The 72,089-nt window shown below is 43.4% G+C and overlaps 2 protein-coding genes across 2 annotated transcripts; both read right to left on the bottom strand.

Annotated features, from left to right (window-relative positions):
* Positions 1-1,936: 1,936 nt before the first annotated feature.
* Positions 1,937-17,141, bottom strand: LOC109891126 (integrin beta-7). Its single transcript, XM_020483451.2, has 15 exons — positions 16,821-17,141; positions 16,495-16,574; positions 12,051-12,246; positions 11,682-11,852; positions 11,306-11,547; positions 10,573-10,728; positions 10,342-10,437; positions 10,107-10,196; positions 9,436-9,582; positions 8,999-9,201; positions 8,379-8,605; positions 8,041-8,248; positions 7,662-7,855; positions 7,233-7,393; positions 1,937-6,912 (listed from the first exon to the last, which is right to left on the bottom strand). The coding sequence occupies exons 1-15, from the start codon at positions 16,882-16,884 to the stop codon at positions 6,844-6,846; spliced, it is 2,304 nt and encodes a 767-aa protein (XP_020339040.1). The 5' UTR covers positions 16,885-17,141; the 3' UTR covers positions 1,937-6,843.
* Positions 17,142-21,735: 4,594 nt separating this feature from the next.
* LOC109891127 (ATP-dependent 6-phosphofructokinase, muscle type-like) lies at positions 21,736-42,863 on the bottom strand. Its single transcript, XM_031825195.1, has 23 exons — positions 42,784-42,863; positions 42,580-42,684; positions 38,838-38,911; positions 36,610-36,687; positions 35,569-35,758; positions 33,131-33,296; positions 33,002-33,046; positions 32,691-32,799; positions 32,436-32,531; positions 31,882-31,974; positions 31,559-31,684; positions 31,337-31,401; positions 31,181-31,244; positions 30,878-31,024; positions 26,130-26,200; positions 25,845-25,932; positions 25,471-25,623; positions 24,808-24,972; positions 24,618-24,679; positions 24,372-24,483; positions 23,043-23,142; positions 22,703-22,808; positions 21,736-22,348 (listed from the first exon to the last, which is right to left on the bottom strand). The coding sequence occupies exons 2-23, from the start codon at positions 42,668-42,670 to the stop codon at positions 22,195-22,197; spliced, it is 2,355 nt and encodes a 784-aa protein (XP_031681055.1). The 5' UTR covers positions 42,671-42,684; positions 42,784-42,863; the 3' UTR covers positions 21,736-22,194.
* Between the last annotated feature and the right edge of the window lie 29,226 nt (positions 42,864-72,089).

Below are 72,089 nucleotides of genomic sequence, written 5' to 3' on the forward strand. Positions count from 1 at the left end.
CTTAGCTCCAAACCTGACAGGACCATGCGCAGGAGCACCAGTGCCATCAGGTCCTGGAGCTACAGGGTTTGGGCGAGAGGGTCTTGAGGGGGACGAGCTAGCCAGTTTGGCAGCCATCTTGGCAATAATGCTCTTGCAGCGAGCCAGGGCGGCCATTTGGAACAGCTGGCTCAGTCGTCAGTGGGGCTTAGCTGGAGCCTGTGTGGTGGCCCAGCGAGCAGTCAGGCTGGGCTCGGAGCAGCAGGGACAGTGGCAGTCTTCCTCATGGCCCAGGGAGGAGAGAGCCAATGCTGGGGCCGGGCTTTGAGGGGTGGGGAGCTGGAACGGTCCGTCTCGATGGGCTCCTTGGGGAACCAGCGGGTGCTCAGGAAGGCCTGACAGTCTTCCTCACCATTGGGGAGGGGAGACATTGGCTTCGGTGTCGGACGGCCTTTCCTTGGTTTGAACTTCACCTCTACCTTCTGCTACCCATTAGTAGTCCATAGGAGAACCAGAACAGGATTGGTAATGTTACAGAGAATGGCAGAAACTACCTGGAGATGGAGTCTCTGGCTCCTCCTCCAGCAGTCTCAGGGCTTTGTGGGTATTTGTATTTATTATGGATCCCCATTAGCTCAGCTACTCTTCCTGGGGTCCAACAAAATTAAGGCAGTTTATAAAATTTTACAAAACATTCACAGATGTATTGTAAGGACCCGACTCCACCACTACCACATATCTACAGTACTGAATCCATGTGTATGTGTGTATAGTGCGTATGTTATCGTGTGTGTGTATGCATGTGTCTGTGCCTATGTTTGTGTTGCTTCACAGTCCCCGCTGTTCCATAAGTTTTTTTTTTTATTTTTCAAATTTTACTGCTTGCATCAGTTACTTGATGTGGAATAGAGTTCCATGTAGTCATGGCTCTATGTAGTACTGTGCGCCTCCCATAGTCTGTTCTGGACTTGGGGACTGTGAAGAGACCTCTTGTGACATGTCTAGGCAAAATCCTAGAGTTGTGTGCCAGTAGTTCAGACAGACAGCTCGGTGCATTCAACATGTCAATACCACTCATAAATACATGTAGTGATGAAGTCAATCTCTCCTCCACATTTAGCCAGGAGAGATTAACATGCATATTATTAATATTAGCTCTCTGTGTACATCCAAGGGCCAGCCGTGCTGCCCTGTTCTGAGCCAATTGCAATTTTCCTAAGTCCTTTTTTGTGTCACCTGACCACAGTAGTCAAGGTGCGACAAAATTAGGGCCTGTAGGACCTGCCTACAGAATGGCCTGCCTACAGAATGGATCAACAACATTGTAGTTACCCCACAATACTAACCTAATTGACAGAGTGAAAAGAAGGACAGAAAAAATATTCCAACAGTTTGCAAAGTTCCACCAAAGTAATGCTGCAAAGAAAATTGGCAAAGCAATTAACATTTTGTCCTGAATACAAAAAGTTGTGTTTTGGGCAAATGCAATACGTTACTGAGTACCACTCTCCATATTTTCAAGCATAGTGGGTATGTTATGGGTATGCTTGTAATTGTTAAGGACTGGGGAGATTTTCAGGATAAAAAATAAGTGTAATGTAGTTAAGCACAGGCAAAATCCTAGAGCTAAACCAGTCTGCTTTCCACCAGACACTGGGATATGAAGTCACCTTTCAGCAGGACAATAAGCACTTTGCAACATCTGCTGATGTAAATAGGGCTTTATAAATACATTTGATGATCATTTCATTTAATCTGATTGGAAAACACAAGGCCAAATCTACACTGGACTTGCTTACCAAGAAGACCATGAATGTTTCTGAGAGGCCGAGTTACAGTTTTGACTTAAACCTGCTTGAAAATCTGTGGGAAAACTTGAAAATGTTTGTCTAGCAATACTCAACAAGCAATTTGATGGAGCTTGAAGAATTTTGATAAGAATAATGGACAAATACGGTACAATCCAGGCATTTATTATTAAAAACGGTACTATATGATTTCAATGACACAGACAATGGTCACATAGGCCTATATAATGAATACACTGTACAGAGAATACTTTATGTAATAATATTGAGAAACATACTTACAAGAACATTATCCTACATCACAGCTATATTTCTTAATTCAGACCAAAACACAAAAATAATTCATTAAGAAAAAACTGAATGAAATGCAATACCATGTGCACAAACTGGAAAGGAATGACACTTCACAAGATTTCATACCAAGCTTCAGAACATTTTATCTATCTAAGCATTTTGTAATAGTCTCATGACAATGTCATTTGTTCCTCTAAGCCTGATGTCCACCAGAGGCATATTCGTTTTGTTTTTCCGTACTTGACCCAAGTGATTCGCTTTTCAACTAGCTAAAAGCTTGCTAGTTGGAGTCTGTGTGTTTAGACCTACTTCTGTTTATATCACCATACAGTAAAGCAATGCACGAGTTTAAAATACTGAAAGCATACGGTACACCGAACTCACCGCAGCTTAGTGCAGCACCCCCAACATAGCGTTGCGGACTGCTCCATTGACAATGAATTACTTCTGCCGGAATGCAAAGAGCTGTATCTGATGTTTGCTGCATAATAATAAATAAATAAAAATCCCTTATGTATTATTCTCCCCTAACCCTACCACCACACCCCTAATTGGAATAAACTAATGGATAACAATACTTAGACTTCTACTTCCAGCTTAAACATACTATAAACATTTTACGGACATGGTACATTTTATAGCTAGTGTCCGTCCTCCTCTGGGTACATTGAATTCAATACAAAGCCTGAACAGTTTTGAACAAATTCAGTTCTCAAAAAATGAAGGAGAAGCAAGAGAGAGAGAGAGAGAGATAATTATATTTAGTTGTATTTTATTCACTTTCACATACTTAGTTAGCTAAGGCAGCTAGCTAATTTAGCCTATTCAAACACCTGGCTCAAACAGAGACGGATGCTATGTTAGCTAGCTGGTTCAGGATATCCAACACGGGAACTCTTCCAACGCAAGGTACGTTTTCGGTTTTATGAATTTATTGCCACTGGGCCCCCCCCAGTGTAACTACTAAACTGCTTGCTGTACACTGCACTGCATGATTGTAGCGTGTTTACTAAATCATTAGTTCTAGTAGCCATGTTGACTATGACATTAGCTAATATGGTGTAGGATGTGTGTAGCGGTTAGCAGTTATGATATGAAGGTTTGGCTTGGAAAGGTTTTTTTCACCTGGGGATAAACATACTTGGATTTGTCCAATAGAAATTTTTGTTTGCAACTTTTTGGACTAATAATTACACTGAGGCAGGCAAGAGTGTGCAAGGCGGTATTGATTATGTCACTGTCTGTCACCTTGATTACTCACATTTTTCTCTTGACCTGTTGTAAACTTTCATTCGTAGGCTAGGTTGTAGCAATGCCATGATAGGTATAGGGACAATTCGAGGATCACGTAGTAGCCTAAACTTATTGATGTTACATTGAGCTGGGTGAATGTAATATGAATGACAGTCATCAATATGCAAGGTATAATCAACGAGGGGCTATGCATGGGAAATAATGAACATGTGGAAGGTGTAGCACGGAGTGGAACTTACTTTCCACAGAGCTACATATTTTCCAGAGAACGCATTGAGCCACAAGTTGTTTATCCATTTTATACCATGGCTATAACTTAAAACATTTGCCGCTAGAAATCTGGTCAACATCCACTGAAGTAGCTAGCAAGTTTATTAGATAACTACAGTAGTTGCCTTGGTAACCAAACACACATACTTGCTAGTTAGCTAAACAAACCATCAGTCCTAGTTTGCTATTCTGAAAATCGAATTAAACAATGCAGATATACCGTGCGAGTTACAGGGAAATAATGCACGCTCTAGAATGCCCTTCAAGCCAATCAGAAACGACTATGCAACAATGCCACGGTATAAGATGTATTATAAACTGGGTGGTTCGAGCCCTGAATGCTGATTGGCTGAAAGCCGTGGTATATCAGACAGTATACCAGGGGTATGTTGAAACATTTATTTTTACTGCTCTAAATACGTTGGTAACCAGTTTATAATCAAATCATCAAATCAAATCAAATTTATTTATATAGCCCTTCGTACATCAGCTGACATCTCAAAGTGCTGTACAGAAACCCAGCCTAAAACCCCAAACAGCAAGCAATGCAGGTGTAGAAGCACGGCACCTCGGGGGGATGTGGTATATGGCCAATATACCATGGCTAAGGGCTGTATCCAGGCACTCCTAGTTGCGTCGTACGAAATAACAGCCTTTGGCATGGTACAGTGATTTGCGTAAGTATTCACCCCCCCTTGGCATTTTTCCTATTTTATTGCCTTACAACCTGGAATTAAAATAGATTTTTGGGGGGTTTGTATCATTTGATTTACACAACATGCTTACCACTTTGTATAGAAGAAAGACAACAAAACAGAAAACTTGAGTATGCTTAACTATTCACCCCCCAAATTCAATACTTTGTAGAGCCACCTTTTGCAGCAATTACAGCTGCAAGTCTCTTGGGGTATGTCTCTATAAGCTTGGCACATCTAGCCACTGGGACTTTTGCCCATTCTTCAAGGCAAAACTGCTCCAGCTCCTTCAAGTTGGATGGGTTCTGCTGGTGTACAGCAATATTTAAGTCATACCACAGATTCTTAATTGCCCAGCTCTGTGGAGTGTACGGCTTTGACAAGGCCATTCCAAGACATTTAAATGTTTCCCCTTAAACCACTCGAGTGTTGCTTTAGCAGTATGCTTAGAGTCCCTTTCCTGCTGGAAGGTGAACCTCTGTCCCAGTCTCAAATCTTTGGAAGACAAACAGGTTTCCCTCAAGAATTTCCCTGTATTTAGCGTCATCCATCATTCCTCCAATTCTGACCAGTTTCCCAGTCCCTGCAGATGAAAAACATCCCCACAGCATGATGCTGCCACCACCATGCTTCCCTGTGGGGATGTTGTTCTCGGGGTGATGAGAGATGTTAGGTTTGCACCAGACATAGCGTTTTTCTTGTTGACCAAAAAGCTACATTTTAGTCTCATCTGACCAGGGTACCTTCTTCCATATGTTTGGGGAGTCACCCACACGCCTTTTAGCGAACACCAAACATCTTTGCTCATTTCTTTCTTTAAGCAATGTTTTTTTTCTGGCCACTCTTCCGTAAAGCCCAGCTCTGTGGAGTGTACGGCTTAAAGTGGTCCTGTGGACAGATACTCCAATGTCCGCTGTGGAGCTTTGCAGCTCCTTCAGGGTTATCTTTGGTCTCTTTGTTGCTTCTCTGATTAATCCCCTCCTTGCCTGGGCCGTGAATTTTGGTGGGCGGACCTTTCTTGGCAGGTTTGTTGTGATGCCATATTCTTTCCATTTTTTACTAATGGATTTAATGGTGCTCCATAGGATGTTCAAAGTTACGTATATTATTTTATAACCCAACCCTGATCTGTACTTCTCCACAACTTTGTCCCTGACCTGTTTGGAGAGCTCCTTGGTCTTCATGGTGCCGCTTGCTTGGTGGTGCCCCTTGCGCAGTGGTGTTGCAGACTAAGGGGCCTTTCAGAACAGGTGTATATATATATATACACTGAGATCATGTGACAGATCATGTGACACTTAGATTGCACACAGATGGACACTATTTAACAAATTATGTGAATTCTGAAGGTAATCGGTTGCAGCAGATCTTATGTAGGGGCTTCATAGTAAAGGGGGTGAATGCTTTTGCACGCAACACTTTTCAGTTTAAAGTTTTTTGAAACAAGTAATTTTTTTCATTTCACTTCAACAAATTTGGACAATTTTGTGTATGTCCATTACATTAAATAAAAATAAAAATCCATTTAAATTACAAATTTAACCAAAACCTCAAGGAGTGATTAACACTTGCAAGGCATATACCACACCCCCCCATTCCTTATTGCTTAAATAGAAATAAGACCATGCTCATAAAAAAATATTGTCCTCCCTAATCTTAAACGGCACCGACCGCCATTGGTTTCTACAGATGGTAAATTAAAGATTAAAATTTGTATTATATTATTGATTGATTGACTATGGCTTTTCAAGTCAGCCAGCAGTGCTATTTGCAGAGTAAGTTCTAGGTAAATGGTGTGATTTTTCAGCCATTCCTGAACTTGTAATCAAAAACAAGCTACATAAATATGAGCAGTACCAAAACAATTTATCTAATGATTCTGTCTCTTCGCAGCAAAATCTGTAGAGCTGGGATGGTTGTATTCCCCATATACAATTTACATCAACAACATAGGTCAAGCAGTAGGAATCAGTTTTATTCTAAACTGGCCCCTCCTTGGATTATGTGTTAAAAGCTCTACAACAAAGCTTTCTTAGTGTCCAACAAGCTTTCTCTGCCCTTAACCTGGTTCTGAACACCTCCAAAGGTCATGTGGTTCGGTATGAAAAATGTAACTTAAATTGTAACCATCTTTCTATTGCTTGTTTCAAAAATAGGGATATTTTGGAGAGGTTTTCATTTTAAAATAACCGAAAGTGAGAGGTTATAATCTGGACAAAGGGAAAAAGGCCATTTTTGAACAAGGGGTGAGCCATTCTTACTAATCTGCTAGAGAACCAGTTCCAATTTAAGTATAACTTTTATATGACTTAAGCCTTTAGGGAGATTCAATATTCTAATATTTTATAATTTTAGCCCTTCAAATGTATATTTATTATACAAATCGGCTCATTGAATTTTTCCAATTAAAGTGGATAAAGGAACAAGCGGTTCCTCTTCTAGAAGTTAGGATCAGTATATGGTCACGCTTTCGCTTATTACTGTATGTAACAGATTTTCCTGAAGTAAAGTGTTGGTTGGCTTCAGAGTTGAATGAGTTTGGATCAGTCCTCTTGAATGTGTATGGGGTTCATAACTATGGTTGTGGCATCCTGGAACAAAGGATTTTCGATCTGAAACACAAAGGACCAACTAGATAAGTTTAGTACAGAGCGAGCATCATGTTATCAACAACCAACACTTAACATTATAAATCTTGCATTAAAGACTCCTTAAGTTGATTATTTGCTTAAAAAAATGACAAAACAACAATAAGAAGGACAAACACATTCACAAATAATAAAGAAATCCACTATTCATACAATAAACTATGAGACTGAGAACAATGGACAGATATATGGTTATGAGAAACGACCAGTTAACGCAGAGACATCTAGCCTATTTGACATATCATGGTGATTCATTGTCATGTGTATACTGTTCTTTCTCTCACATTTTTCCAGACTACAGTCTCCGTTGCTTTGAGGAAGCTGGCGTACTCTCTCCGGTAGTGGAACTCCAGCATCAGCCAGCTGATGAGGATCACTGCGATCCCAATGAAGATGATGCTGGACACCGAGCTGCCAATGATCACATAAGTCTTGTCAACAGAGCCTGCCAGGGATGTGAAGAGGAAGAGTTTGTAGTAGAACATGAGTCCTGACTTTTTGTCTAACGCAAAGCATCTTTGATCAAACAACTATAGCAGAATAGGTCCATATACGCAGAATAAGGATGTCATAGGAGTGATCTTTTTTAGGTGTGCCTAAGAGCTAGCAATATTATGAATTGCTCCAATGAGCAGTGAGACTAAAAATGGTAAAAACAGTAAGCCAGTTGGATACATAGCCATGTTAAAATCTTGAAAATAATGGATAATCACGGGGCAGATCTGCGTAGAGGACCAGGATGTTGCCGTCAGGGAACAGCTCCACTTTGTAGGAGATGGTGTCTTCTCTGCAGGGGAACTCCTGGGGTCCCTCAACCCAAGTGGGCTTGACTGAGCCACATGGTCGGCTACAGTTACTCTTTAGTCCGTCACTTTCCTTATTGGCCAATTCACACATCACACAGGCCCTGGAAATGTTACACAAAGACAGGTTAACAGACATACTGAAGGTACACAGGCACACACACAAGCACACACACAGACACTGCATTATTGTAATGTAAAGTGTTCCTGTAAGGTCACAATTGAAGTACTAAACTTTGGCAACCTGGAAACTCAATCCAAAATGACTAAGTTATTTTCTTGTACTCACAGGAATTTTGCGCATGCATTAGCAATCTTTGAGCAGCTCATGCCAAAGAAGTCATTGTTGCACTGGCACTGGTTACACTGACATGTTCCCTGGCCATTGCACAGCTTCCCAGCAGTCCTGCACTGGTCGGTGAGGGTGGAACAGTCACACGCAGAGCCTGTGTAGTTGGCATGACACTTACATGTTCCACAGTCACACTGCCCATTACCTGCAGGAGACAGGCGGCAAACGTTGTCAAACACAGCTGAAAAATGGGCTCCAATAAGGTGCAGCTATAAGGAACACATTCTTAACCAATCAAAATGCATGGCCTGAACTAACTGTTTTAGTTTACTCACCACTGCAGAGCATGTTGTTGTGGCGGTCACAGCTGTTGTCATCACATTGGCAGAAATCACCACGGTGGGTGCCCTGGCACACACATATGCCACACTCACAGCCCCCGTGCCCGCTACATAGCAGCGGGGAGCTGTCTTGGCGACATGTTGTGTCCATAGAGTCGGCAGAGATCATGTCCTTAGGCTGCTCACACTCACACATTTGACCCAGGTGATCCTCGTCACAGCTAAAGGGCACAGCATTTTACAAAAACAATGAAAAAAATTGGGTACAACAACAAAAAACAGGACATTCTGGGACCTAATTTGGGCTAGGAGTTTTTTTCTGGTCAGGTCACGTAATCAGGGAAGACTTCTAGCCCTACTCATCAGTACCTCAAAAACACTTTAATCACTGTAACAATGGAAAACTATTCACTTGAATCCCCTCAAGTTTTGATTCTGAGAACTTTTATATTTGATACATTTCTTTAACTATAGAAACTTGTTTACTGCTATGTGGTAACAGTCAAACTGCAGTCTGCAGCTGTTTCCCTTACTGTGTGCAATTTGTAAGCACAGTTCTCTAATCTCACCAACCAGGAGGTGCTGTGAGTTCTCGTCATAATTTGAGGACTTGCCTGCAGATTCCGCAGTTGAGCGTTCCCTTTTCATTGCAGTGTGTGGACTGCTGTTCTCTGTCATGGCAGTCACAGTCACACAGGGTTTCCACGGAGACCTTCAGGGTCTCGCTGATGCCCTGCAGTTTGAGGAAAAACTGCTTCTTCTCTTTCAGACATTCTCCTTCAGACATTGAAATATTCAGACTCACTGTGAAGTCAACCTGGGTGCAATGGAGAGGATAATACACAATAAATTGGTCTGTAACACAAGTCCTATACAGTATACCATTAAATAAACCCAGTGTATGCTGGTTTTGTTGTTTTCTGCCATTGATTTCAAGTGAACAACTATTACATAACTACATATATTACATGACTAAATCCATTAAAGACATGAGCCTTGCTTTCCTTGTTCACATCTTGTTTTTGCCCTCCACCCCTGCTTTGTGCCAGACCTGCTGGTTGAGCTTGACGTTCATGCACTCGCCCCTCCTCTGCCACGGGGTGTTGTCCCCTTCTGCAGGGGTGCAGTGGGATCTGTAGGTCACGTCCAGACCTGAGGGGGCTCCATGGTGCTCCAATAAGATAGTGGAGGACAGGTTCTGTGAATAGATATGCATTACTATAGATAGGAGAGTTGATGATTTTACATTTTTGTCTATGTGTCCAATAAATGGAATTTCATTGCAAAGCCACAGTGATACGTTTGTTTGTAAGTAATACATTTCAAAAGTAGTTTATATTTCTCTAGGCCTAAATGTCTTAAATTCCTAGAGAAATGTAGGTCGATCATGTATGAAACCTTAACTTTACCACTAGGAAGATTGACACATAATTTGCCAGTATATTTTTCTACTTGTGAGAGCATAGCACACACTATATCCGTCACTAGCTAACCATGAGGCCAGGGATTCCAGTGAAAATACGTATGGGAGCTGGTTCTACTATTTTAGTCTGCTGTGTGAGTCATGGCCATAACCACAGACATGATTTTATGTCCTCTTTTGAATATGCATTTTATTGGTCATTGCAGCCTTTTGCCATTGAAGTATTTCACAATTTTGCAGTAGCTTGACATTAATTATTGTCAACTGTGTTCTAGGCTTGAGACCGTTGAGATACTCACACTGTAGGCCTCTAGGATGAGCTGGACCACGTTGCTGGAGTCGTTCTTCAGGACTCCCAGCACTGACTGAGGGATTAGTTTACTCAATGCCTAGAGAAGTGTTTGTGTATATGTGTGTTTGTTTAGATATGGGCACAATAGAGAGAGACGGGGTGAAGGTAGAAATACAGAGGTTAAACATTTTGTGAACTTTTGGAATTTGCTTTAACAAACTATCTCTCCTATCAGTCCTGACCTTGTAGGCAGCAACACTGTCCTCGGTGACAGCAAAGATGAGCTGGATGTTATTGGCTGCCAGGACCCTGGCGAGCTGGCCAACCGATGGGTAGTCCTTAGACACATAGGAAGTGGATTAAATAACCACAGAAAGGCGTCGTAGTTGCCCAGCTCTTCCACCACAAATGTCACTGAAACAAGCTCACTTCTTCTAAGTGTTGATCATCCCACCCCTCTGTTGATAACTCACATATTTAGTGCCATCGTAGAAGCCGCTGCCATTGAGATGACACTTCCCATCATTAGGTTCGAATATCCCAGCCAGCCTGCCGTCCCCGGCAATGTGGAAGGTGTCATCTGACGTGTAAACCAGGATCCGGGTGACATTGTTCCAACCAATCACACCCTGGAGGGAGGGAGGGGAGGGGAGGGAGGGAGGGAGGGAGGGAGGGAGGGAGGGAGGGAGGGAGGGAGGGAGGGAGGGAGGGAGGGAGGGAGGGAGGGAGGGAGGGAGGGAGGGAGGGAGGGAGGGAGGGAGGGAGGGAGGGAGGGAGGGGGAGAAATAGAAATGGACAATGTAGACATACATTGTAGCAGACTGGTCTCCTCGACCAAACGTAACATAGTAAATGTAAATCTGGGGCAGTCACAGTAATATGATATGTAACGTTTGGTATGGTTTCGTAAGATGGAAGGTTACTTAACCCCCATCCTAGCTAACGTTAGCCACCTAGCTAGCCACCCCTAGCTAACATTAGCCACAACAAAATGGAATTTGTAACATATGATACGTTTTGAAAATTCATAGCATATCGTACATTTTGCAAATTCGTAAGATATCGTATGAATTGCAAATTCGTAACATATCATACAAAATGGAATGTCTCGGGATTTACTACTAAATGCTCTGAGACCGCATTGGTTGTAGACATCCTAGCCTCTATACAGAGGTAACTGTGTTTGGTCATGTATGACAGTCCTACCTGGCAGACAGCTGCCTGCATGATGGCGTCAAAGCCAGACTCGGGGGAGTCCAGGTTTCCAGAGATGATCTGGTTGCTGACCCTGGTCTTGAACTCGGCCACGTCTTGGGTTAGTCCCAGAATGTTCTGGAAGCTGAAGGCAGGTTGACAGGTGTACAGGCGGCTGGGACAGGGGTTGTTCTTCTTGTCCTTAACCTGGCTGACATACGGCAGAGCCACCTTGTCCACAAACGAGCCAAAGCCTGATAGGGAGAGAGGCGAGGGATAGAGATGGACAAAATGAGGATAGGTGGCATAGTCAGATGACTACACACAGTTGATTAAATCCTAACTTGAAATCCTTACTTCTGCAAAAGTCTGTCTCCTCAGCACTCACCTATGCGGACCTTATTGGTGACGTTTTTTAGCGTAGAGAGGATTTCCTGGCCCAGATTCTTGATGGTGTCCAGGTCGTCCCTCATGGAGAAGGACAGGTCCATTAGGTAGTACAGGTCTATGGGGTAGCCCTCGGCTCTCTTGAATGACACACTGAAGGTCTGAGGGACTCCTGAAACCAGACGGGTCAGTTAGTACAGTTATGGCAAAGCATGCATCAATAGGAGACTAGCACTGTTATGTCTAGTACTTCACACTCCTTAATAAAGGATCAATAAAGCACCACAAAGAATTTCAGATTTGGACCTGTCCTTGCTTGTTCACTGGGAAATACTGAGCAGCTGCTGTGTACGAGTCATATAATTCTCACCGACTCTGAGTTTGAAGAGGAGGTTTTGTGGCTTAAGCTGGACCACATTGTCTGGGTCGCTGCTGAGCTCATTGTTCTTTAGGAAGACCAGTTCTGATTGGGGGTTGATGATGTCTGTCTGCTCACAGCCTCTGGTCCTCAGAGACTCAGCAGTGTCACACCTCCGCTCAGTGGACTCCCCAGACTTCAGGAAGTCCTGTCAGGAGGATAGGTATTATGGTCTTAGTTCATAATGATATAGACAATAAAACACTGACTCATACCAGTGGGTGCCAGGTTATCATGTGGGCCTGCCTCTTGTCAGTTAAACAGATGGGGTTACATCTCTGTTTTAGGCTTAGAATTCTTACACAAAAACATTGTTATTATTTTTAAACATATATGGGACATGTGATTATGATACATAGGACCTATAGATTAGACCGAGAAAGGGTTAGACTGCAAGGAGAAATGACAGAGAAGAAGTCAAAAGCCAACAAACATTTGAATATCTTGATTAATGTAAAAAAAAAAGCAGTCAACACCAAAATGACACAGAGAAAAAAAAACGGATAATTTAAAGTATTGAAAGTAAAATGTGCAGGAGATGAATGTAGAAATAGAAAGACGGAAGTGAGTCTGACACCAGTAGCATGACGCTGTCATAAGAAATCACAGAGAGCTGCAGCAGCACAATACACAATTAAAATATCGACCCTTTTTGGTTCCAGGTAAAACTATTTTGTGTTCCATGTAGAACCCTACATGCAAACAGTTCTAAACAGAACCCAAAGTTTTTTTTTACCTGGATCCAAAAGGGTTCTACAGTCCCATCCCACTGTCAAAAACTGGTTGAATGAACATTGTTCCATGTCATTTCAACCCCAAAAATCTATGTGATGACGTTGAATCAACATGGAAAACTAGTTGGATTTGCAAAGTCATCAGCGTAAGTGCATTTCATCTTTTTTTTCACCCAACTTTTAACCTAAATCCAATGTCATGGTAAAATGTTTCCTTGATTTCACATTGCATTCACGTTAGCTGACAACTCAACCAAATGTAAATCAAAACAATATGTTGAACTGACGTCTGTGCCCAGTGGGATACGGTATCCGCTACGGATCCGCAGTCAAACGACCACCCCTCATCACTGTCAAACGCTCCCTAAAACACTTCTGTGAGCAGGCCTTTCTAATCAACCTGGCCCGGGTATCCTGGAAGGATATTGACCTCATCCTGTCAGTTGAGGATGCCTGGTCATTCTTTAAAAGTAACTTCCTCACCATTTTAGATAAGCATGCTCCGTTCAAAAAATGCAGAACTAAGAACAGATATAGCCCTTGGTTCACTCCAGACCTGACTGCCCTCGACGAGCACCAAAACATCCTGTGGCGGACTGCAATAGCATCGAATAGTATATTCCCCGCGATATGCAACTGTTCAGGGAAGTCAGGAACCAATACACTCAGTCAGTCAGGAAAGCAAAGGCCAGCTTCTTCAGGGAGAAATTTGCACCCTGTAGCTCTAACTCCAAAAAGTTCTGGGACACTGTGAAGTCCATGGAGAACAAGAGCACCTCCTCCCAGCTGCCCACTGCACTGAGGCTAGGTAACACGGTCACCACCGATAAATCCATGATTATCGAAAACTTCAATAAGCATTTCTCAACGGCTGGCCATGCCTTCCTCCTGGCTACCCCAACCTCGGCCAACAGCTCCGCCCCCCCCCCGCAGCTACTCGCCCAAGCCTCTCCAGGTTCTCCTTTACCCAAATCCAGATAGCAGATGTTCTGAAAGAGCTGCAAAACCTGGACCCGTACAAATCAGCTGGGCTTGACAATCTGGACCCTCTATTTCTGAAACTTTCCGCCATTGTCGCAACCCCTATTACCAGCCTGTTCAACCTCTCTTTCATATCGTCTGAGATCCCCAAGGATTGGAAAGCTGCCGCAGTCATCCCCCTCTTCAAATGGGGAGACACCCTGGACCCAAACTGTTACAGACCTATATCTATCCTGCCCTGCCTATCTAAGGTCTTCGAAAGCCAAGTCAACAAACAGGTCACTGACCATCTCGAATCCCATCGTACCTTCTCCGCTGTGCAATCCGGTTTCCGAGCCGGTCACGGGTGCACCTCAGCCACTCTCAAGGTACTAAACAATATCATAACCGCCATCAATAAAAGACAGGTCTGTGCAGCCGTCTTCATCGACCTTGCCAAGGCTTTCGACTCTGTCAATCATCATATTCTTATCGGCAGACTCAGTAGCCTCGGTTTTTCTGATGACTGCCTTGTCTGGTTCACCAACTACTTTGCAGACAGAGTTCAGTGTGTCAAATCGGAGGGCATGCTGTCCGGTCCTCTGGCAGTCTCTATGGGGGTGCCACAGGGTTCAATTCTCGGGCCGACTCTTTTCTCTGTATATATCAATGATGTTGCTCTTGCTGCGGGCGATTCCCTGATCCACCTCTACGCAGACGACACCATTCTGTATACTTCCGTCCCGTCCTTGGACACTGTGCTATCTAACCTCCAAACGAGCTTCAATGCCATACAACACTCTTTCCGTGGCCTCCAACTGCTCTTAAACGCTAGTAAAACCAAATGCATGCTTTTCAACCGTTCGCTGCCTGCACCCGCACGCCCGACTAGCATCACCATCCTGGATGGTTCCGACCTAGAATATGTGGACATCTATAAGTACCTAGGTGTCTGGCTAGACTGTAAACTCTCCTTCCAGACTCATATCAAACATCTCCAATCTAAAATCAAATCTAGAGTCGGCTTTCTATTCCGCAACAAACTCACGCCGCCAAACTTACCCTAGTAAAACTGACTATCCTACCGATCCTTGACTTTGGCGATGTCATCTACAAAATAGCTTCCAATCCTCTACTCAGCAAACTGAATGCAGTTTATCACAGTGCCATCCGTTTTGTTACTAAAGCACCTTATACCACCCACCACTGCGACCTGTACGCTCTAGTCGGCTGGCCCTCGCTACATATTCGTCGCCAGACCTACTGGCTCCAGGTCATCTACAAGTCCATGCTAGGTAAAGCTCCGCCTTATCTCAGTTCACTGGTCACGATGGCAACACCTACTTGTAGCACGTGCTCCAGCAGGTGTATCTCACTGATCATCCCTAAAGCCAACACCTCATTTGGCCGCCTTTCGTTCCAGTTCTCTGCTGCCTGTGACTGGAACGAATTGCAAAAATGGCTGAAGTTGGAGACTTTTATCTCCCTCACCAACTTCAAACATCTGCTATCTGAGCAGCTAAACGATCGCTGCAGCTGTACATTGTCTATCGGTAAATAGCCCACCCAATTTTACCTACCTCATCCCAATACTGTTTATATTTATTTACTTTTCTGCTCTTTTGCACACCAATATCTCTACCTGTACATGACCATCTGATCATTTATCACTCCAGTGTTAATCTGCAAAATTGTAATTATTCGCCTACCTCCTCATGCCTTTTGCACACAATGTATATATAGACTCTCTTTTTTTCTACTGTGTTATTGACTTGTTAATTGTTTATTCCATGTGTAACTTTGTGTTGTCTGTTCACACTGCTATGCTTTATCTTGGCCAGGTCGCAGTTGCAAATGAGAACTTGTTCTCAACTAGCCTACCTGGTTAAATAAAGGTGAAATAAAAAATAAAATAAAAATAAATACTTGAGTCATTTGATACTAGTATAAATGGCTGAGGATACCTATAACCTTTTTCTTTAAATGTATAACAATGTGAAGGAGGAATTGAAACATTCACTTGACCTGTCTTTCAGTCAATCTCTCACACCTCTTATCATCAGGAGGTAAAGAGTTGTTATTTTGGCACGTCACGGGACCTCTTCCACCGCTAAATATAAAAGGTCCTGTATAATTCAACCCAGAACTGTTAGCAAAATGTCTGCCAAACTGTAGAAAAAATAAGATATATATTTTTTACCTTTATTTTACTATGCAAGTCAGTTAAGAACAAATTCTTATTTTCAATGACGGCCTAGGAACAGTGGGTTAACTGCATGGTTCAGGGGCAGAACGACAGATTTGTACCTTGTCAGCTCGGGGATTTGAACTTGCAACCTTTCAGTTACTAGTCCAACGCTCTAACCACTAGGCTACCCTGCCGCCCCAAATATTATATATATATATTATCTTACATGAGCTTGATGGGACATCATTGTCTAAGATCTCACCAAAAATTCACAAGGATATTACCATTCAGACCGCAATGAAGACCTATAGAATGTCGGCTCCTATTGTAAGTAGCTCCTACAGTGGCCCTAATGTCGTTGTCCCTACAAGTCAACTCACAAAGCATTCAAAGGCCATTGAGTTCAAGAATTAAGAGTAGAGAAAGTATAGCAAAACTCAAGGATAAAACATGATACAGTTTTAAACAAATACAGGCAGCAGCAGCAAGCTAGTTGATACATGATAAGGCTGACCTTGTGTTTGCACCAAGCACATCCAGGGCTCCTCAGGCAGGCTGAACATGAGGGCTGGGACACACATATTTGGGGGATCCCTGACACACCAAACAAAACAGTGAAATATGTAATTACCCCTGACTCTTTCAGACACACAGCAGAGATTGAGGAGATTGTGTTTGCTCTCATAACGGAGCTGCTATTACCCATGTCTGCCTTGTCAATTCAGAAAGTGAATTCTAATTCAACAATTGCGAAAATTCTAATTTGGAATTAAATGACACTTCAATTCAATTTAAATGGGATACCCCCAACCCTGACTAGTAGTTGTAGATGAGACTTACCTTGAATTTGGATCTGTCCCACACAGTACAAAATAAAGGTTCCTAATAAAAAGAAGCCAACCATTGCCTGAGGATAGCGATGGAATGAGAAATAGACAGACAGAGAGGATTAGGGACTTCTCCTGGATAGAAAAAATCAAGTGAGTTGTGAGAAGACGGAAGCAGGAGGCAGACAGAACTCAGCAGACAAGCCATTTCCCCTTGAGTTCTCACAAATTGTCAACCACCTACCACCTACATACTTCATTTTCGGAAGTTTCTGTAGTCGGTGCTGTTGGAAATAAGAAAAATAACACACAACCAATTCTGAGTCACTAGTTTGACACCAGAGGCTTTCTCCAATCTCCTTCATGTGAGAAATGAAACTCAAAGCTAAACCAAACCTTATTTCTACTTCAGAAACGTTCCCCTGAAGTTCCTATTTTGGTATGATCACACATGATAGGATCAAAGAATTATAGTGATTTGAATATCACTCTTACATTTACAAACACATACTGAACAAAAATATAAATGCAACATGTAAAGTGTTAGTCTCATGTTTCATGAGCTGAAATAAAAGTCTGCAGATATTTTCCATATGCACAAAAAGCTTATTTATCTCAAATTTGTTGCACAAATGTGTTTACATTCCTGTTAGTGAGCATTTCTCCTTTTCCAAGATAATCCATCCACCTGACAGGGGTGGCATATCAAGAAGCTGATTAAACAGCATGATCATTACACAGGTGCACCTTGTGCTGGGGGCAATAAAAGGCCACTCTAAAATGTACAGTTTTGTCACACAACACAATGCCACAGATGTCTCAAGTTTTAAGGGAGCATGCAATTGCCATGCTGACTGCAGGAATGTCCGCCAAAGCTATTGCCAGATAAATAATGTTCATTTCTCTACCATAAAACGCCTCCAACGTCATTTTAGAGAATTTGGCAGTACGTTCAACTGGTCTCACAACCGCAGACCACGTGTAACCATGCCAACCCAGGACCTCTACATCCATCTTCTTCACCTGTGGGATCGTCTGAGACCAGCGACCCGGACAGCTGATGAAACTGTGGGTTTGCACAACCAAAGAACTTCTGCACAAACTGTCAGAAACCGTCTCAGGGAAGCTCATCTGCATGCCCATTGTCCTCCCCAGGGTTTTGACCTGACTGCAGTTCGACATCGGAAACAACTTCACGGGGAAAATGCTCACCCTAGATGGCAACTGGCACGCTGGAGAACTGTGCTCTTCGTGGATGAATCCCAGTTTCAACTGTACTGGGCAAATGGCAGGCAGCAGGTATGGCGTGTGGGCGAGCGGTTTTCTGATGTCAACGTTGGGAACAGAGTGCCCCATAGTGGGGGTGGGGTTATGGTAGGGGCAGGCATAAGCTACGGACAACGAACACAATTATATTTATTGATGGAAATTTGAATGCACAGAGATACCGTAATGAGATCCTGAGGCCCATTGTTGTGCCATTCATCCACCGCCATCATGTCATATTTCAGCATGATAATGCATGGCCCCATGTCAAAAAGATCTGTACACAATTCCTGGAAATGTCCCATTTCTTCCATAGCCTGCATACTCACCAGACATGTCACCCATTGAACATGTTTGGGATTCTCTAGATTGACGTGTATGACAGCGTGTTTCAGTTCCCACAAATATCCAGGAACTTCGCACAGCCTTTGAAGAGGAGTGGGACAACATTCCACAGGCCACAATCAACAGCCTGATCAACTCTATGCAAAGGACATGCAACCTGCCTAAATGACTACAGACCCGTAGCACTCACGTCCGTAGCCATGAAGTGCTTTGAAAGGTTGGTAATGGCTCACATCAACACCATTATCCCAGAAACCCTAGACCCACTCCAATTTGCATACCGCCCAAACAGATCCACAGATGATGCAATCTCTATTGCACTCCCCACTGCCCTTTCCGACCTGGACAAAAGGAACACTTACGTGAGAATGCTATTCATTGACTACAGCTCAGCGTTCAACACCATAGTGCCTTCACAGCTCATCACTAAGCTAAGGATCATGGGACTCCTTCTGCAACTGGATCCTGGACTTCCTGACAGGCCACACCCAGGTGCTTGAGGGTAGGCAGCAACACATCTGCCACGCTGATCCTCAACACTGGAGCTCCCCAGGGGTGCGTGCTCAGTCCCCTCCTGTACAACCTGTTCACCCACGACTGCATGGCCAGGCATGACACCAACACCATCATTAAGTTTGCAGATGACACAACAGTGGTATGCCTGATTACCAACAACGACGAGACAGCCTATAGTGAGGAAGTCAGAGACCTGGCCAGGTGGTGCCAGAATAACAACCTATCCCTCAACGTATCCAAGACTAAGGAGATTATTGTGGACTACAAGAAAAGGAGGACCAAGCACGCCCCCATTCTCATCGACGGGGATGTAGTGGAGCAGGTTGAGAGCTCCAAGTTCCTTGGTGTCCACATCAACAACAAACTAGAATGGTCCAAACACACCAAGACAGTCGTGAAGAGGGCACGACAAAGTCTATTCTCCCCCAGGAAACTAAAAAGATTGGGCATGGGTTCTGAGATCCTCAAAAGGTTCTATAGCTGCAACATCGAGAGCATCACTGCATGATACGGCAAATGCTCTGCCTCTGACTGCAAGGCACTACAGAGGGTAGTGCTTACGGCCCAGTACATCACTGCCATCCAGGACCTCTACACCAGGCGGTGTCAGAGGAAGGCCCTAAAAATTGTCAAAGACCCCAGCCACCCCAGGCATAGACTGTTCTCTCTACTACCGCATGGCAAGCGGTACCGAGTGATAAGTCTAGGACAAAAAGGCTTCTCAACTGTTTTTACCCCCAAGCCATAAGACTCCTGAACAGGTAATCAAATGGCTACCCGGACTATTTGCATTGTGTGCCTCCCCCAACCCCTCTTTTTACGCTGCTGCTACTCTCTGTTTATCATATATGCAGAGTCACTTTAACTATACATTAATGTGCATACTACCTCAATTGGGCCGACCAACCAGTGCTCCTGCACATTGGCTAACCGGGCTATCTGCATTGTGTCCCACCCACCACCCGCCAACCCCTCTTTTACGCTACTGCTACTCTCTGTTCATCGTATATGCATTGTCACTTTAACCATATCTACATGTACATACTACCTCAATCAGCCTGACTAACCAGTGTCTGTATGTAGCCTCACTACTTTTATAGCTGTTACTGTTGTTTTATTTCTTTACCTACCTACTGTTCACCTAATACCTTTTTTGCACTATTGGTTAGAGCCTGTAAGTAAGCATTTCACTGTAAGGTCTCAGCGCACGTGACAAATAAACTTTGATTTGATTTGAAGTGTCGCGTTGCATGAGGCAAATGGTGGTCACACCAGACACTGACTGGTTTTCTGATCCACACCCCTACTTATTTGTATTTATTATATTTTTGTTGTTGTTGTATATTCTCCCCAATGTCGATCTTGTATCATCGCTGCAAATCCTCAACGGGCTCGGGAGGTGAAGGTTGAATCATCCATCCTCTGAAACATGACCCGCCAAACCGCATTTCTTCACATCCGCCCGTTTAACCCGGAAGCCAGCCGCACCAATGTGTCGGAGGAAACATTGTTTAACTGACAACCGAGGTCAGCCTACAGGCGCCCAGCCCGCCACAAGGAGTCGCTAGTGCGCAATGAGTCAAGTAAAACCCCACAGCCAAACCATCCCCTAATCCAGACAACCCTGGGCCAATTGTGATACAGCCTGGGATCAAACCCAGGCCTGTAGTGACACCTCTAGCACTGAGATGCAGTGCCTTAGAATGCTGTGCCACTCGGGAGGCCCCCTTGCATTTTTTTTGTAAGGTATCTTTGACCAAACAATTGCATATCTGTATTCCCAGTCATGTGAAATCCATAGATTAGGGTCTAATTAATTTATTTTAATTGACTGATTTCCTTATATAACTCAATTGTTGCATGTTGCATTTATATTTTTGTTCAGTGTTCTTACTCATCCACAACTATGCCCAACGTTTAAAAAAAAGCTGCTCATCCACCTACTTTACATACATTACACTCATACATTTCAAGGCCTGCTTTGAACTTGGCTTTTGGGCATTACAGACCCATATCTATGGGCCTCATCCAAGATATGCTCTCTCTCTTTCTCTTTCTCTCTCTCTCTCTCTCTCTCTCTCTCTCTTTCTCTCTCTCTCTCTCTCTCTCTCTCTCTCTCTCTCTTTCTCTCTCTCTCTCTCTCTCTCTCTCTCTCTCTCTCTCTCTCTCTCATACATACACACACAGCAGATGTTCTGGGAAGGAAGTTGACCTGTCTGGCTCGGAAATGGAGCAGACGTTGACTAGCACAAACCACAGACTACAGATTACTTAGTGCAACCTTTCTGACTGGCTGGGAGACTACCTGTAGTTAGATAGAGGTCATCATATTGTATACACACACGTTTGGTATACTTTATAACATTTGTAACTGAAGGAGAAAGAGTAAAGAGGGAAATGGTAATGGTTAAGCTTCATGACTCATAGAAACCAGGAGACCTTGCACTAGCAGGTGCCACGGTCTTCATCTCTTCTGTCAGTCATCATCATCATCATTGTTACCAATCAGCCTAAGAACATTTAGCCTTTTCAGCATTTTTGAACCCATACCTTACATTTTTTATTTGTTCAATTACTAAATTCATAACTATTTTATTATTTGGGTTGGCTGTACTTAGTCAGCCTATTAGGCATAATTTAATAAAAGACTATTGTGATAAAAAGCCCCACAAAATTGGTCACATTTTCTATGCAATACATTGTTACCATTTTATCACTAAATATTCGATATTCATTAAACATAGTAAATTTGACATAATCTTTTATCATGTCATGTGTGTAGCAAAAAAACAAGTAAAACCTCCAGAAATGAAGCAGAGTTTAATTAATTAGTTCAGTTTCAATGCAAGAAAGAAGTCTTCATTTTGTAAACTGTTCTGCCATACAAATAGGGGAGAAAGCAGTGAGCCAGACACAGGAAACAGCACACCGAGAGTGTTTTTGTGGCTTTGAGATAAAAGTGTTAGACTGACTCCACTGAGAGATCTGCACAGTATTGTTGCAGGGTTTCTGCAGAATGGTGTAGAATGACTTCTGTGATGTAGAACAGTTCAAAGCTCCACACAACAAACTGTATGTACAGTCTCTTCCTCATAACCACTAGGACTACACTGAGATGCTACACACATCTGTTGACTGAATGGTTGACTGTACCATCCCTTTCTCTTCATAGGAGTGGGTGGGCCGAGATGCAATACCAAGGGTCGGTATGTATGTGTTTATGTGAGGTTGTGTTTATATGTGTGTGTTTATTTGATTGTTTACATTTTGTCCCTCTTGACTAGGCCTGTCTTTTTGATGACGTGCTCCATGGCAGCCACCTCAGAGGTGTCCATTTCCACAGTGTCATATTTGGCCAGGATTTTCAGGATGGGCCTTAGCCTCAGCCACCACTCTGTCTTTGGGATACGGTGCCTATGGAGGGAGGAGGGAAGGGTGGAGTGAGGGAGAAGAGGGGGAGGAGATAGAAGACAGGGTGGTGGAAGAGGGGAGTGAGGAGGAGGACAAAGGGATCAGAGGAAGAAAACAAGGGAAATGCTAGAAGGAACCTGGGCTGGCTTTCTGTGAGCAATCTGTTCAAAGAAACATTTGATGGTTCTAAATGGATTGGCATAGACTTCCAGACAACAGCACTTTCAACTTAACTACCATTGGTCGTTAGTAAAACCCAATTGAACTCAATGTGGAACGCATAAAGAATAGTCACAAACAGGAGGGAGAAGGAGGAGAGAAAGGAAGTGTGGAAACTGAGGGATGACTAGTACTTACTCAAAGTCAGTGTCGTCCTTGAGGGAAGCCAGGGGCTGGAAGACCAGAGATCTCTTCTTCATGCCCAGCACACAGGCTGAGTCTGGCATGTTGGCAAAGATACGACCTGGGGACACAAAGAGGGCCAGCATCAGTATAGGAGGGCAGTAGCCTGGCTGATCCCAGACCTGTTTGTATGGGATTTATACAGCTCCTCTCTCATGGCAGGACAATAGTAGTCAGAGGAGCAAGTTATGAAGACATTGTGCTTCTTGATGGAAAAAGTATTGAGGTGATCGAAGAAATTAAGTCAATTCCATATGCTTGAAGACCTTTGGTCCAGCGTGTCAATGATCCTCACCGTGTCTGTAGCACTCCTTCAGCTTGTTAGTCAGCCACAGGACAGACTTGGATCCCATCTTGGTACCAAAATTCCTGTCAAAGGGGCTGGGGGTTCCACCCTGGTGGTGAGACACAGAGAAAGAGAGAGAGACATTGAGAGAGAGAGAGAGCAAGAAAGCAAGAGAGATAGAGATAGAGGGGGAGAGAGAAAGATAGATAGATTGTGAGAGAGAGAGAGAGGTATTCCCATATAAGCATATACATAAATTGATTCCAGGGAAAAAATAATATATATATATATATATATATACACTGAGTGTACAAAACACAAGAACACCTGCTCTTTCCATGACATAGACTGACCAGGTGAATCCAGGTGAAAGTTATGATCCCTTATTGATGTCATTTCAATCAGTGTAGATGAAGGGGAGGAGAAAGGTTAAAGAAGATTTTGTAAGCCTTGACACAGTTGAATGCACCAAAGAGCACCAAAGAGTGAATGGGCAAGACAAGAGATTTAAGTGCCTTTGAACAGGGTATGGTAGTAGGGGCCAGGCACACCAGTTTGAGTGTGTCAAGAACTACAACATTGCCTGGGATTTCACACTCAACAGTTTATGTGTGTATCAAGAATAGTCCACCAAACAAAGGACATCCAGCCAACTTGACATAACTGTGGGAAGCACTGGAATCAACATGGGCCAGCATCCCTGTGGAAGGCTTTCGACACCTTGTGTAGTCTATGCCAGACGAAAGGAAGCTGTTCTGAGGGCAAAAGGCAACTCAATATTAGGAACTCAGTGTACAAAACATTTTAGGGATGAGAAAAACGCTTTCGGTATTAACTAAAACAACTAAAACCAGATATAAAGTATGTGGAAAAGATAATGGACCTATACATATATATTTATCTTTAAGAACTAACAATCACCAAATAAAAATTTGACAGTCAGGTAAAATATAATTAAAAAATTTAAAAAATACATTTAACAGTATATATTTTGATCTCTAAAATGCAACCAAGGGTCAACAGTACACCCTGCCACACCCCCTGCCACGCCCCCTGCCACGCCCTCTGCCTCACTCCCTGCCACACCCCCTGCCTCACCCCCTGCCACGCCCTCTGCCTCACTCCCTGCCACGCCCTCTGCCTCACTCCCTGCCACACCCCCTGCCTCGCCCCCTGCCACACTCCCTGCCTCGCCCCCTGCCAGACTCCCTGTCACACCCACCACCTAAGCCCCTTTATAATCCAAAAAAACCCTGGAATCCTTATATTACTTCAGAAATATTATCTACAGGTTTAGAGTTGAGTCCATGAAACAGCTAGAAGAAGCATCCATCAGACCTGCTGCATGTGTCCTAAGACATTCATCCTGCAGTCGAACGTGCCCTTTCCCTCCTCTGAGTACAGGTTGTAGAGGAACTGTGTGGTGTAGTTCTCATTGGCATTAGAGTTCCTGTGGGCAGGAGGAGGGCGGTATTATTATAAGACAATCCATAATTTGTTAGTTGTAGTAACAAAAGAAACAAGAGAATGATAATGTCTGAGGGATATCAGGCAAGGATGTGTTTTTGAGGAGAGCACACCCACCTGAGAATGAGGCCTCTCTTCACTGAGGTCTTCATCTTTTCTATCAGATGCTCCACGTTCAGCTACAATAAAACAATACAACAGTAAAACCATGATTCAACAGCCCAAGGTCCCCGTTTTTTGGGATATGTCTGAAATATACCACATAATCTATCCATCCATCTGTGTTATTCTGAATATGGCCTCTGACCTCTAGGTCACGGATATGGAAAGGCTCTTCATAGATGTAGGCATCATCAGCCCCAGATGACAAGCCAGCCATGGTTGCTAAGTAACCGCAGTATCCCCCCATGGTCTCAATGATGAACACTCTCCTCTTAGTGCCAGCAGCAGACTGCTTTATCCTGTCGCAAGTCTGACAGAGGAAAGAAGAGAAAGAAAGAGAGGGGCAAGTATGAGGAGGGATGTGTGTCTGGGTATTGTCATATGTGTATTTAAACCTTTGTGTGTATGGGGTACAGTGTGTTTGTGTGAGTTTGTCTGCATGTGAGTATCTGGGGTACAGTGTGTGTGTGTGTGTGTTTGCCTGCATGTGTGTATTTGGGGTACAGTGTGTGTGTGTGTGAGAGTGTGTGTTTGTCTGCTTGTGTGTATCTGGGGTACAGTGTGTGTGTGTCAAATCAAATGTTATTTGTCAGATGCGCTGAATTAGCATTGAAATGCTTGTTGGGAGTCCTTCCCAACGGTGCAGAGTAAATAAAATACATTGTAACACAAGATAAATAAAATACACAGAATTAATCTATATACAGGGAGTATAAGTACCAGATCAATGTGCAGAGGTATGAAGTATTTGAGTTAGACATGCACATAAAGGCAGGGTAAAGTGACGAAGCATCAGGATATGTCTGACCATGGTGATGGTGTTAAGGGCGGTGTCAGCTCCGATGCTGAAGTCCGATCCAGGAACATTGTTAGAGACGGTGGCGGGAATGACCACCATGGGGATACACAGCTCCTCGTACATCTCCCTGGCTGTCACCAGCTCCAGACCACCCAGATACGCCTGACAAGGAGACAACGGCATCAACATCTGGATTAGGCATCAACAGACATAACAATATTCATGATACTAATAGTTTGTCAACTATAGTGCTTATGCTTAATGACTATGTTCAATCAAGAATATTTGTACACTTATATTAAGGACCGATTCTATGAAGTGTCATGATGGTGGGCCAGTGAACCATCATAACACTCTCTCTAATCCAACCCCTTGATCCTCACCTCAAAGCCTCCGATGATGATCAGAGAATGGATGTTGAACTTGGTAATGTTCAGGCTGATTTGCTCAATGTTTTTACCTGGCAGGTGTCTTCACACCAGAGAGGAGAAACAGAGAGTTAAATGTGACCATCTGGTTAATCTGTCAACAGAAGCTTCTATTCCTATAATTAGGGCCTTGTGTTCATCCTAAACATGTGACTTTGAGCTTTTCCTGGACAGGTCACATGGTCAGGAAGACCTTGAGGCACTACATAGTGGTGTGTGTGCTCTGTGGAGATGTCTCACCTCTTGGTACCGAGATTGGACCCTCCCTTCCCAGTCCATCCACCCACTTGAGCCCAGATGATAGGCTCAATCTGGAGAAGAGGAAAGAGAGATGAGTATGATATGTTTGTGCGTGCGTGTGCACATGCGTGTGTGTCATTTGTGTTGAGCTGTCCAACAACTTGGCAATGAACTGATGTTCCTGAGGATGTCACTTGTTCACTTCCCTTTGCTGAATTTAAAGGAAATGATTAGTATAAGAAAATGGTGGAAACCTCCACTAGCCCAGGCCTCCACCAATCCAATGCTTTAAGGCCCCGATTCTGACCCGAGTTTAGAGTGCGTCATTCACTTTTCTCTCTATGCCTTTGCTGACCTTGAACTTAAGCATGAGAATAGTGTGCTATTCACCTGCTATTCATTTTGGTTGGGATCAAATAAATGAAGATGTGATGGAGGTGTGTGTACAGACACACCATATTCTGACCTTGACTTAATTCCCTAATAATTCCACCCCCTTTATGTACCAGAAAACCATGAATAAGGTCTAGTGAACCTACGGGTTCCAAGTGGAAAAAGCATCTACTTCATTTTTTACAATATAAATAACACCACCATTCTCCATGCTCTGTCATTTACAACTTGATAAGAGCTGTTGAAAATATTTTTTTTATTTTTTATTTATTTTTTTATTTAACCTTTATTTAACCAGGTAGGCTAGTTGAGAACAAGTTCTCATTTGCAACTGCGACCTGGCCAAGATAAAGCATAGCAGTGTGAGCAGACAACAAAGAGTTACACATGGAGTAAACAATTAACAAGTCAATAACACAGTAGAAAACAAAGGGGGAGTCTATATACAATGTGTGCAAAAGGCATGAGGAGGTAGGCAAATAATTAAAATTTTGCAGATTAACACTGGAGTGATGAATGATCAGATGGTCATGTACAGGTAGAGATATTGGTGTGCAAAAGAGCAGAAAAGTAAATAAATAAAAACAGTATGGGGATGAGGTAGGTGAAGAAGGGTGGGCTATTTACCAATAGACTATGTACAGCTGCAGCGATCGGTTAGCTGCTCAGATAGCTGATGTTTGAAGTTGGTGAGGGAGATAAAATTCTCCAACTTCAGCGATTTTTGCAATTCGTTCCAGTCACAGGCAGCAGAGTACTGGAACGAAAGGCGGCCGAATGAGGTGTTGGCTTTAGGGATGATCAGTGAGATACACCTGCTGGAGCGCGTGCTACGGATGGGTGTTGCCATCGTGACCAGTGAGCTGAGATAAGGCGGAGCTTTACCTAGCATGGACTTGTAGATGACCTGGAGCCAGTGGGTCTGGCGACGAATATGTAGCGAGGGCCAGCCGACTAGAGCATACAAGTCGCAGTGGTGGGTGGTATAAGGTGCTTTAGTGACAAAACGGATGGCACTGTGATAAACTGCATCCAGTTTGCTGAGTAGAGTGTTGGAAGCCATTTTGTAGATGACATCGCCGAAGTCGATGATCGGTAGGATAGTCAGTTTTACTAGGGTAAGCTTGGCGACGTGAGTGAAGGAGGCTTTGTTGCGGAATAGAAAGCCGACTCTTGATTTGATTTTCGATTGGAGATGTTTGATATGAGTCTGGAAGGAGAGTTTGCAGTCTAGCCAGACACCTAGGTACTTATAGACGTCCACATATTCTAGGTCGGAACCATCCAGGGTGGTGATGCTAGTCGGGCATGCGGGTGCAGGCAGCGACCGGTTGAAAAGCATGCATTTGGTTTTACTAGCGTTTAAGAGCAGTTGGAGGCCACGGAAGGAGTGTTGTATGGCATTGAAGCTTGTTTGGAGGTTAGATAGCACAGTGTCCAAAGACGGGCCGAAAGTATATAGAATGGTGTCGTCTGCGTAGAGGTGGATCAGGGAATCGCCCGCAGCAAGAGCAACATCATTGATATACACAGAGAAAAGAGTCGGCCCGAGAATTGAACCCTGTGGCACCCCCATAGAGACTGCCAGAGGACCAGACAGCATGCCCTCCGATTTGACGCACTGAACTCTGTCTGCAAAGTAATTGGTGAACCAGGCAAGACAGTCATCCGAAAAACCGAGGCTCCTGAGTCTGCCGATAAGAATATGGTGATTGACAGAGTCGAAAGCCTTGGCAAGGTCGATGAAGACGGCTGCACAGTACTGTCTTTTATCGATGGCGGTTATGATATCGTTGAGTACCTTGAGTGTGGCTGAGGTGCACCCATGACCGGCTCGGAAACCAGATTGCACAGCGGAGAAGGTACGGTGGGATTCGAGATGGTCAGTGACCTGTTTGTTGACTTGGCTTTCGAAGACCTTAGATAGGCAGGGCAGGATGGATATAGGTCTGTAACAGTTTGGGTCCAGGGTGTCTCCCCCTTTGAAGAGGGGGATGACTGCGGCAGCTTTCCAATCCTTGGGGATCTCAGACGATATGAAAGAGAGGTTGAACAGGCTGGTAATAGGGGTTGCGACAATGGTGGCAGATAGTTTCAGAAATAGAGGGTCCAGATTGTCAAGCCCAGCTGATTTGTACGGGTCCAGGTTTTGCAGCTCTTTCAGAACATCTGCTATCTGGATTTGGTTAAAGGAGAACCTGGAGAGGCTTGGGCGAGGAGCTGCGGGGGGGGCGGAGCTGTTGGCCGAGGTTGAAGTAGCCAGGCGGAAGGCATGGCCAGCCGTTGAGAAATGCTTATTGAAGTTTTCGATAATCATGGATTTATCAGTGGTGACCGTGTTACCTAGCCTCAGTGCAGTGGGCAGCTGGGAGGAGGTGCTCTTGTTCTCCATGGACTTCACGGTGTCCCAGAACTTTTTGGAGTTGGAGCTACAGGATGCAAACTTCTGCCTGAAGAAGCTGGCCTTTGCTTTCCTGACTGACTGCGTGTATTGGTTCCGGACTTCCCTGAACAGTTGCATATCACGGGGACTATTTGATGCTATTGCAGTCCGCCACAGGATGTTTTTGTGCTGGTCGAGGGCAGTCAGGTCTGGGGTGAACCAAGGGCTGTATCTGTTCTTAGTTCTGCATTTTTTGAACGGAGCATGCTTATCTAAAATGGTGAGGAAGTTACTTTTAAAGAATGACCAGGCATCCTCAACTGACGGGATGAGGTCAATGTCCTTCCAGGATACCCGGGCCAGGTCGATTAGAAAGGCCTGCTCACAGAAGTGTTTTAGGGAGCGTTTGACAGTGATGAGGGGTGGTCGTTTGACTGCGGCTCCGTAGCGGATACAGGCAATGAGGCAGTGATCGCTGAGATCCTGGTTGAAGACAGCGGAGGTGTATTTGGAGGGCCAGTTGGTCAGGATGACGTCTATGAGGGTGCCCTTGTTTACAGAGTTAGGGTTGTACCTGGTGGGTTCCTTGATGATTTGTGTGAGATTGAGGGCATCTAGCTTAGATTGTAGGACTGGCGGGGTGTTAAGCATATCCCAGTTTAGGTCACCTAACAGAACAAACTCTGAAGCTAGATGGGGGGCGATCAATTCACAATTCACAAATTTTTGGTGGCCTTCCTGAGCCAGGATTCAGACACAGCAAGGACATCAGGGTTAGCAGAGTGTGCTAAAGCAGTGAGTAAAACAAACTTAGGGAGGAGGCTTCTGATGTTGACATGCATGAAACCAAGGCTTTTTCGATGGGTAAATGAGTAATCTGTTTGGATAAGGGAATTCTAAATATAAATGACACTTGTTATAGATATATTTGACCTTCTAATGGCTGGAGACAAATGTGAAACCAGTCATATGGCAGCAAACTAAAGCATATCAACATACCAACTTTCCCCCAGTAAAGTTGAAATGATGTGCCATTACGCACAATTTTAATTGTACGGCCTTTTAAGTTGGAGGAATGGGCACTCTGGATTGTCTTAATTATAGACTCCCCTGACATTCTCTGCTTCCGATTCCTATCATGTTGAATATTAGACAGTATCAGTATCGACTGTCAGTAGGCCTAATAACAACACATATTACACTGCTAATTTACTGTTAGTTCTCTTCAGTTGGTATAAACTACATTATCATTCCATTTAATTCCATTGTTTCGTTGACCTTCATTTGCTTCCTCTGTAAACGCCGTCACTGCCGTGTGGTTGTTGCTGAGGATCATTAGTAACAGTTGATAATATAAACATGACATGTAGGCTAATTAACTCGTTCGGAGCACAGACCAAGCCGTAACAGTTTGAACCTGACACATGGCGCAAAACTTGCCGGTGTCATCACACAGTTCCTTAGTTAGCGCAGGCAACAAACGAGAGTATAGCCTAATTGTCACGCCCTGACCTTAGTGATCTTTTTATGTCTCTATTTTGGTTTGGTCATGGTGTGATTTGGGTGGGCATTCTATGTTCTATTTTCTATGTTTTTGTATTTCTTTTTTTTGGCCGGGTATGGTTCTCAATCAGGGACAGCTGTCATTCGTTGTCTCTGATTGGGAATCATACTTAGGCAGCCTTTTTCCCTTTGTTATTTGTGGGAAGTTATCTTTGTTAGTGGCACTATAGCCCTGTAAGCTTCACGGTTGTTTCTTCGTTTGTTGTTTTGTTGGCGACATTTTAAATAAAAAGGAAAATGTACGCTCACCACGCTGCACTTTGGTCCACTTCTTTTGAAGGCCGTGACACTAATATTGTACACTATTATTTTATGCGTAAAAGCTCTCCAAAACTGTTTTTTATGATTCATGATTTTTATGATTCATAAAGATGTCCACTACAGGAAATCCTCAGGTGGAATGACCCACCTGTCCGTTAGCCAGGCCGTCAAAGCCGTCATGTACAGCTAGCATCTGATGTCCCTGGATGATACCGACCCTGACAGCTGCACGCACTGCTGCATTCATCCCAGCACAGGGGGCGCCAACATTTATAATGGCAATGTTGATGTTGCTCTGAGAGTGGGAGAACAGGAGAGAGAGGATGTATTTTGGGCGCAACATGATTATAAGAACTACACTGTGGGAAAAACGTCCTATAACGCCTTCAAATGTGCAACCAGTTGCCCAAACAGGTGACCAAGACAGCAAGAAAAAGAAAATGCTGCTCACCTTCATTTCTGGGGGGGTCACGTGAGCCAGCATTTTGTATGTGTCCCAGTTATTCTGAAAGCTCCTACAAACAGACAGTGAAAAGAAAATGACCAACGGTTTTTATCTCAAAGCGCAAATAAAGAAGGAATAAAAGAAGCCAAGTAAAAGGCTCACTTTCCCCTGAGCTTTACAGCATCTTCAAATCTCCCCTCAGTCATGGCTACGGTCACATCTTTAGTCTGAGAGAAAGAGAGAGAGGCAGGAAGGGGGTAATGGAGCGAGGAGAGAATGAAAATGTTAGATAGGAAATAGAACTCTCTGTAGATAATAAAGGTGATTTATCAACAATAAGAGAGGAAATATAACAGTTAGATGTGGCGTAGGTGTATAGCTCACCACTTGGACACACTCCATGAGAGGCAGCCTGACGGCCATGTTCCCAGAAAGACTGACAACACAGGCTGGGGTTTCTGGGGTGGCCTCCAACAGAGCCATCACAGCCTCCACACCCATCCTGCTACCCTGGGGGACAGAAAGAGAGAGAGAGAGATAATTAATTAATTAATTCATGAATAAAGGATTGATTATCATTACAGGAACATTACATGCACTATATAATGACCCTGAAGGTCAAGAAAGATTAGACAACAGAGTGAAAATAATACAGGCAGAGACAGACTGATTGACAGACACAAAGTGGTGACAGACAGATGGATTACCAGGATTCTGTCAAAAGCAGAGGGGGTGCCACCTCTCTGTACGTGTCCCAGGATTGTGGAACGGGTGTCGAAGCCAAGTTTCTTGGATACCAGCTGTATAGAGTGACACAGAGAGATTACAGCATCAGTCCTCTGTCAGATCACATTACGCTAGCCCGTTATAACCTTAACCATTAGGGGATCTGTGCCTGCATCCCATTCTCTATATTGGGAATAAAATGCCATTTGGGCCACGTTTCAAGTTTTATTAGTCATACTGTATATACGGAATGAATATGGTATCCAACGAAATGCTTACTTGCAGGTTCCTTCTGGACAATGCAACAACAATAATAAATAATAAAAGATTACAAACATAAAGTAAATGGCTCGGTAGAATAGAATTAATGTTTTTGCATAAGTATAGCAAGCAAAGTAATAATAAAAAAATTGGTTCATGAAAAAGGACAGTAGTGCAGGTACTAGCAATACACGAGCCCTCTTCATCACTGCCATCTCAGCCTGTTTCAGAGGTTAGGGCCAGCTTCTACTGACTGGGGGATGTCATATCGCACATTTTTGACTTGGTCACAGGTGATTGGTTTCTGGTTACGGTCCTGGGCTCCCTCTGCCAGAATGATGACGTTCAGACGAGAACCACGCCCCCTTTGCTGAGAGAGAGACGGAGAGAGAGCGTTGTTTTGTGTGTTAGTATATGAGGAAGAGAGAGGGTCAAAGAGATAAAGAGATGCTCAATCAGAAGAGGTGGAGAAAGGATTGAGGGATAGAAGAATAGAGGGATAGAGGGAGAAGGACAGGAGGTGTGGTACCGCAATCAATCTTTTGCACAAATGTTCCTCCCAGTTTTCCTCTGGGGGCATTTCTGGGATGAACACCCAGTCAGCACCACAGGCCAGAGCAGTCACCAGGGCCAGGTAGCTGTGGAGACAGAGAGCAATGTTAATACACACACAGGCACGCACAGATGCACACAGGAATGCACGCACATACAGGCACGCACAGGCACGTACGTAGGCACACACACACACACACACACACACACACACACACACACACACACACACACACACACACACACACACACACACACACACACACACACACACACACACACACGCACCCGCAGTGTCTGCCCATCACCTCCAGGATAAAGGTCCTCTGGTGACTGTCAACAGAAAAAAATGAAAGAGATTTACTCATGTTCACAAATGCCTTAATATTGGTGTGTGTGTGTGTGTTATGTGTGTACCTCTGTGCAGTAGTCGTGATGGCGTCCACCACCTCTATGATGCGGTGCAGGGCGGAGTCGGTGCCGATGGTCATGTCAGTGCCACAGAAGTCGTTGTCGATAGAGCCCACCATGCCCACGATGTTGAGATGAGAAGAACGATTAGCCTCCTCCGCTGAGATCTTTCCTGGTGGTAGACACACAAACTAGAAGACAACTCTCACATTTAATACACTACAGCCTGTGTGGCTCAGTTGGTAGAACTTAGCCCTTGCAACACCCAGGTCGTGGGCTTGATGCCAGCTGGGGCCACCCATTTGAAAATAAATGCAAGCACTACTGTAAGTCACTTTGGATAAATTACTTGGGTCCACAAGGAGGCATTACACTAAGTACACTATAAGGAGACACATATGGATCAGTTTAGGCTTTTAGATCATAAGAAATGATAACCTAATCCCCTCCTTTTAGAATTATCCACCGGATGTGTACCAAACTCACTAAAAGTGGCAGTAATAAAGCCTCTCTTGAAAAAGCCAAACCTTGACCCAGAAAATATAAAGAACTATCGGCCTATATCGAATCTCCCATTCCTCTCAAAAATGTTAGGAAAAGTTGTCGCGCAGCAACTCACTGCCTTCCTGAAGACAAACAATGTATACAAAATGCTTCAGTCTGGTTTTAGACCCCATCATAGCACTGAGACGGCACTTTTGAAGGTGGTAAATGACATATTAATGGTGTCAGACCAAGGCTCTGCATCTGTCCTCATGCTCCTAGACCTTAGTGCTGCTTTTGATACCATCGATCACCACATTCTTTTGGAGAGATTGAAAACCCAAATTGACAAGTTCTGACCTGGTTTAGATCTTATCTGTCGGAAAGATATCAGTTTGTCTCTGTGGATGGTTTGTCCTCTGACAAATCAACTGTAAATTTCGGTGTTCCCCAAGGTTCTGTTTTAGGACCACTATTGTTTTCACTATATATTTTACCTCTTGGGGATGTCATTCGAAAACATAATGTTAACTTTCACTGCTATGCGGATGACACACAGCTGTACATTTCAATGAAACATGGTGAAGCCCCAAAATTGCCCTCGCTGGAAGCCTGTGTTTCAGACATAAGGAAGTGGATGGCTGCAAACCTTTTACTTTTAAACTCGGACAAAACAGAGATGCTTGTTCTAGGTCCCAAGAAACAAAGAGATCTTCTGTTGGATCTGAAAATTAATCTTGATGGTTGTACAGTTGTCTCAAATAAAACTGTGGACTCGGCGTTACTCTGGACCCTGATCTCTCTTTTGATGAACATATCAAGACAGTTTCAAGGACAGCTTTTTTCCATCTACGTAACAGTGCAAAAATCAGAAATGTTCTGTCCAAAAATGACGCAGGACAATTAATCCATGCATTTGTTACTTCTAGGTTAAACTACTGCAATGCTCTACTTTCTGGTTACCCGGATAAAGCACTAAATAAACTTCAGTTAGTGTTAAATACGGCTGCTAGAATCCTGACTAGAACCAAACAATTTGATCATATTACTCCAGTGCTAGCCTCCCTACACTGGCTTCCTGTTAAGGCAAGGGCTGATTTCAAGATTTTATTGCTAACCTACAAAGCATTACATGGGCTTGCTCCAACTTATCTTTCCGATTTGGTCCTGCCGTACATACCTACACGTACACTACGGTCACAAATGCAGGCCTCCTAATTGTCCCTAGAATGTCTAAGCAAACAGCTGGAGGCAGGGCTTTTTCCTATAGAGCTCCATTTTTATGGAATGGTCTGCCTACCCATGTGAGAGACGCAGACTCGGTCTCAACCTTTAAGTCTTTATTGAAGACTCATGTCTTCAGTAGGTCCTATGATTGAGTGTAGTCTGAGCCCTAGGACCATGCCTCAGGACTACCTGGCACGATAACTCCTTGCTGTCCCCAATCCACCTGGCCGTGCTGCTGCTCCAGTTTCAACTGTTCTGCCTGCGGCTATGGAATTTACTCCTGAGGTGCTGACCTGTTGCACCCTCGACAGGTCTCGACTGTGATTATTATTACTTGACCATGCTGGTCATTTATGATCATTTGAACATCTTGGACATGTTCTGTTATAATCTCCACCCGGCACAGCCAGAAGAGGACTGGCCACCCCTCATAGCCTGGTTCCTCTCTAGATTTCTTCCTAGGTTTTGGCCTTTCTAGGGAGTTTTTCCTAGCCACCGTGCATCTACACCTGCATTGCTTGCTGTTTGGGGTTTTAGGCTGGGTTTCTGTACAGCACTGAGATATCAGCTGATCTAAGAAGGGCTATATAAATTGATTTGATTTGAAATTTGATTTGATAATCTAAAACGTGACTGGTTGTAGTAGTGGGTTACATGATGTTTTATAGTAGTTGGGTGCTTTTGAGTGAAGGTTGCTGGGTAATGTAGTCTTTTTGGTGGCCCAGGTATCTCACCCCCTTTTGTCAGGTCAGCCAGCAGCTCGCTCCACTCTGTACGGAACTGGTTAGCACCAGTCAAGCTACCATCACCACCGATCACACACAGATTGGTGATACCCAGTTTGACCAAGTTGCAGGCGGCCTTCAGACGCCCCCACTTCTCTTTGAAGTCCATACAGCGGGCACTGCCAATCACAGTTCCACCCTGAGAAGAGACAGTAGGCGGGGCGGGATCAGTGAATGACACAAACAGAACCCACAAAGTCTGCCAACAGAACACATTCAGTTGGGCTAAAAAAAGAGGGAGAGATGGATAAGTAGATAAGGAAAGCATGTGGGTTATAGAGGGGGATGAGAGAGATTGTGGTTATGAATATAGTGTGTGTGTGTATGTGTGAGAGAGAGGGAGATACTTTTTGTCTTACTTTAATGAGCCATCCTCTACACTAAAAACACCACAAAAAGAGAGGGAGAGAGCGATAGAGAGAGAGAGCGAGAGAGAGAGAGAGAGAGAGAGAGCGAGAGAGAGAGAGAGAGAGAGGGGGAATGAGAGAGAAGGAAGGAGAGAGTGAAATAGAGAGAGAGCGAGAGAATGGAGAGAGAGAAAGGAAAGGAGGAAGATGAAACCCCAACCTCTCCGTCTGAAGCCCATTAAATCCAGTGAACTCTGACATTTGATTAGTTCCTCCTGGCCAGAGGGTCACTGGTCTAGGACCAGCTTAAGTTACAGAGGACAGATTCCACGTCCTTCACTGAAAGGTTACATTTGGTCAGGAACTAAGGAGAGCTCAAGACAGTGTGAGGGTGGAGGTAATTGGAGAGTGAGTGAGTGAGTGAGTGAGTGTGTGTCTATGTGTGTGTGTGTGCACATGCGTATGTATGTGTCATGCATGTGCTTGCGTGTTTTTGGGAGTGTCTGTGTGTCTATATACATATACATGTCTATGAATGCATGTGGTGAATGTGTGTGAGTGTGTGCAAGCATGCTTTTTGTCTATGCATGTGATTTTGTGTGGGTAAGTGTGTGTGTATACTGTATACAATATGTGTGCTCACCAGATGCAGCATCATAGACACACTCTCCCAGGTGGCAAGTTTGATGTTGTCACCTCCATCCACCAGACCCTGGTAACCCTGGAGACGAAGACACAAACCTGTCACTCGCAGTCGTGGGAGTATCTAAGGTGAAACCCAGGGTAACTGAGGTGGCTTATCTGACAGTCCTTTACGTTAAGGTAACGGGCATGGAAAATTGAAAGTAACATCGCCCTTTCTCAAATCCAGTTCTTGGGGGCCTTAGCACTGCTGGTTTACATCCTATTCCCTCTAATCAGAGATTGATTGAAACTTGAGACACCAGGTAGGTGGAATCTCTGGGCAATAACATTACTCAGTCAAATAAGTACCATGGAGTAGTAAATCCTGCAGTGCTGTGGAGTTTGAGGCGCAGGTTGAAGTACCCCCATTGTAATCTGTATTATTTAAAGGCCCAGTGCAGTCAAAATGGGATTTTCCAGTGTTTTATATACAGTACCAGTCAAAGGTTTGGACACACCTATTCATTCAAGGATCTTTCTTTATTTTTAAAATTTTTCTACAATTTTCTACATCAAAAATATGAAATAGCACACAATGAATCATGTAGTAGCCAAAAAAGTGTTAAACAAATCAACATATATTTTATATTATAGATTCTTCAAAGTAGCCACCTTTTGCCTTGATGATTGCATACTCTTGGCATTCTCTTAAGCAGCTTCATGAGGTAGTCACCTGGAATGCTTTTCCAACAGTCTTGAAGGAGTTCCCACATATGCTGAGCACTTATTGGCTGCTTTCCCTTCACTCTGTGGTCCGACTCATCCGAAAACATCTCAATTGGGTTGAGGTCGAGTGATTGTGGAGGTCAGGTCATCTGATGCAGCACTCCATCACTCTCCTTCTTGGTCAAACAGCCCTTACACAGTCTGGATGTGTGTTGGGTCATCGTCCCACTAAGCGCAAACCAGATGGGATGGTGTATTGCTGCAGAATGCTGTGGTAGCCATGCTGGTTAAGTGTGCCTTGAATTCTAAATAAATCATTGACAGTGTCCCCAGCAAAGCATCCGTACACCATCACACGTCCTCCTTTATGCTTCACGGTGGGAACCACACATGCGGAGATCATCCGGTCACCTACTCTGCGTCTCACAAAGACATGGTGGTTGGATGCAAACATCTCAAATCTGGACTCATGAGACCAAAGGACAGATTTCCACCTGTCTAATGTCCATTGCTCATGTTTCTTGTCCCAAGCAGGTCTGTTCTTCTTCTTGGTGTCCTTTAGTAGGGGTTTCTTTGCAGCAATTTGACCATGGAGGCCTGATTCACACAGTCTCCTCTGAACAGTTGATGTTGAGATGTGTTTGTTAATTTAACTCTGTGAAGCATTTATTTGGGCTGCAATCTGAGGTGCAGTTAATTGACGATTTCTGAGGCTGTTACCTCTAATGAACTTATCCTTATTCTAATGAACTTATCCTCTGCAGCAGGTCTTCCTGGGTCTTCCTTTCCTGTGGCGGTCCTCATAAGAGCCAGTTAATTGAAATGCATTCCAGATGACATTCCAGGTGACTCATGAAGCTGGTTGAGAGAATGCCAAGAGTGTGCAAAGCTGTCATCAAGGCAAAGGGTGGCTACTTTGAAGAATCTCAAATATAAAATATATTTTGATTTAACACTTTTTTGGTTACTACATGATTCCATATGTGGTATTTCATAGTGTTGATGTCTTCACTATTATTATACAATGTAGAAAATAGTACAAATAAAGAAAAACCTTTGAATGAGTATGTGTGTCCAAACTTTTGACTGGTACTCTATATTTCATTTTCCACACTATGAGGTTGCAATAATAATGTGAAATTGTGAAAATTATGATAATGTACTTTTATTGTATGAGCTTTTTGTGAAGACTGCCTGAAATTTCAGCCTGTTGTGGTGGGATGGAGTTTTGGCCTGCCTGGTGATAGACCAATAAGAAAGAGAGGTCCAAAACTTCCTGCCAATAACAGCTAGTTTTCAGTTTTCCCCTCCCCACTCAGACCACTCCCAGACAGTCCCAGCAAAATTCTTGCTTGAGAAATTGCTCTTTGCTAAAAAAGTTATTTTTGTTTATTTTCACCATTTTAATTGAAAACAGTCACAGTGAGGTTGCATTGGACCTTTAACAGTTATAGACAATAATAGAGTATGGGTAACATGAAATAGTAGATGAGATGGGGTGGATACAAGTCAGGTACTAACCTCATGAACGAAGTAGACCTTGGCCCCAGTGTAGATGCCCATTCTGACTGTGGCCCTCACAGCAGCATTCATACCTGTAGCACAGAATGGTTGTTTAAACATCACTGACACAGTCCCAACTGCACAGGTGGTTTTGAACTATGACGCACAACATAGTGTGATTAAGCTTTCATGCTGTGTGCTACAAATTTGACATATGCATAATTATACTGATCAAAAATATAAACGCAACATGCAACAATTTCAAAGATTTTACTGAGTTACAGAAAATTGAAATAAATTCTAATCTATGGACTTCACATGACTGGGAATACAGATATGCATATGTTGGTCAAAGTTACCTTACAATAAAGGTAGGGGCATGAATCAGAAAACCAGTCAGTATCTGGTGTGACCACCATTTGCCTCATGCAGCGTCACACGTCTGCTTTGCATATAATTGATCAGGCTGTTGATTGTGGCCTGTGGAATGTTGTCCCTTTGCTCTTCAATGACTGTGCGATGTTGCTGGATATTGGCGGGAACTGGAATACACTGTTGTATACGTCAATCCAGAGCATCCCAGCCATGTTCAATGGGTGACATGTCTGGTGTCTGACATGTCTGGTGATGCGGGCCATAGAAGAATTGGGACATTTTCAGCTTCCAGGAATTGTGTACAGATCCTTGGGCCTCAGAAACTTGTCATAGTACAGTATCTCTGTGCATTCAAATTGCCTATTGGCTAATGCCTGTCCATACCAACACCAACATAGGGCAATCAGTTCACAACGTTGACATTAGAAAATCATCGCCCACACAACGCCATACATGTGGTCTGTGGTTGTGTGGCCGGTTCGGCGTTGTGTGGGCGTTGATTTTCTAATGTCAACGTTGTAAACTGATTGATTGTCCCTCATTGTGTTGTGTGAATAAACTGCACAAATTATTATTTTCAATGATGGCCTAGGAACAGTGGGTTAACTGCCTGTTCAGGGGCAGAACAACAGACCTTGTCAGCTTGGGGATTTGAACTTGCAACCTTCCGGTTATTAGTCCAATGCTCTACCACTAGGCTACCCTGCCGCCCCAGCTTCTTGATGTGCCACACCTGTCAGATGGATGGATTATCTTTGCAAAGGAGAAATGCTCACCAACAGGGATGTATACAAATTTGTGCACAACATTTGAGAGAAATACTATTTTTGTGCGTAGAGACAATGTATGGGATTTTTTATTTCAGCTCATGAAACATGGGACCAACATTTTACATGTTGTGTTTCTATTTTTGTTCAGTGTAGATAGGAAACACCAGGGGCAGCCACATTAGTACCAGAGTGACTGGTTTATATGGAAGCTAAATGGGCTAAATAACAGTTCAGGACCCCAGACATGGTTAAACCCTCATAACAGCTGGTATCTCTTTACTCTATCACTTCATTCTTAACAGACTTGTCTAATTTTTGTGATTTTACTGAACATCAAATAAGCATGTACATGTACCCGATCATGATGATAATCATGTACTAGGGTCAAGAGGGTAGGGTTCAGGCTTAAAATGCATGCCCGTGTAGGGCTTGACTGTGAGTTCACATGGTCAGGAATAACTTGGGCCCCTGATCGTCATATATGGCTGAGAGGAACCATAGCATAGTGGAACACTGAAGAGTTCTCCTGTCACATTCACACAATTGGAATGACAATGCACTTTTAAGCTCTCCTGGGCATGTAGTTGGAATGTAACTGCCTATGTCTCTGTGTCACTGAACTGGCAGGACAGACAAGGCAGACAGGGAGAGTAAGGCAGACAGGGCGAGTAAGGCAGACAGGACCGACAGGAGAGACAGGGCAGACAGGACAGACAGGACAGACAGGACCGACAGGAGAGACAGGGCAGACAAGGCAGACAGGGAGAGTAAGGCAGACAGGACAGACAGGAGAGACATGGCAGACAGGACAGACAGGGAGAGTAAGGCAGACAAGACAGACAGGAGAGACAGGAGAGACAAGGCAGACAGGACAGACAGGACAGACAGGACCGACAGGAGAGACAGGGCAGACAAGGCAGACAGGGAGAGTAAGGCAGACAGGACAGACAGGAGAGACATGGCAGACAGGACAGACAGGGAGAGTAAGGCAGACAAGACAGACAGGAGAGACAGGAGAGACAAGGCAGACAGGGAGAGTAAGGCAGACAGGACAGACAGGAGAGACAGGACAGACAGGGCAGACAGGAGAGACAGGGGAGACAGGACAGACAGGGGAGAGAGGTGCATTTCACCAGCTCATTGTCTCAATACACCAGCTCATTGTCTCAATACACCAGCTCATTGTCTCAATACACCAGCTCATTGTCTCAATACACCAGCTCATTGTCTCAATACACCAGCTCCAGCCTAAAGGGCAACATATGTGGATAGTGTGTCTGTTGAGGTGGCAAGAGTGTCTCCCCTTTCAACATGCATGGAGTAAAAAAAATAGGTGGAAGAGGAGGGAGAGGATAGAGGAGGGATAGGGTGGCACACTTCACTATTCCTCTTCCTCCACCTCTCCATGTCATATGACAGAAAGGTCACCCCTCTAAAATTACCCCCCTCCAACAGACACTGAGAGATTGAGAGGGAAAGAGAGGGAAATAGAGGAAAGATAAAGATACGGGTGAATATTTAAAGAACAGAGCAGCCAGGGTGTTTAGAAATAGAATAAACAACAAAAAGAGACAGAGAACCTTGGTTTAACGTCTAGCCGACAAGAGCCACCCAGCTCCATAATGATGTAAAGTTCAGACAGACAGACAGCTCCCTGACATATGGTCATTTGTGGTCAGCGGCAGACATCCCAAAGTTCCAAGGGGAGGTATTTATCATCCAGCTAAAGGTCAGGGGGAAGGCTTCTGGGATGTCCTAATAATCTTTCCTTTCTCCCGAAGTGTGTACTTGTTCTCTTCCATTGATTGATTTAAAACAAAATGACTGGTTTATGGAAACTCCCTCTAGCCATGCCTACACCAATCCAATGATTTTTAATTTGTGGGGAGTAGTGAACAAGTGTGAATGCTCCGGTGACCCTGGAAACCTTGGATGGAAGATTTCACGTTGCCCTTTCCATGTGATAAGATATCTTGGTGACAACCAAGAGGAGGGGTCTTTACGTGCCATGTCATACATGTAATACATCTCATATGTTCAACAGTGTGACAACATATCCTTTTAATATCAGAACTCCTCATTCTACAATCATTACAGTTTCTTTAGTAGTGGGTGTGGCAAGCTGTGGGACTGTAACTGTGACTGAACCACCCTGTCAAGAGGCATGCTTTCTATTAGTTGATACAGTACATATGTGCTGTGACACATTTCACTTTGAACAAAAATCAATGCATTTCTGTAGTACAGTCAGTCTATGCATCCCCCTGAAGTACAGCCATGACTTTGAACAGCACAAATTATATTTACAAATCACTTCTTACTTTAACTCCCTATAATCTATTGTTTTCCTACTCCAAATTCCATGAGAGCCTCTGAGAGCTCTGAGCGTGAATTATGGGAATTGTTGACTTAAAACGTCTCACAGTTTGCTGCTGCCACATGCGAATGGGAACTGTTCCCAAATACTGATATTACTCTGGCCCGACTCAGCCACCTGCAGATTACCAACAAGCCTCTGGGCTGTCTGTCCTCCCTCATATTTCCCATGCCCTTGGAGCTGTAGCTTCCCCCTACCAGTCCCCTGGAACCCCCCTGCCCTCGACCGTCCCACTCACCCTGGGCATCGCCTCCGGAGGTCAGCACGGCGATGGAGCGGCCGATGCCCATCTTTCTGGGGTCTTTATGGGGTGCTTCATGATGTGCCATGGTCCTGGATCTACCTGTGAATGGAGAAGGTAGAGAAAGACAAGATGGCAGAGAAGGATTAGCCTAGCCTATAGTGTGTGGTTTAATGCAGTAGAGTGTCTCTCTCCTCTCACCTCTTTCTCTCCTCTCACTCTCTCTGCCTGCCTGACTAGGAAAGTGACTGAATGGGACAGGGGGGGCGCAGTTTAACCCCCCTCTGCTTGACAGGAATCTGAGGCACGTGCGTGATGAGAGCCAGTGTTGTAAAAATACTTACAACGTAAGTAAATAGTCCGGGTGGCCATTTGATGAATTGTTCAGCAGTCTTACGGCTTGGGGCCGAAGCTATTAAGGAGCCTTTTGGACCTAGACTTGGCGCTCAGGTACTTGTTACATTTTGAGGTCTGGAAAATAGTCAAATTCACACACATCAACCAAACATCCCTGGTCATCCCTACCGCCTCTGATTTGGAAGACTCACTAAACACACATGCTTTGTTTGTAAATTATGTCTGAATTTTGGAGTCTGACCCTGGCTTTAGGTAAATTAATATAAGGAATTTGAAATTATTTATACTTTTACTTTTGATACTTAAGTGTATTTTAAACCTGGGTGACATTCACTTTTACTTGAGGCATTTTCTATTAAGGTATCTTTACTTTTACTCAAGTATGACGGTTGGGTACTTTTTCCACCACTGATGAGAGAGTGTGAACACACACAACCTCTCACGCCCACTTGTGCATTCACACACCACACACACATACACTTGTGTGCACGCGCACACACGCGCACACACACACATACAAAAACATGTTTTTTTTACTATCCTTGTGGGGACCAAGCAATTGATTTCTATTCAAAATCCTATTTCCCCTAACCCTAAATCTAACCTTAACCTTAACCCTAATCCCAAACCCTAACTCTAACCTTAACCCTATTCCCAAACCCCTAACCCTAACTCCTAACCTTAAGGGCTCAGACACACAATAGCGTTAGCACCTCTGAACATAACTTGCGAAACCGTGTGAGCACCAATTTTACAAGTAGAATCTAATGAAAACACAGTGCGCTGAATGATAGGGAGATGAACACTGGATCCACATTTGGTGTGATGTGTGCGAGCCCTAACCCCTAAAGCAATTTTCCTTGTTTTACTATCCTTGTGAGGACTTCTGGTCCCTACAAGGATGGTAAAACCAAAAATACACACAGAGCAGTGGTAGTACTCATACAAGCAAATACATATACACACATGCAACACACACCACTCTCGACTCTAAACTAAATATAAAACCAACCAATCACAGCATGTGCCTTCATGCATAGTGTACAATCAAAAAAGCTTGGTAAGCAGAAATCACAGAATAGGTTCTCCAAGACTACACTGAGCCTATCAACAACATACCATGGACAACATTGGTTTGGGAAGATAGAGTGAGTTTGTTGGAATAAAGATCTTCATTGAGAATTAACTTGAGTGTACTGTATTGAAAGTGTATGGGTACCCTCATATCAAACTACTATCAATTGAAGCATAAATGAATGTCTTTGATAAATGTTGAACTCACAATCCTCCTGTGTTGATAGCAGGCCATGGTTAGTGGACACCTCATCTGCTGTTCCATCAGAACATGAAAACGTATTTCCACCTGCAGTGATTAAGAACAACAGATAACCAGCAATACCACTCTGATGTTGATCTGTCTGACTTTTTCAAATGTTCTATCTCTGATCCATGATTGTAAAATCGACTTTTATAATACGTGATTAAAACATTAAAGCAGCTAGCAATAAAATAATTGAAATGTTCTAAATGCATGCATACATCTCCAATAATAGTCATAATGAAGTTATCTATTTTTCCTAATTGTTAACTAACTAGCTAATGCCGTGACTGAAGCTTTGAATCAGATAGCCTGCTGAATGTTGCAATCCCCCGGAAGAATAAACCCACTGGGCACACACTGGTTGAATTGTTTCAACGTCATTAGTCAACCTATTGTGACGTGGAATCTATGTGGAATACACATTTGGATTAGCAAAAAGTCATCAACCAGTACAAGTTTTCATCTCATTTCAATCCGCGTTGTAAACATTGAAATTAGGGTAAAACTTAAACTTAAATGCAATGACTTGGATTGATGTAACAGGTTGTTACATCAATCCAATAATCATCAGAACTATGAACCAGTGTAGATGAACCAGTGTAGATGAAGGGGAGGAGACAGGTTAAAGAAGGATGTTAAAGCCTTGAGACAATTGAGACATGGATATTGTATATGTGCCATTCAGAGGGTGAATGGGCAAGACAAAATATTTAAGTGCCTTTGAACAGGGTATGGTAGTAGGTGCTAGGCACACCGGTTTGAGTGTGTCAAGAACTGCAATACTGCTGTTTTTTTAACACTCAACAGTTTTACATGTGGATCAAGAATGGTCCACCACCCAAAGGACAGCCAACGGCAGGCCAGTGGTCAAAAAACAGGTCATTGATGAAAGAGGAAGAAGTAGGCTGACACAAATTGTGCAGTGCAATAGACTGAATGACAGTCCAGTACAACATTGGTGCCTTAAAGTCACCATTGGCTTAATGGTGAAATCCCTGAGCGGTTTCCTTCCTCTCCGGCAACTGAGTTAGGAAGCACACCTGTATCTTTGTAGTGACTGGGTGTACTGATACACCATCCAAAGTGTAATTTATCATTTCACCATGCTCATAGGCATTTGGGCAAATCAGATGTCAATTTAGCCTACATAAACCCAACCTCACTTTTACTTTCACATACAGCTTGTGTAAGAAAAGTTAGAGTTACTTTCAATTAGGAGGGTGGTGGGATAAACTATAGGAGGATAAGCTCATTGTAAAAGCTGGAATTGAATTAATGGAACAAAGTCAAACATGTGGTTTCCATATGTTTGATACAGTTCCATTAATTCCATTCCAGCCATTAAAATGAGCCTTTCCTCCTATAGCTCCTCCCACCAGCCTCCACTGTTTTCAACTCTTCAATATTATTTAGGTAGTCTATGCAAATAAGTATGGAAGCTGATCAATGTCTAAATGTGTTGACATGATAGCTCAGTTGAAACGAACACAGCTAATCTGTAACGGCTGTTGGAAGGAGTGGAGGACCAGGGTGCAGCGTGGTACGTGTTCATCTTTATTATTTGAACTGAACACTGATTAACAAAAAAACAACGAAGAGAACGAAACAAAACCGAAACAGTTCTGTCTGGTGCAGAAAGACACAAAACAGAAAAATAACTACCCACAACACACAGGTGGGAAAACGCTACCTAAGTATGGTTCTCAATCAGAGACAATGATAGACAGCTGCCTCTGATTGAGAACCACACCCGGCCAAACACACAGAAATAGAAAACATAGAACCCACAACATAGAATGCCCACCCCAACTCACGCCCTGACCAAACCAAAATAGAGACATAAAAGGATCTCAAAGGTCAGGGTGTGACATAATCAGGGTACATAGGCAGGGTACTGTACATACACTGCTGCCATGAAAAGATGCACCTGATTGACAATGATGTTCAGATATCCTGTGGCATTCAAATGTTGCTCCACATTTATCAAGGGGCCCAATGTGTGCCATGAAAACACCCCACACCATCACACCACCACCACCAGCCTGTAATGTTGACACACAGCCAGGGGTGGGAAAAGTACCCAATTTTCATACTTAAGTAAAAGCAAAGATACCTTAAAAGAAAATTACTCAAGTAAAAGTAAAAGTATCAAAAGTAAGAGTATAAATCATCAACCAAAGTATTCATCCTGTTTGCAATAAGGGACTAAAGCAAAACTGAAGAAAAATGTGGCAAAAAAAGAATGTTATGTCCTGAATACAAAGCGTTATGTTTGGGGCAAATCCAACACATAATCACTGAGTACCACTCCTCATATTTTCAAGCATGGTGGTGGCTGCATGATTTTATGGGTATGTTTATCATCGGTAAGGATGAGGGAGTTCTTTTTTACGACAAAAAGAAAAGGATTGGAGCTAAACACAGGCAAAAGGAAAAGCTGGTTCAGTCTGCTTACCAACAGACACTGGGAGACAAACTCACCTTTCAGCAGGACAATAACCTAAAACACAAAGGCCAAATATACACTGGTAATGCTTACCAAGATGACATTTTATTTTTAACATTTTTTATTTCACCTTTATTTCACCAGGTAGGCTAGTGGAGAACAAGTTCTCATTTGCAACTGCGACCTGGCCAAGATAAAGCAAAGCAGTTCGACACATACAACAACACAGAGTTCCACATGGAATAAACAGACATATAATCAATAATACAGTAGAAAAATCTATTACAGCATGTGCAAATGAGGTAGGATAAGAGATGTAAGGCAATAAATAGGCCATGGTGGCGAAGTAATTACAATATAGCAATTAAACACTGGAATGGTAGAATGTGCAAGTAGAGAAACTGGGTTGCAAAGGAGCAAGATAAATAAATAAATAAAGTATGGTGATGAGGTAGATTGGATGGGCTATTTACAGATGAGCTATGTACAGGTGCAGTGATCTGTGAGCTGCTCTGACAGCTGGTGCTTAAAGCTAGTGAGGGAGGTAAGAGTCTCCAGCTTTAGTGATTTTTGCAGTTAGTTTCAGTCATCGGCAGCAGAGAATTGGAAGGAGAGGCGGACAAAGGAAGAATTGGCTTTGGGGGTGACCAGTGAGATATACCTGCTGGAGCGCGTGCTACGGGTGGGTGCAGCTATGGTGACCAGTGAGCTGAGATAAGACGGGGCTTTACCTAGCAGAGACTAGTAGATGACCTGGAGCCAGTGGGTTTGGCGTCGAGTATGAAGCGAGGGACAGCCAATGAGAGCGTACAGGTCACAGTGGTGGGTAGTATATGGGGCTTTGGTGACAAAACAGATAGCACTGTGATAGACTGCATCCAATTTGTTGAGTAGAGTGTTGGAGGCTATTTTGTAAATTACATCGCCGAAGTCGAGGATCGGTAGGATGGTCAGTTTTACGAGGGTATGTTTGGCATCATGAGTGAAGGATGCTTTGTTGCAAAATAGGAAGCCGATTCTAGATTTAATTTTGGATTGGAGATGTTTAATGTGAGTCTGGAAGGAGAGTTTACAGTCTAACCAGACACCTAGGTATTTGTAGTTGTCCACATATTCAAAGTCAGAACCGTCCAGAGTAGTGATGCTGGACGGGCAGGCAGGTGCGGGCAGCGATCGGTTGAAGAGCATGCATTTAGTTTAACTTGCATTTAAGAGCAGTTGGAGGTCAAGGAAGGAGAGTTGTATGGCATTGAAGCTCATCTGGAGGTTAGTTAACACAGTGTCCAAAGAAGGGCCAGAGGTATACAGAATGGTGTCACCTGCGTAGAGGTAGATCAAAGAATCACCAGCAGCAAGAGCAACATCATTGATGTATATAGAGAAGAGAGTCAGCCCGAGAATTGAACCCTGTGGTACCCCATAGAGACTGCCAGAGGTCCGGACAACAGGCCCTCCGATTTGACATACTGAACTCTGTCAGAGAAATAGTTGGTGAACCAGGCGAGGCAATCATTTGAGAAAACAAGGCTGTTGAGTCTGCCAATAAGAATGATGTGATTGACAGAGTCGAAAGCCTTAGCCAGGTCGATGAATACGTCTGCACGGTAATGTCTCTTATTGATGATGGTTATGATATCGCTTAGGACCTTGAGCATGGCTGAGGTGCACCCATGACCAGCTCTGAAACCAGATTGCATAGCGGAGAAGGTAAGGTGGGATTCGAAATGGTCGGTAATCTGTTTGTTAACTTGGCTTTCGAAGACCTTAGAAAGGCAGGGTAGAATAGATATAGGTCTGTAGCAGTTTGGGTCTAGAGTGTCTCCCCCATTGAAGAGGGGGATGACCTCGACAGCTTTCCAATCTATGCGAATCTCAGACAATATGAAAGAGAGGTTGAACAGGCTAGTAATAGGGGTTGCAACAATATATATATATATATATGAGAGAGAGAGAGTGGTGTGTATTGACAGTATGGAAAGTATATAAAAATACAATTTGTGTACAGCAGTAGTTACAGTTGAAGTCGGAAGTTTACATACACTTCGGTTGGAGTCATTAAGAACTTTCTGCATGACACAAATAATTTTTCCAACAATTGTTTACAGACAGATTATTTATTATTTGTAATTCACTGTATCACAATTCCAGTGGGTCAGAAGTTTACATACACTAAGTTGACTGACTTTAAACAGATTGGAAAATTCCAGAAAATTATGTCATGGCTTCAGAAGCTTCTGATAAGCTAATTGACATAATTTGAGTCAATTGGAGGTGTACCTGTGGATGTATTTCCAGGCCTACCTTCAAACTCTGGAGGAAACAGGTACAAAAGTATCTAGATCCACAGTAAAACGAGTCCTATATCGACATACACTGAAAGGCTGCTCAGCAAGGAAGAAACCACTGCTCCAAAACCGCCATTAAAAAAGGCAGACTACGGTTTGCAACTGCACATGGGGACAAAGATCGTACTTTTTGGATAAATGTCCTCTGGTCTGATGAAACAAAAATAGAACTGTTTGGCCATAATGACAATCGTTATGTTTGGAGGAAAAAGGGGGATGCTTGCAAGCCGAAGATCACCATCCCAACCATGAAGCACAGGGGTGGCAGCATCATGTTGTGGGGGTGCTTTGCTGCAGGAGGGACTGGTGCATTTCATAAAATAGACTGAGTTTAAATGTAGTTGGCTAAGGTGTATGTAAACTTCCGACTTCAACTGTATATAGGATGAGCCTTGACTAGAATACAGTATATACTTATAAAGTGGGTTAAACAGTATGTAAACACTATTAAAGTGACCATTGTTCAATGACTATGTACATAGGGCAGCAGTCTCTAAGGTGCAGGGTAGAGTATCGGGTGGTAGCCAGCTAGTAACAGTGACTAAGGTTCAGGGCAGGGTACTGGACAGAGGCCGGCTAGTGGTGACTGTTTAACAGTCTGGTGGCCTGCTAAGTCTCTCTGTGCCAGCTTTGATGCACCTGTACTGTCTCTGACAGAGCTGTAGATGTCCTGGAGGGCAGAGGCAGTGTGCCCCCGTTGGTGCGTTGGGCTGACCGTACCACTCTCTGGAGAGCCTTGCAGTTGCGGACAGTGCAATACCCATACCAGGCGCTGATAAAGTCTGACGGGATGCTCTCAATGGTGTATCTGTAGAAGTTTGTGAGGGTCTTAGGGGCCAAGACTAATTTCTACAGCCTCCTGAGGTTGAAAAGGTACTGTTGCGCCATTTTAAGTAGTCAACTGTGTGGAAGAGGACTGGCCACCGCTCAGAGCCTTGTTCCTCTCTAGGTTTCTTCCTAGGTTCCGGCCTTTCTAGGGAGTTTTTCCTAGCCACTGTCCTACATCTGCATTGCTTGCTGTTTAGGGTTTAGGCTGGGTTTCTGTACAGCACTTTGTGACATTGGGCTGATGTGAAAAGGGCTTCATAAATACATTTGATTGATTGATTGTGGGGATTCCTGAGTTAGGCGCAACCAGCCAATGAAGAAAAAAATGTACTACTTTAAAATGCTGTCACAGATGCTATAATGGCATAGATACAAAGATTAGTCATTTATCCATCTCAATGGCTGTTGTCCACATGCATATCTGCCATCCCATTGGCTAGAATGTTCCCACCTGGTCTTGCCTCCTCCTGCCTGCCTTCCATCTATGAGGACATGTATTTGATTTGATTTCCATTGATAAAGCAGTCACTTGACTATCTTGTCAATATAATAGACAATCTTTGGTTAGGGGCAAGACTATGGTACAAATGTCTCCTCCACTTCCGAAATTTGAAAGACACCTGCGAAATCGGGATTTGTCCAAATAATCAGTGACGAAAGTCTGCGCACCGGCAAAAAGTTCCTTTTGAGTCTTTGCATCCTAGTCTGTTGACAGACGTTACGATACCAGTTATATTACGTGTGTCTTTCCAATGAGAGATTGGTGTTTTCATAACTTAGCATGTCTGTTGCTTATGATACAAGCTATAGAGTTCGCCAGTTTGTAGCCATTCATTTTTATTTTTTATTTAACCTTTATTTATGGGGGAAATTAATGTTTTTTTTTTAAAGGAAAAACAACAAAAAATAAGGTCTGATGTTAACACAGGTTTAGGATACCTTACATTTGGTTCTATGAGATAATATCAGTCAGTTATCATGACCTTCATGAATTATGAAGCTTTTATGTGCTTATATTGATTACATAAATGCTTCACAATTCACAAAAAGTGACGTTAGCTGCTGCTGATGATCTCATAGAACAAAATGTACAAGTCTGTGTTTACCATATATATTATTTTTGGCGATTATCCCAAAAAACATTCAAACATCCCCCATAGGCTTTGGCCAACGTGCCATGGCGCAATTAGTCTGTTATTGCCAACAAAAAGACAACATAACTATTGCTCTCTTTTGGGTTCCAATGCACGCAGCTGCAGCACTCTAAAGCCACCAATAGGTGGCAGCAACATCTGCTGTTTCCCCACTACAGTCCTCAGTCTGTCTGGTCTCTGATGGAGGAGGATACTTGAGGATGCAAAGCGCTGGACTAATAAATCAGGCGCTGAAACTGTTGGTACAAGTTATGTTAGATTTTATTGCAGTTTAATCAGCTCAATTAATGTTTTAATAGGCCAATATTTCAGAGTGGGAATGGCAATGTGGTGATAAATCGTGTTAGAGGAGCGTGGCCCCCTTTTCTCTTGGTCTCTATTTCTCTCACAGCAGAGTTCAGAGTTAATGTGTGTACCTGGTCTGGGGTTTAATGCCATTGTGTTTTTAATGTTAACAGGCCAAATACATGTTGCTGCATAAAAACAGTCAGTCATCCCTCTCTCACACTCCACTCCTTAGCTTTATCATTCTCTCCTTCTTAATTCTCAGTCATGCCATACATTTGTCCCTTCTCCTTTCTTGTCACCGTTTTCTCCCCTCCTCTCGTATTCTCTTCTTCATCTGCTCTGCTCTTCTCCAGTCTTTCTCCTGCATCATGTTTAAACACTGGACCTCACCCCACCTCTGGCTCTCCCACAGCGTTTAATGTCTCCTTACCCTCTCCCCTTCTCTCTGTTTTTGTGGATCTCTCCATTTCTCCATTTGACATTCCTGATCCCTCGCTCCCATCATCTACACACCTTAATCACCTACTTATCCTTCTTCTCCTCCCTGTCACCCACTTTCTTTCCTAATTTTCCTGACCTTCACCGACCCTTCTTCATCACTCTCTCCTTGTCAGCCCCCCCCCCCCCCCCCCCATATACTCCCTCTCCCAGGCAGAGTGAAGGAGTAATGGAATGCAAAAATCAACATTCCGGTGACATTTTGGGACCCCCACCTCCCCCTCCCCCCATTAGACCCCACCATTCCACCCCCACCCCCCATTAGCAATGATGTATGATGGTTGGCATGACGATTCTAATAAGGACTTGGGTGAAGGGGTGAGTGAGGGGGTGGTAGGGGGATATAATTAAAGAACAAGGGTCCTGGGAGGAACTGGGGAAGGGAGATCAAATAACATTTTATTTATCACATGCGCCGAATTCAACTGGTGTGGACTTTATAATGAAATGCTTGCTTACAAACCTTTCCCAACGATGCAGTTAAAAAAAATATATATACAAAAATAATAGTAACTAACATGAGGAATAAAATAAAATATACATATATACAGGAAGTATCAGTACCAGATCAATGTGCAGAGGTACAAAGTATTTGTGACTAGGCATCCGGATAGATAGATAATAATAAGAGTAAAATAACGAACTGAATAGCAGCAGCAAATGTGCAAAAGTGTGTATGTATGTGCATGTACTTTTTGTTTATGTTGTATCGGTATGTACAGTGGGGCAAAAAAGTATTTAGTCAGCCACCAATTGTGCAAGTTCTCCCACTTAAAAATATGAGAGAGGCATGTAATTTTCATCATAGGTACACTTCAACTATGACAGACAAAATGAGAAAAAAAATCCAGAAAATCACATTGTAGGATTTTTAATTAATTTATTTGCAAATTATGGTGGAAAATAAGTATTTGGTCAATAACAAAAGTTTATCTCAATACTTTGTTATATACCCTTTGTTGGCAATGACAGAGGTCAAACATTTTCTGTAAGTCTTCACAAGGTTTTCACACACTGTTGCTGGTATTTTGGCCCATTCCTCCATGCAGATCTCCTCTAGAGCAGTGATGTTTTGGGGCTGTTGCTGGGCAACACAGACTTTCAACTCCCTCCAAAGATTTTCTATGGGGTTGAGAACTGGAGACTGGCTATGCCACTCCAGGACCTTGAAATGCTTCTTACGAAGCCACTCCTTCGTTGCCCGGGCAGTGTGTTTGGGATCATTGTCATGCTGAAAGACCCAGCCACGTTTCATCTTCAATGCCCTTGCTGATGGAAGGTTTTCACTCAAAATCTCACGATACATGGCCCCATTCATTCTTTCCTTTACACGGATCAGTCGTCCTGGTCCCTTTGCAGAAAAACAGCCACAAAGCATGATGTTTCCACCCCCATGCTTCACAGTAGGTATGGTGTTCTTTGGGTGCAACTCAGCATTCTTTGTCCTCCAAACACAACGAGTTGAATTTTTACCAAAAAGTTATATTTTGGTTTCATCTGACCATATGACATTCTCCCAATCTTCTTCTGGATCATCCAAATGCTCTTTAGCAAACTTCAGACGGGCCTGGACATGTACTGGCTTAAGCAGGGGGACACGTCTGGCACTGCAGGATTTGAGTCCCTCGCGGTGTAGTGTGTTACTGATGGTAGGCTTTGTTACTTTGGTCCCAGCTCTCTGCAGGTCATTCACTAGGTCCCCCCGTGTGGTTCTGAGATTTTTGCTCATTGTTCTTGTGATCATTTTGACCCCACGGGGTGAGATCTTGCGTGGAGCCCTAGATTGAGGGAGATTATCAGTGGTCTTGTATGTCTTCCATTTCCTAATAATTGCTCCCACAGTTGATTTCTTCAAACCAAGCTGCTTACCTATTGCAGATTCAGTCTTCCCCACCTGGTGCAGGTCTACAATTTTGTTTCTGGTGTCCTTTGACAGCTCTTTGGTCTCGGCCATAGTGGAGTTTGGAGTGTGTCTGTTTCAGGTTGTGGACAGGTGTCTTTTATACTGATAACAAGTTCAAACAGGTGCCGCTCCATAACAGCCCTGTCAATGTGGATGGAGGCGTGCTCTCCTCTCTTTCTCTTATAGTCCACGATCATCTCCTTGGTCTTACTGACATTGAGGGACAGGTTGTTGTCTTGGCACCACACTGCTAAGTCTCTGACCTCCTCCCTGTAGGCTGTCTCATCGCTACCGTCATGTCATCAGAAAATTATGATGATGGTGATGGAATCATGCAAGACCACGCAGTCGTGGGTGAACAGGGTGTACAGGAGTTGACTAAGCACACACCCGAGGGGCCCCGGTGTTGAGGGTCAGCGTGGCGGAGGTGTTATTGTCTACCCTCATCACCTGGGGCCGGCCCGTCAGGATGTCCAGGATCCAGTTGCAGAGGGAGGGGTTCAGTCCCAGGGTCCCTAACTTGGTGATAAACTTGGAGGGGACTATGGTGTTGAACGCTGAGCTGTAGTCTATGAACAGCATTCTCACATTGTTATTTCCCCTCTTGTGCAGGAAGGAGAGTGTAGTGTGAAGTGCAATAGAGATTGAGTCATCTATGGATCTGTTGGGGCGGTATGCTAATTTGTTGGTCTAGGGTGTCTGGGATGATGGTATTGATATGTGTCATGACCAGCCTTTCAAAGCACTTCATAATTACAGATGACGGTGGCTATGCACTAGCTAGAACGATAAATCAATGACAAATCGCCCCTTCCTTTCACAATGCACTCACCCCCCCTCCCAAAAAGCAATTCCGCCATGTCTTGTTAGCCCATTCGTCTTCATCAGGACCAGCAGGAGGTTCCAACCAAACTACACATGCACACACACAGGCCTGATTGATCAAAGCAGAACCAGTCAGTGGATCAGTGCTGGTCCTGGTGTCATATCTGACATTACACACACACACACACAAACATGCATATGCACACACCACAACAATATCCCAATCAGGGTTTCCCATAGTTAATGACTAGGTGGTTAACACACTCCACACACTAACGGTAGTCAGGTCCAATTAAGGCCTAATTAATGACTTCCTACAACGCTTATGAAAATGTTCATTGGCAGTGAACCTTTGATGTTCACTGACAGTCATGAGAAGAATGAGATCCCTTATGTCACAATCAGGCTTAGATTGATGTTATGCAATATTTATGTTTGTTAGCTGGTAATATTAAATGCTGGTTAAAATAACAATAGTTACAAGCAACAGTACTGTATTCAGGAGGGAAAAGGTTTACAATAATTGATTTTACAGCTATTATGTCCGTATGTTTTACTGTTGCTCAAAAATATTGTTACGGAACAGCTAAATAAGTGACTGTCAACTTACCTGTTAATAATGTTCATCAGACTAAATAACAAATTGGTAATCTATACTGTAAAATGATAGAATGCCTTATTACTCTAACATTATACAGCTTTCTTGGGCTAAATGTACCAGAGCCACACAATAGAATGAGTAGTAGCCTAACAAACAACTAGAGAAGAACATTGAAACAATGAGAACAAGAGTTCAGACAGAAAAACACCAGGAGGGGGGTTCAGGCTATCCATCAGCCCTTCTCATCACACCTCAGGCTTGACTTTGATTGACAGCTGTCAGTCAATTTGACAAGCCCAGAGTGAGGGGGGGGGGGGGGGTCAGACGACGCACCAGCGGGGACGTCAGTGTCATCAAAGAAGGACAGTGGAGTAGAGGTATACTGAGGGGTGGGGGGACGAGACAGGAATAGACACAATCTGATTTGACCTGATCTACTCAGTTCTCATCTACCAACCCAGGGTGTTTGTGTGTTTGTGTGGCTCTGTGTGAGTGTGTGTTTAAGTGGGGGCGGTTGGAGGAGAGACTTTCTTCTGAGGATCGCGTTGACCACAGAGGGAAAAGCCCTCCAGGCTCCACCATGTATCCAGCAGGTCACCTCCTTCCACCAGGCTGTGACAGAGCCTAACACTCAGAGACAGACACAACAAAGACTAATACAAACAGAAAGATGCAACAAAGACAAATACACATAGTCAGATGCAACAAAGACAAATACAGAGATGCACCAAACAAAAACACAATTGTGACAAACACACACACACCCACACACAATCAAAGGTGAAGGGGAGTCCGGGATGTCACTTCAACCTAGCCTGGCATGTACCCTAGATGTTAAGAGCTTTGGGCCATTAACCAGAAAGTTCAAATCCCAGAGCTAACTAGATGAAAAATATGTTGATGTGTCCTTGAGCAAGGCACTTAACCCTAATTGTGTCTGTTAAATTCCCCGCCACCCCTTCCCCCACCAAAAATATGTTTTGCTTCAGTAGCTAGGTTTCCATCCAGTTGGGACAGATTTTCATGTAATTAATAAACAATATGCACATTTTCTCACCAAATTTGCTTGTTGCGGATAAAAGGCTGTGTGTGATGATGTAGTGCACATAAAAAAAACGTATGCGGTTAAATTCCCATGTCCCAAATAAAATATACAAGTTAAATGGGTTTCCATTGTATTTTTAACTCTACTGATGGTAAAATGTTGCTTTATAAATGGAATGTGCCCACTCTGGTCTTGGCATGTAGCCAAGAACTTGTAGATACAGTGCATGTATAGCCTACTATATGATGAGATTATTATGGAAAAAGAGCGAGATCATTTTTATTTGTCAAACAGCAGCCAAGCATCGATTATCATGTCACCAGAATAAGCCCCTCGATATATATTGGAGAAAACATCACGCAATGCACAGTGCACTTCCACCACCCTGTGAAGTTCATAATTAATTTCATCTGTAGCCTAAAAAACTGCATGATTTCCCGAGTTGTAGTGGGAGGACCACACACCCTATCATCGCTTGACTGCAAGTTTACTTGGACATTATTATATCAATATTTGCGCATAAAGCCGTTTCCACCGCCATTTCTCTCATAATTCATTTTAACACAAACAAAAATATCCCACCTTGTCCAGCGTATTTAGTTTTGTCGACATTTGTAACTTTTCCATTATGCCTGTCATTACATTTTTTCTCTGACATACTTTACTGGCATAAAAGGGTTGGATGAAAACCTGGTTTCACCCCTACCTACATGTACAAATGACCTCGACTAACCTGTACCCCCACACATCGGTACAGGTACCTTCTGTATATAGCCTTGTTATTGTGTTACCTTTTATTATTTTTTACTTTAGTTTATTTGGTAAATATTTTCTTAACTCTTCTTGAACTGCACTGTTGGTTAAGGGCTTGTAAGTACGCATTTCAGGGTAAGGTCTTGTTGGGTTTCTTTTTCTGGGTGTCACGACTTCCGCCGAAGTCAGCCCCTCTCCTTGTTCGGGCGGTGTTCGGCGGTCGACGTCACCAACCTTCTAGCCATCACTGGTACATTTTTCATTTTCCATTGGTTTTGTCTTGTCTTCCATCACACCTGGTTCCAATCCCATCAATTACATGTTGTGTATTTATGTTGTGTATTATGTTGTGTATTTAACCCTTTGTTTCCCCTCATGTCCTTGTCGGTGATAGTTTGTTGTATGTATTGGTGCTAGTTATGTTCTGGTGTGCGACGGGTTTTGCACCCTCTTATTTTATTTTGTATATGTAGGTTTCCGGAGTTTTTGAATATTTATTAAACTGCTCCGTTTATACCAAGTTCACTCTCCTGCGCCTGGCTTCTCTGCCACCAGCACGCACCCATTACACTGGGCTCCGTTATTTACTTAACAAATAATGAATACTCTGAATGTGAATATATACAATTTAAGATATTTTAATTAGAATACAGCTGTAGACAGAAGTCAAAGATCAAACATACAACTTATGTCTCTCCTGATTTCTGAAAAATAGGAAAGGTCCAAGTTGCTTTAATATGCTTGCAGTCAACCCCTAGTGATGTAGCTGCTTACGTTAACACCTTCTACTCATGAGACCAAGCTCATGCATATACAGTTATACAAACTTGCAGGAGAGAACAATAGTTCATGTTTTCTAAGGGCTTAGCAGTTATTTTCCACTCCCCAAGTTGCTTTATAGTGGTATGTCTGACTTGTCTCTTATCTCTTTCACTCCCCTGCAGGGTTCTGTGTCTATGAATCTCTTTAGCCTTGAGGTTCTTTCTCACAGACACCCTGTTTTGACTGCAATAACTCACATCTCTCAGACCGTTTCTTATAAGAAGCAGAGACTAGAAAAGAACTGTGGAACCATTTTAAACCATATAATGCATAAATATATATTGCTAATCTGTAGTCTAGGACCCAATAAATGTAGTGGGGGAGGGGTCGTATAGCCCTTCCCCTTCTATTAATACAACATAAGCATAATCAATTATTATCATACATCAATCATTTGGTGCAGCCCCTATCATGAACCCAAGGTGACCCCCATCAGTCTACACTTGTTGTATTCGCCAGGTATGACAAATAAAGTTTGATTTTGTAAGTGACAGACAGTTTGAAGAGACACCTCAAATCATGACAGATAGTGAAGAGGAGAGAAGTAGAAGAAGGGAGAGAGAGAATGATTGAGCATGAGAGATGGATGCTAAAACACAGTAAGGCCTTTTGTGCAACGCAAATAAATAAGCAACTAAGCAGGCCAGTGGCAAAATGCATCTTTCTCAGGAGAGAAATTAAAGGAGACATGAAAAGAGAGAGGCTAAATGGCTGGAGGGAGAAATACAAGTTTGTTTTCCAAATAAGATTGCAGAGGTTGGTCCCAGTCTACGTGGAAGGCAGGCAGAAAGACTGGATGAGAGAGAGAGGAAGGTAGAGAGTAAAGAGAATTAATAAAGAGAGCAACAGAAGGAAGCAGTGGGGATGGTAGTGTCAAAAAAGACTACATAGACAACAGGCAAATCCCTGAAAGCATTCACCTTTAACTAGAGTATGATAAACTGACAGAGAGAGAGGATTGTTGCTTATGACAGGACCTATAGTTTAGGTAGGAAGTTTACATACACTTAGGTTGGAGTCATTAAAACTAGTTTTTGAACCACTCCACAAATTTCTTGTTAACAAACTATAGTTTTGGAAAATCGGTTAGGACATCTACTTCGTGCACGACACAAGTCATTTTTCCAACAATTGTTTACAAACATATTGTTTCACTTATAATTCAATGTTTCACAATTCCAGTGGGTCAGAAGTTTACATACACTAAGTTGACTGTGCCTTTAAACAGCTTGGAAAATTCCAGAAAATGATGTCATGGCATCATTTGAGTCAATTGGAGGTGTACCTGTGGATGTATTTCAAGGCCTACCTTCAAACTCAGTGCCTCTTTGCTTGACATCATGGGAAAATCAAAAATTGTAGACCTACACAAGTCTGGTTCATCCTTGGGAGCAATTTCCAAACGCCTGAAGGTACCACGTTCATCTGTATTAACAATAGTACGCAAGTATAAACACCATGGGACCACGCAGCAGTCATACCGCTCAGGAAGGAGACGCGTTCTGTCTCCTAGAAATTAACATACTTTGGTGCGAAAAGTGCAAATCTAAATAAAAAATCTAATCAAATGTATTTGTCGCATACACATGGTTAGCAGATGTTAATGCGAGTGTAGCGAAATGCTTGTGCTTCTAGTTCTGACAATGCAGTAATAACCAACGACTAATCTAACCTCACAATTCCGAAACTACTACCTTATACACACAAGTGTAAAGGGATAAAGAATACGTACATAAAGATATATGAATGAGTGATGGTACAGAACGGCAAAGCCAAGATGCAGTAGATGGTATCGAGTACAGTATATACATATGAGATGAGTAATGTAGAGTATGTAAACAAAGTGGCATAGTTTTAAAGTGGCTAGTGATACATGTATTACATAAAGATGCTGTAGATGATATAGAGTACAGTATATACATATACATATGAGATGAGTAATGTAGGGTATGTAAACATTATATTAAGTAGCATTGTTTAAAGTGGCTAGTGATATATTTTACATAAATTTCCATCAATTCCCATTATTAAAGTGGCTGGAGTTGAGTCAGTGTGTTGGCAGCAGCCACTCAATGTTAGTGGTTGCTGTTTAACAGTCTGATGGCCTTGAGATAGAAGCTGTTTTTCAGTCTCTCGGTCCCTGCTTCGATGCACCTGTACTGCCCTTGCCTTCTGGATGATAACGGGGTGAACAGGCAGTGGCTCGGGTGGTTGTTGTCCTTGATGATCTTTATGGCCTTCCTGTGACATCAGGTGTTATAGGTGTCCTGGAGGGCAGGTAGTTTGCCCCTGGTGATGCGTTGTGCAGACCTCACTACCCTCTGGAGAGCCTTACGGTTGTGGGTGGAGAAGTTACCGTACCAGGCGGTGATACAGCCCGACAGGATGCTCTCGATTGTGCATCTGTAGAAGTTTGTGAGTGCTTTTGGTGACAAGCCGAATTTCTTCGGCCTTCTGAGGCGCTGCTGCGCCTTCTTCACAATGCTGTCTGTGTGGGTGGACCAATTCAGTTTGTCTGTGATGTGTAGGCCGAGGAATTTAAAACTTACTAACCTCTCCACTACTGTCCCATTGATGCGGATAGGGGGGTGCTCCCTCTGCTGATTCCTGAAGTCCACAATCATCTCCTTAGTTTTGTTGACGTTGAGTGTGAAGTTATTTTCCTAACACCACACTCCGAGGGCCCTCACCTCCTCACTGTAGGCCGTCTCGTCATTGTTGGTAATCAAGCCTACCACTGTAGTGTCGTCCGCAAACTTGATGATTGAGATGGAGGCGTGTGTGGCCACGCAGTCGTGGGTGAACAGGGAGTACAGGAGAGGGCTCAGAACGCACCGTTGTGGGGCCCCAGTTGTGAGGATCAGCGGAGTGGAGATGTTGTTACCTACCCTCACCACCTGGGGGCGGCCCGTCAGGAAGTCCAGTACCCAGTTGCACAGGGCGGGGTCGAGACCCAGGGTCTCGAGCTTGATGACGAGTTTGGAGGGTACTATGGTGTTAAATGCTGAGCTGTAGTCGATGAACAGCATTCTCACATAGGTATTCCTCTTGTCCAAATGGGTTAGGGCAGTGTGCAGTGTGGTTGAGATTTCATAATCTGTGGACCTATTTGGGTGGTAAGCAAATTGGAGCGGGTCTAGGGTGTCAGGTAGGGTGGAGGTGATATGGTCCTTGACTAGTCTCTCAAAGCACTTCATGATGACGGAAGTGAGTGCTACGGGGCGGTAGTCGTTTAGCTTAGTTACCTTAGCTTTCTTGGGAACAGGGACAATGGTGGCCCTCTTGAAGCATGTGGGAACAGCAGACTGGGATAAGGATTGATTGAATATGTCTGTAAATACACCAGCCAGCTGGTCTGCGCATGCTCTGAGGACGCGGCTGGGGATGCCGTTTGGGCCTGCAGCCTTGCGAGGGTTAACACGTTTAAATGTTTTACTCACGTCGGCTGCAGTGAAGGAGAGTCTGCATGTTTTGGTTGCAGGCCGTGCCAGTGGCACTGTATTGTCCTCAAAGCGGGCAAAACAGTTATTTAGTCTGCCTGGGAGCAAGACTTCCTGGTCCGTGACAGGGCTGGTTTTCTTTTTGTAATCCGTGATTGACTGTAGACCCTGCCACATACCTCTTGTGTCTGAGCCGTTGAATTGCGACTCTACTTTGTCTCTATACTGACGCTTAGCTTGATTGCCTTCTGGAGGGAATAGCTACACTGTTTGTATTCGGTCATGTTTCCGGTCTCCCACAGATGAACATACTTTGGTTCGAGAAGTGCAAATCAATCCCAGAACAGCAGCAAAGGACCTTGTGAAGATGCTGGAGGAAACAAGTACAAAAGTATCTATATCCACAGTAAAACGAGTCCTATATCGACATAATCTGAAAGGCAGCTCAGCTCCAAAACCGCCATAAAAAAGACAGACTACAGTTTGCAACTACATTTTGGAGAAATGTCCTCTGGTCTGATGAAACACAAATAGAACTGTTTGGCCGTAATGACAATCGTTATGTTTGGAGGAAAAAGGGGGAGGCTTGCAAGCCGAAGAACACCATCCCAACCGTGAAGCACGGGGGTGGCAGCATCATGTTGTGGGGGTGCTTTGCTGCAGGAGGGACTGGTGCACTTTACAAAATAGATGGCATCATGAGAAAAGGAAAATTATGTGGATATATTGAAGCAACATCTCAAGACATCAGTTAGCAAGTTCAAGCTTGGTCGCAAATGGGTCTTCCAAATGGACAATGACCCCAAGCATACTTCCAAAGTTGTGGCAAACTGGCATAAAGACAACAAAGTCAAGGTATTGGAGTTGTAACGGTTGTCGTAGGTGGAAGAAGGTGAAGAGGACCAAGGTGCAGCGTGGTATGTGTTCATGGTAGATGTAATAAAGAAACTGAACACTAGAACAAAAAAACAACAAAGCGGAACAAACGAAACAGTTCTGTTTGGTGCAGACACACAAAGACAGAAAACAACTACCCACACCCATAGTGGGAAAACAGGCTGCCTAAGTATGGTTCTCAATCAGAGACAACGATTGCCAGCTGCCTCTGATTGGGAACCATACCAGGCCAAACACATAGAAATACAAAACCTAGACTACAAAACATAGAATGCCCACCCCAACTCACGCCCTGACCAAACTAAAACAGAGACATCAAAAAGGAACTACGGTCAGGACGTGACAGGAATGGCCATCACAAAGCCCTGACCTCAATCGTATAGATAATTTGTGGGCGGAACTGAAAAAGCTTGTGCGAGCAAGGAGGCCTACAAACCTGACTTAGTTACACCAGCTCTGTCAGGAGCAATGGTCCAAAATTCTCCCAACTTATTGTGGAAAGCTTATTGTGGGAACCTTATAAGCTTATTGTGGGAAGCTACTATTATTCTGACATTTCACATTCTTAAAATAAAGTGGTGATCCTTACTGACCTAAGACAGGGAATTCTTACTAGGATTAAATGTCAGGAATTGTGAAAAACTGAGTTTAAATGTATTTGGCTAAGGTGTATGTAAACTTCCGACTTCAACTGCATTAACGGAGGGAGAAAATAGGGGGAGGGAAACAGGGAGAGAAGAAAGAAGGAGAAGAGAGAGAGCAGGATGAGTTGGAAAGAAGAAAGAAGGAGAAGAGAGAGAGCAGGATGAGTTGGAAAGAAGAAAGAAGGAGAAGAGAGAGCAGGATGAGTTGGAAAGAAGAAAGAAGGAGAAGAGAGAGAGCAGGATGAGTTGGAAAGAAGAAAGAAGTGTGAAAACAGCTTCCTCCACCAACTAGAAACAACCACAGGCACACCAACACACACACCCTCAGTGATCCATGGTTCTGGCAGACCGTCTGATCCCCTCTCTCCTCAGGGGGGTGTTAGTCTGGAGGAATCTGAGGGGTTTTGTTTGGACACCACTGTGAGAGGAGTAATAATTATCTCTCTCTCTCTGACACACACATGCACATGCCCACACAAGTTGAGTCCATGTGAAGTATTTTCAAACTGTAAATTGATCTTCCATACTGTATAAGTTGAAATAATGAAAAATAGACAGGTGGGTACTGCATGGTATGTGTCACCAGGTATTGATGTATTTTCATTACCATGTGGAAGAATGAATGGTGGCCATCCGCATTACACAAAGTAATAGGTGAAGCATGTGCAAGCATACACATACAGTTGAAGTCGGAAGTTTACATACACCTTAGCCAAATACATTTAAACTCAGTTTTTCACAATTCCTGACATTTAATCCTAGTAAAAATTAGGATCACCACTTTTTTAAGAATGTGAAATGTCAGAATAATAGTAGAGATAATGATTTATTTCAGCTTTTATTTCTTTCATCATATTCCCAGTGGGTCAGAAGTTTACATACACTCAATTAGTATTTGGTAGCATTGCCTTTAAATTGTTTAACTTGGGTCAAACGTTTCAGGTAGCCTTCCACAAGCTTCCCACAATAAGTCGGGTGAATTTTGGCCCATTTCTATGCCTCCTTGCTTGCACACACTTTTTCAGTTCTTCCCACGCATTTTCTATAGGATTGAGGTCAGGGCTTTGTGATGGCCACTCCAATACCTTGACTCTGCTGTCCTTAAGCCATTTGGCCACAACTTTGGAAATATGCTTGGGGTCATTGTGCATTTGGAAGACCCAATTGCAACCAAGCTTTAACTCCCTGACTGATGTCTTGATGTTGCTCCAATATATCCACATAATTTTTCTTTCCTCATGATGCCATCTATTTTGTGAAGTGCACCAGTCCCTCCTACAGCAAAGCACCCACACAGCATGATGCTGCCACCCCCGTGCTTCACAGTTGGGATGGTGTTCTTCAGCTTGCAAGCCTCCCCCTTTTTCCTCCAAACATAACGATGGTCATTACGGCTAAACAGTTCTATTTGTGTTTCATTAGACCAGAGGACATTTCTCCAAAAAGTACGATCTTTCTCCTCATGGGCAGTTGCAAACCGTAGTCTGGCTTTTTTATGCGGTTTGGAGCAGTGGCTTCTTCTTTGCTGAGCAGCCTTTCAGGTTATGTCATTATAGGACTCGTTTTACTGTGGATATAGATCGTTTTGTACCTGTTTCCTCCAGCATCTTCACGAGGACCTTTGCTGTTGTTCTGGGATTGATTTGCACTTTTTGCACCAAAGTACATTCATCTCTAGGAGACAGAACGCGTCTCCTTCCTGAGCAGTATGACGGCTGCGTGGTCCCATTGTTTGTACAGATGAATGTGGCGTTTGGAAATTGCTCCCAAGGATGAACCAGACTTGTGGAGGTCTACAAATTTTTTTTTTAGGTCTTAGCTGATTTCTTTTGATTTTCCCATGATGTCAAGCAAAGAGGTACTGAGTTTGACGGTAGGCCTTGAAATACGTCCACAGGTACACCTCCAATTGACTCAAATGATGTCAAATAGCGGAATTTCTGAAGCCATGACATCATTTTCTGGAATTTTCCAAGCTGTTTAAAGGCACAGTCAACTTAGGGTATGCAAACTTCCGACCCACTGGAATTGTGATACAGTGAATTATTTTTAAATTTTTAATTTTAACATTTTTACCTCTTTTTCTCCCCAATTTCTCCCGGTCGCGGCCGGTTGCGACAGAGCCTGGGCGCGAACCCAGAGTCTCTGGTGGCACAGCTGGCGCTGCAGTACAGCGCCCTTAACCACTGCGCCACCCGGGAGGCCCGATACAGTGAATTATAAGTGAAATAATCTGTCTGTAAACAATTGTTGGAAAAATTACTTGTGTCATGTACAAAGTAGATGTCCTAACCGACTTGCCAAAACTATAGTTTGTTAACAAGAAATGTGTGGAGTGGTTGAAAAAGGAGTTTAATGACTCCAACCTTGTGTATGTAAACTTCCGACTTCAACTGTACCTATATCATAATATACTGTAGGATATGGAATGGGAGAGTGAATGGGAATGGATGTCCTTATCACGGCTGTCAGCTGTCTCATCAGATCCAGAGTAGCAAATCCAGCCCAAATTCCCCCTATCTCCTCTAAGGCCCACAGCATGAGACAGATGGAATGAGGGAAGGAATGACAGGGGGATGGGATGGGAGGAGTGTGAGATGAAGGGACAGAGGGTGAAAGGAATAGGCACCTACAGGTAAGATACATTTTATAATAGGTTAACTAAAATCTGAGTGCAATATGCTCTGCAAAAATCTGTGTGTGTGTCTGCATGCTAAGGTGTACGTAAACTTCAGACTTCAACTGTATGTTTGTATGAATGTGTGTGTATGCTCAGATTCATATCAAACATCAACACTGTGGTACCATATTCAGTCTGTGGGCCTATCAGAGAGAATGTCAAAAGTCTCCATTGAGACAGCACCCTGCTCCCCCTCCTCTCCTTTTTTCGTCACCTTCTCCCCAATTCATTATTAACGAGCTCTGTGGGCCTCGTTAGTGGCCAGCCACACAATGCTGCTTCCACAAACAAAACAAAACGCTCCAAACCGGCCCGGGTAATTGCCTTTTCCCTCCATGTCTCTCTCTTCCTCTTTCTTCTTCTGCTGACACCTGCCGCAGGAGAACTTGTAAACAAATGGACACACTCACCAGGACTGACTCATCTCTCTCTCTCTCTCTCCGTATTTCTCTCTCTGTCTCACCGATCGTCTATATCCACCTCCCATTTCTATCCTTCTCTCTAGTCTTCTAGGCTACAGTTTTGCTTCAATCTTATCCCATCCCTCTCTCGCAGACATTTTGTTTCCATCTAACTTGTAGCCATTCACTGCCTCTTTTTCCTTCACCTTTCTCTCCAACTTACTCCCCCTCCCCCCTCTTTCTCTAGCCCTCTTCTCCCTCTCATTGGAATTCTCCACATCATTCTCTCTTCCTTATTAGGACCATCTCTTTGAGCCAATTATACCAGCCCTAACTCCATTTCTCCTCTCTCTCTCGCTCTCTTCCAAACTGTACACCTCTATAACTTCTCTCTGCCTTTCTCTCCCCCTCAACGTTTGGGGACGGAAGCATGCAGAGCTGTTAAACTCTCAAATAATGCAACCAAGGACGCCCAGAGACAGAAAACTGGTTCAGAGAGAGAATAAAAAGAGTGAGACAAAAGAGAGCAGAGAGAGAGAGTGAAAGACAGGGGTGTGGAAAGGGAAAAAATAAAGATGGTTTGATAAGGAAGAAAGAAACAGATGGGATGCTCTACTGCCTGGCTGACACACACAAGGTCTCTGCAGACAGAGAGAATGGTGAGGAGAAAGGAAGAAGAGAAGAAAAGAAAGAGAGTTTATGTTATAAACGTACCCCTCCTTTTCCCTCCCCCCTCCCAGAATGAAATTGTATGCTTGGCTTCTCTAGGATCCTTAGCATTCCTCTCCATTCCCTTCCCCTGACTCAGAGGAGATGCAGACAACACTGCCTGTCATAGTCACAGGCCCAGGTCCAAAGTGTGTGTGCACTTGAATTTTAGCCACACAAGCCCACATCCCCGCACGTGCTGTTTCTCTGACTCTCTGTCACTGTCTGTGCTTCTCCTTGTTCTCCTGTCTGTCTGTCTGTCTGTCTGTCTGTCTGTCTGTCTGTCTGTCTGTCTGTCTGTCTGTCTGTCTGTCTGTCTGTCTGTCTGTCTGTCTGTCTGTCTGTCTGTCTGTCTGTCTGTCTGTCTGTCTGTCTGTCTGTCTGTCTGTCTGTCTGTCTGTCTGTCTGTCTGTCTGTCTGTCTGTCTGTCTGTCTGTCTGTCTGTCTGTCTTGTCTGTCTTGTCTGTCTTGTCTGTCTTGTCTGTCTTGTCTGTCTTGTCTGTCTGGCTGTCACTCCTAAGTGACATATAGAGCCAACATATTAAGGAACTGGCAGTGTCTCTGCTAAGCATCCTTTCCCACAAAACTGGTACCGGAAGACCACACTGCCTGTGCTGGGCCCAACAATATCATAGTTGTGAATGAATAAACACATAAGATAAAGAAGAAAAATTACAATAAATGCCTAATAGATGACCATTGGCTCATAATACCTTATGAAAGCATAACTACTTATATTGCAAATATAAGTGCCTGGCTGTCATACATAACCCTATCCTAAGGGTTAAGTACTATTACATATATATTATAGAGCCAAAATATCAATAAACTGGCAGTACGTGTCAGCATCTCTCTCTGTCTCTCTCTCTCCATTTTCCCTACGTCAACTACACTTGACTGCCGCAGCAGCAGCTGAGCTGTAAGCCTAGCATCACTGGGAACAGACGACCAGGGGACCCCACTGCCTGTGCTGGGCCCAGCAACATCCTAGGGTAACACTTTGAGGGTCCATAATAAACCATTTATAAGGTATTTATAAAGACATTTACAAACAGTTTAGGCATTTATTAATCATTACTCCCACATTGTAAATGTTAGTAAGCTAGTTATTCCCACATGTTATATATTTCCTTAAACATCCTGTATTGTGTGCAGGAATGTCTACCAATGGCATTATCATCTTTCTGTGAGAAATTACACTGGTCATTCAAAACATTTATAAAGTATAAATAGCACTCACTTTAGATTAGAGACTGCAAAAATACTACTAATGATTATTAAAAGATTTATCAATGTGGGAGTAATGATTAATAAATGTTGAACACACAATTTATAAATGCCTTATATATGGTTTATTATGGACCCTTAAAATAAAGTGTTACCTATCCTAGTTGTGAACGAATAAGCACATACAATATATTGCACAAAGAAGTAAATCACTGAATATATGCCTTAGCCATCACCATTGGCTTATACAGTATAATATCTTATAACAGCCTAACTACATATTTCAAATTAGTGCATGGCATGTGTTCCGCCCTGGCCACTTAGCTAAGTGTTTGCTACATATAATTCAATAGAAGAAAACAGACAAGACAAGGAGAGAGAGAAGCTGTTAGTTACTTAATGTTTTGGCTTTATAATTACAGCCAATGGCTACATTAAAGTGGAACTGACAGCGTTTTAGCAACATGAAATCTTAATAAAATCGGTTCATATACACCCCCTGGAAGAATATGACACGGTTTAAACATTTTCAGACAAGCGAGCACTTAGATATGATCATTTTCATAAATTCATAGAATGTACGGAAATTATGTAGAGTAAGGCATTTTTGAAAATTCTATAGCAATATAAAGTGGGAAAGCGGCCATACGTTTGGGCAATTAATAGACAGTGCAGTAAATAAAACCAAACAAAAACATATTGTCTGTCCAGAACAGGAGTCTACGCAGACTGGTGCGCAATAGCCAATCAAAGCAACAATAGGCCTTTATGCAAATAAGCCAAATGGACCTGGCATCATTCACTTTGAACTGGACTTTGTATTTACAGTCAGTAGCAATAGCGCGACTTTAAATCATTGGATCGCATCCGCGGAAAGCCACAAAATCAATTGTCCTCTTACATTTGGGAACTTTACAGTCCTATTGGTCAAACCATGAAAAGGTAGTCTCTCTCTCACTCAGTTATGCACATCAACAACAACAAGATCAACAACTAACGCTAGCCAGAGCGAGTTGAGCTAAAATCTAATGAAGGAACATTAGATAACCCCTTTCAAACTCTTTCAGCTAGTTGGCTTCAAAAAGTGCACTGCTAAACAATGGGGAACAGTAGCCTGCTCCTCCTCCTGCAGCTTGCCTGCCCGCCCATTTGATCGATGCCAAATACATTTGATTGACAACTAAGTGTGCGTTGTAAATTGCCTCCAGTGTGTAAAAAAAAAAGCTCTCTAGGTCATTCATAAATTCAGAGCGTTGTCAGATTGTAGTAAATTCAAAGCGTTTCAGAGCGCACACTGCACTATTGACACTGAAAGCTCTGGCTGAGGAGTAAGGTTGAACCAAGCGTTCCTCACAACCGCAGTCCAGCACCCAACTAACTGGCTTAAGTTATGCTTGCCAGCTACTTCCAGAAACAAATGAGAGAACATCTCACTCTGACAATTTTACTCGCTATAAGCAGAGCTGGTTAGGCTGTTTACATGTTATCTAGAGCGTTAGTGACTAACTGTGCTGCTTGCAAAAAATGTATTACTTTTTTTTGCCAATGTTTATAGACACTGGTCATATTCAGTGGGTGTTGTGTGTTCGTAAATTCATAGCGGAGTAGATAGCCAGAGTGAATTTACTAACGCAGCGTTAGTGACTAACTGTGCTGCTTGCAAAAAATGTATTACTTTTTTTTGCCAATGTTTATAGACACTGGTCATATTCAGTGGGTGTTGTGTGTTCGTAAATTCATAGCGGAGTAGATAGCCAGAGTGAATTTACTAACGCAAGAGACATGCTAACTGGATAACAGTCGTTCATGTTCAGCATAACTAGCTAGCTAGCTAGCAAAGTGATTCATATTTCTTGCTAGCTAACCAAATGACACCTGCATCTCTAGCTTTAGCCACTGAAAAACTATGAGGGGACAAAATCGGTCGGTCGGTCACTCACCCACTCCTCCAATGACATGACATCCTCCCAGCATGCTAGCTAATGTTAGGTTCCATGGTTTTAGCTTGCTAAGTAAATAGCTACATAAATAGATGCGCTAGCGATATTGAGCCATTGAAAATGGAGGCAGCAAACAATGTACCAGGCCAGCTGTGATTTACAACCTGATAGCAGTATTTTTGGGACTGCCAAGAAATGTATTGATTAATTATATTAATCATGCATTGGCTGCATCCATCTATTCTGCAAACAATGCAGAACGTCATATAATTTTGAGTCAAACAACCTATTTTAAAAACCTCTTGCAAAGTTGGTTTTGAAGCATAAACTGGGATTTTTATTGAATTCAATAAAATGACTGTCATAGAATGAGGCCGGGACTAGCATATGTGCAGATAGATTTACAGTGTGGTACTTCGTTTGACAGTGCCGCACGCATTAGACCGTCCCTCGCCCATACCCGGGCGCGAACCAGGGACCCTCTGCACACATCAACAACAGTCACCCACGAAGCATCGTTACTCATCGCTCCACAAAAGCCGCGGCCCTTGCAGAGCAAGGGAAACCACAACTTCAAAATCTCAGAGCAAGAGACGTCACCGATTGAAACGCTATTTAGCGCGAATACCGCTAACTAGCTAGCTATTTCACATCAGTTACATAAGCATATATTTTGTGACAGCCTTTCAGGGAATGAAATACACCGGAGACAGGCGGGACTTTCCAGCCTCCAGTGGCTCTGTCATGTAATCTAACATCAGAGTCACTCATTACTACAGCTCATAAACCCATTCACCGGACTGAGGAGACAGATTCAGAAGCAAATAGAGATTGACAAAACTAATAATATACACAGGCAGTCCCCGGATTTACTTTTTATTGTAATACATGATGACTTGTGTTAAAAAATTTTTTTAACACTGTATACATGTCTAGTAGATGGCCATTAACTTACCTATGTGTTATAAAAGCCAATCTAACGACTTGTTAGGCTATACAAGTAGCTCAGCAAATAAAAACATTTAATATCTGTCCCATTTTGGTATGGGGGCCGGTCGTTGCACACTGATCAGCCACATGACCAATGTGGATTAATATGACAACAGAGAAATTGCGCAAAAGTCCTAAAAACTGAGTGGGTTCCGTCTGGCCACTACCATCAAGGCCTGATTGCTGGAGTGCTGCAGAGCTGGTTGACTAGTCTCCCAGCCCCTGCCGCTGAAAAACATCCCCACAGCATGATGCTGCCACCACCATGCTTCACCGTAGGGATGGTGCCAAGTTTCCTCCAGATGTGACACTTGGCATTCCTGCCAAAGAGTTCAGCCTTAGTTTCATCAGACCAGAGAATCTGGTTTCTCATGGTCAGAGTCTTTAGGTGCCTTTTGGCAAACTCCAAGCGGGCGGTCATGTGCCTTTTACTGAGGAGTGGCTTCCGTCTGGCCACTCTACCATAAAGGCTTGACTGGTGGAGTGCTGCAGAGATCTTTGTCCTTCTGGAAGGTTCTCCCATCTCCACAGAGGAGTACTGGAGCTCTGTCAGAGTCACCATTGGGTTCTTGGTCACCTCTCTGACCAAGGCCTTTCTCCCCCGATTGCTCAGTTTGGCTGGGCAGCCAGCTCTAGGAAGAGTCTTAGTGATCCTAAACTTCTTCCATTTAAGAATGATGGAGTCCACTGTGTTCTTGGGGACCTTCAATGCTGCATAAATGTTTTGGTACCCTTCCCCAGATCTGTGCCTCGACACAATCCTGTCTCGGAGCTCTACGGACAATTCCTTCGACCTCATGGCTTGGTTTTTGCTCTGACATGCACCGTCAACTGTGGGACCCTATATAGACAGGTGTGTGACTTTCCAAATCATGCCCAATCAAGTTGTAGAAACATCTCAAGGATGATCAATGGAAACAGGATAGACCTGAGTTCAATTTCAAGTCTCATAGCAAAGGGCCCATATACTTATATAAATAATGTATTTCTGTTTCTTATTTTAAAAAATGTGCCAAAATAAAAATACTTTTTTTTGCCTCGTCATTATGGGGTATTGTGTGTAGATTGACAGGGAAACATAACAAAATGTGGAAAAAGCCAAGGGGTCTGAATACTTTCCGAATGCACTGTATATAATCATGGGCCCCCGAGTGGCGCAGAGGTCTAAGGCACTGCATCTCAGTACTAGAGGCGTCACTACAGACCTTGGTTTGATTCCAGCTGTATCACAACCGGCCGTGATTAGGAGTCCCATAGGGTGGCACACAATTGGCCCAGCGTCGTCCGGGTTAGGGTTTGGCTGGGGTGAGCCGTCATTGTCAATAAGAATTTGTTCTTAACTGACTTGCCTAGTTAAATAAAAGGTTACATTTAAAGAAAAACAATATTTTACT

This window comes from Oncorhynchus kisutch, linkage group LG5 (genome assembly GCF_002021735.2).
Source record: "Oncorhynchus kisutch isolate 150728-3 linkage group LG5, Okis_V2, whole genome shotgun sequence".
NCBI lineage: Eukaryota > Metazoa > Chordata > Actinopteri > Salmoniformes > Salmonidae > Oncorhynchus > Oncorhynchus kisutch.

Excerpts from the sequence above, each read along its gene's own strand:
- LOC109891126 (XM_020483451.2), bottom strand. The coding sequence starts at position 16,884 with ATGGTTGGCTTCTTTTTATTAGGAACCTTTATTTTGTACTGTGTGGGA. Across the intron at positions 9,202-9,435 it reads ACGTCAAGCTCAACCAGCAG|GTTGACTTCACAGTGAGTCT; the intron begins GTCTGGCACAAA and ends CATTGCACCCAG. Across the intron at positions 8,249-8,378 it reads CAACAACATGCTCTGCAGTG|GTAATGGGCAGTGTGACTGT; the intron begins GTGAGTAAACTA and ends TGTCTCCTGCAG.
- LOC109891127 (XM_031825195.1), bottom strand. The coding sequence starts at position 42,670 with ATGGCACATCATGAAGCACCCCATAAAGACCCCAGAAAGATGGGCATC. Across the intron at positions 36,688-38,837 it reads AGGTCTACTTCGTTCATGAG|GGTTACCAGGGTCTGGTGGA; the intron begins GTTAGTACCTGA and ends CTTCGTCTCCAG. Across the intron at positions 32,532-32,690 it reads TGTGCAAAAGATTGATTGCG|CAAAGGGGGCGTGGTTCTCG; the intron begins GTACCACACCTC and ends TCTCTCTCTCAG.